General features: G+C 35.8%; 4 protein-coding genes across 7 annotated transcripts; 2 read left to right on the forward strand and 2 right to left on the reverse strand.

The window, feature by feature from the left end:
- Positions 1–686: 686 nt before the first annotated feature.
- LOC131804011 (inner centromere protein-like) lies at positions 687–5,286 on the reverse strand. 3 transcript variants are annotated; one of them, XM_059126141.1, is made up of 8 exons: positions 5,172–5,271; positions 5,007–5,090; positions 4,778–4,931; positions 4,031–4,726; positions 2,154–3,102; positions 1,976–2,090; positions 1,255–1,912; positions 687–1,189 (listed from the first exon to the last, which is right to left on the reverse strand). In XM_059126141.1, the coding sequence occupies exons 2-8, from the start codon at positions 5,073–5,075 to the stop codon at positions 996–998; spliced, it is 2,835 nt and encodes a 944-aa protein (XP_058982124.1). In that variant the 5' UTR covers positions 5,076–5,090; positions 5,172–5,271; the 3' UTR covers positions 687–995. The 3 variants fall into 3 exon arrangements, with proteins under 3 accessions (XP_058982124.1, XP_058982119.1, XP_058982131.1); XM_059126136.1 differs by having other exon boundaries at positions 5,007–5,286; XM_059126148.1 differs by having other exon boundaries at positions 4,031–4,705; positions 5,007–5,285.
- Positions 5,287–9,640: 4,354 nt separating this feature from the next.
- LOC131804012 (bromodomain-containing protein homolog) lies at positions 9,641–20,157 on the forward strand. 2 transcript variants are annotated; one of them, XR_009342863.1, is made up of 5 exons: positions 9,641–11,073; positions 11,229–12,490; positions 12,554–12,951; positions 14,762–18,427; positions 18,674–20,157. XR_009342863.1 is itself a non-coding variant. In XM_059126154.1 (4 exons), exons 1-4 carry the CDS (start codon positions 9,972–9,974, stop codon positions 16,461–16,463), a joined length of 4,464 nt encoding a protein of 1,487 aa, XP_058982137.1. In that variant the 5' UTR covers positions 9,641–9,971; the 3' UTR covers positions 16,464–20,157. The 2 variants fall into 2 exon arrangements, 1 of the variants encoding a protein (XP_058982137.1); XM_059126154.1 differs by having other exon boundaries at positions 14,762–20,157.
- Positions 20,158–25,575: 5,418 nt separating this feature from the next.
- LOC131804549 (electron transfer flavoprotein beta subunit lysine methyltransferase-like) lies at positions 25,576–39,053 on the reverse strand. Its single transcript, XM_059127580.1, has 4 exons — positions 38,977–39,053; positions 26,170–26,373; positions 25,973–26,103; positions 25,576–25,913 (listed from the first exon to the last, which is right to left on the reverse strand). Exons 1-4 carry the CDS (start codon positions 39,051–39,053, stop codon positions 25,576–25,578), a joined length of 750 nt encoding a protein of 249 aa, XP_058983563.1.
- A 4,489-nt stretch (positions 39,054–43,542) lies between these two features.
- On the forward strand, positions 43,543–45,984 carry LOC131804553 (involucrin). Its single transcript, XM_059127585.1, has one exon. The coding sequence runs from the start codon at positions 43,543–43,545 to the stop codon at positions 45,982–45,984; it is 2,442 nt and encodes an 813-aa protein (XP_058983568.1).
- The last annotated feature ends 26,105 nt before the right edge of the window (positions 45,985–72,089 follow it).

Consider the following 72,089-nt stretch of genomic DNA (forward strand, 5'->3'; position numbering starts at 1 on the left):
AGCTATGTATTGATAGCATGTGAAAAATATTCGCGGGAATCACCTCTTGGTTAGCAAACTTTACTTAAGTTCCTTAATGGGTGTCAGATCTAGACGATCTAGTGACTCGTCTACTACAATCTAGTAGTAGCAATATTAAGATTGAGACTAGCAAAAAAATAGTTTTATAAAAAAAATAAGAAATATAACGTAATACGGGTCAAGGATCCAGATTATAAACTCCAAATACCAAATTTGAATAATTCCGCTGAGACGTGTGAAAATCTGGTGAACAAAAACTGTCAATTAACAGAAATATTGTTTAAAATTGCAACTAAAAAAGCTTAATTATGCCAGGAGCTATTCCATTCCAAAACATGGGCTTATTGGCACATTTGCAATACCAAAACATTAAACGGACCTAAAATACATTTGAGTAAATTTTTGTTTATCTATTTTATTTCATTCGAGAGCTAGAGTGATTTCTACAAAAGAAATCGGAGACCCATATTTCGCAGAGTTACAAACGGAATAATAAACTAAATATACCCTCCAAAATATGTAGGAGGGTATAAAAATGAGAAGTCATGGATCAACTGGAACAACTTAATTAATTTTCTTTTAATTTCTGAACTCGAGAAAAATTCGTTTGGTTTGTGTCTTTGCTAGTTAATTTTAAATGTAAATGTTTTTAAAACTCCACTACGTTTTTGTAATACAATATGGGTTTTTATTAAAATAAAATAATTTCGCATTTATAATTTTAGAACAATATATATGGCGTACAATAAGAAACCGATCATCAATTCTGATTTCGATTATCAAGTTTTAACGAAACATAAAATGATATTTCCAATCGAAAATGTGATTTTTCTTTCATTTAAGTGGCAAATAGAAACAGGGAGATTGTAAATTGTTATTTATACAATACGGTTTACAAATAAATAAAGACAATATCTTGTAAAACAACACGAAGCGATTACAAAAAACAGCGATTTTTGTGATTTCAATATTTTCTAGTATTTTGGCAGTTCCGAGTAACGAGGTGGTGTTGACCATAAGACACTGGAATTGCGTTTCAAATGGCGTGAATCTATGTTGGGGAAAATCTGTTTTAGATCTGGGGTCATGGGTTGAACCGAGAAGAAACTGTCAATATAACTCGACGGAGTGTACTCCTGCTTCAAAACATAAGGTTCACGTTTGTGAGCTGGAAAATGGGAAATAAATTTTAAGTTTCTATGAGTACTTCTATTAGATAAATCTTATACTTACTTCGACTCCATGACGGTGGTGGAGGTCGTTTATATGAAACTTTATCCTCATCATCGGTAGAGTCATCTTCGTGTAACATTTCAAATGTATATTTCGATGTTGCCTTCGGTGGCGGTGGCATCATTCGCTGTTTGGCGTGCATTTGCTGCTGTTTCATTTGCAATAGCAATTCACGTTCCTTGGCAGCCTTAGCCCTGGCTGCTTCCTCCTCTTGCAAGCGCAATTTTCGTTGAATCTCTTCTAGTTCACGTCGCTTTTGTTCCTGCTCCTGTTGTTTCTGCAGACGTTTTTCCTCTCGTTCCTTAGCTAATTTGGCCATGCGTTCGGCGCGCTCGCGCTCCTTCGCTTCTCGTTGCTGTGCGGCCAACAAATGTTTCTGTTCCCGTTGTTTCTTGCGTTCCTCGGCCAAATTGTGTAGGCCTTTGCGGAAGTCGTCAGCACTGTTCTCACGTTGCAAAGTCTTTGTGCTAGATGCCGTGGAGGCGCTTCTTTGTAGCATACCACTGGCAGATTTCTGCATTGTTTTCGAGGCACTGGTGGGGACTTTTTTAGCCACTGCACTACCCGTTGTTGTAACATTAGAACTTTGAGTTGGTGTAAGGAAACGACCAAGTGCAGGTGCTGGCAATTTCCCAATGACAGGAGTTGTAGATCCGGTCTGAAATTAGTGAGAATTTTTAAATGGAATTCATGTCAAATTCCGAATTAAATCAATACTTACCGGAGTAACATTTTCCTTTTTACCACGTTGTGGTCTTTTAGATTGTTCGGAAGCTGCAGCAGCAGCATTTTCAAATGCTTCAACCCGCATTTTTACAGGACTTTGAGCCAAGGGGCTGTAATGCATTTGAGAATAGAGATTAATGAGAACAATCATCGGCTTCTGCAACAGTACTTACTTAAAAAGCTCATTGGTACGTGTTGGCATTTTATATGTAGCTTTGGCAGAAGCTGATGTTTTTGATGTCTTGGCCGAGGCGGATGATTTGGATTTAGCGACGGGTACAGGGGCAGGTGCTGGTGGTTCCTTTTCTATTGACTCATCCTCCGTGAGAAGGCTTTCGTCATGTGGCATTGACGAGTCTTTTGCCGTTTCAAATGATCTTTGTCCGGCCCCGTCATCATCATTTTTATCGGCCTTGGTGGATGTTCGAACATCGAACGTAGCATCAGCTCCGGAATTTTGATTCAAGGTTACCGTAGCGTTCGGATTACCTTCTACAACAAATGTCGTCTGTCCTGGTGTCACTTGGAAAGTTGTTTGAGCTGGATTTGTACAGAAGGTAGCGTCGCCTGGTACTGGACCTAAGTTGATTGTAGCATCGGCAGGAACTGGAGATGGTCCTAGATTTACTGTTTCATTAACAATGCCAGCCAATTTCGAATTATTGACTGGTGGGGCCTCCACAGCGTCTTCATAAATAGATGCACCACGTTTTGTTGTTTCGGCCGCCTGTTCTTGCTCCAACTCCTTCTCTTCATTTTGAGACATTCGCCTTCCCGTACTTCCTTGGCGTGTGCGTGAAGATATTGGCGAAGGTTTCCGATCCAAATCGCTGAAACGTTCAACTTTGATAGGTCTCGGAGCTTCCTTCTTCTTGCGAGTTTTCTTGCCTGCAGTTGATGATGCTGTTGTCGAAGACAATACACTGTTACTGGCCATTGACGATTCTTCGAGGGTAGTTGTCTCTGACTTAGCTGCTGCTGGCAATGGCTGTGGTACAGTGGTTGGTGCCTTGAACACACTTTCATCGACACTCTCTTTCTGCGATGGTAGACTAACCTTTTCTCGTTTGATTTTGATACGCAAACTTCGAGTTCCAGCGTCTGATGATTCGGATGGCACACCTATTGTATAAATGTGAGGTAATAACAAAAATATGATTAATATTTTGTTTTAAAATTCATAGCTCAGAAATTATAAAAATATATTTTTTGGGCTTCGGATTTGTTGTTAAGCCAGTAACATGGTACATTGTTTTCATTGCTCCGTTCATGATATGGGACATTTTGAAATTCATATTGGCACGTTAGTTTTTCTTGACCCTAGCTCAAACAGTTATGCTTTTAATGCAGTACATCTCATAGTAGATATTAGTTGAGATCAATACATACTCTCTTTGCATACAGATCAAGTTATCCAAAAGATAAAATTTCCACACCCATACATCATGTAAAAATTTGAGTCACAGTCTAACTTGAAGTAAATCGAAACATACAATTTTCGAATTATATAAGAAAAACCAATAGCTCACCTCCTAACAAAAAAATATACATGTCTCTATAATATAATGGTATTATTGGCATATACCTATATAGAGTACAGTTCATCTTTACTCTCCTACAATAATAATTTAAAATATGATAACGTTTTTAGATGTGTAAACAATATTAAGAATGAAGAATCATAACACGAAGTAGAAAAAAATTGTTAAAACCAAGGAAGCGATTGTCCGCATTACCCCTCTAATTTGTCCAAGAGACAATGTGATAACAATAGACGGACAGACTAGCATGGCAGACACGCTGATGCAATCATTAAACTCCTTAAAGACAAACGACAAACTTAGTGTAGTATCATCCACCATCACATGGCGGAGGGCCAAAATGTGCAAATTAACCCACACATCTGTCCTTGTTAGAAGATCATGTACGTCATTCATTAACCCAACTCATAGTCATCCCTTAAAGTTTTTAATTTCACAACTGATTATAGCAACATTACACATCTGCATAGCATGTATACTTTTCCAAGTAGAAATTTCCTTTTTCTTACCATTTTCTTCGGACGCACATGGTTCGTTCGGTACAGTGGCTTCTGTCTCTCCAGATGTCACAGTGGAACCGACTCCTTCATCATCTGAATTCTCATTTATAACTATACATGCTGGTTTTTGCGGTGGCAAAATCAATATCGAGTCAGTTGATCTGACGCTACCTATTGTGTCTTCAGGAGAATTTTCAGTGAGCGTTGCAGTCTTTTGAGACGAAGAAGATTTCTCATGCATTTGCGAAGGTCGCTGTTCGTGTTCAAGTTTGACTTTAACTTCACTGACAGAAGGTTGGCGCATTTTATTTTTCAATGTCGGCTCCTTAAGATTCTTTTCGCATTTTATTCTGGCTTCTCGCTTGGGTCTACCCGAGGTAACAACTTCTTCTGTTGGTGCGGCTGTTACTATGGGGGCAGGTGGTGGAGGCATTAAGTTTGATGCTTCTGATTTACGCTCAGCAGCTGGAGCTGGGGCCGTAGTTTCCCTTTTATCCGTTTCCACATCAGTCTGTCTCTTTCTTGGTACAGGAACTTCTGTCTCTGGCGGTGGATTAGTATTTTCCATTGTTTCTGCAACAGCCAAAAGATCGGCATTTGAACGTTTACTCTTACGCGGCGAGACATGACCCTTTGATAATTTTCCTTCCTTTTTCTTATTTTTATCAGCTAAATGATCATTATCTAAATTTGAAGAAAATTTGTCTGTTTTTTTTGTAATATGCCTTTATGGAAATATTAAATTACTGTTCATACCTTCACCCTCCTCTTCATTCAATGAGGAAAGACGCTTTACACGCTTCTTCGTCTGTTGGGGTGACGCCGCTGGAATTTCTTTCAACACTTCTTTGGCTGCTGCCGGTATGGCTGAGTGTCCAAACAAAATTGCACGCAATTTTACTAACCATTCCTGATTTAAAAACGAAAACAAATAGAATTGGGGCTTGTAGCGTTCTTCGAAAATAAAGCGTCACACATCGCTTACCTCTGTTAATTGTTCTAATTCTCTGGATGCACTCTCGGTGATATCGTATAGTTGCACTAGATCTTCCATTATGCGAATATTTTCCTACAACAGTCTCTTATTGATAACACTTAGAACTTTAAGAATGTTTCTTTGTCTTAATAATTTATTTTTCAATTGCTGTACATTTCACAAATATTTATTTTTGTTTCTCTTTCACACTCTCTTCGATTCCTTCAAGGAGACAGAGCCACGCTCGCACCGCCAACACCGACTTGATTGAAATGAAACTCAGTAGTGAAAATTTCAAAAGGATTTAACCGCCATTACTCATTGTGGATTGTGTGGAATGCGATCACAGTTGTAAAATGTAGTATCAAGTGTTCATACAGAGTTGTTATTTCGAGTTACAGTGCTGCGTGCGGTCAACATAATTATTCAATACAGTAGCGTATAGCAAACATGTTGTAGTAGTTTCTCGCACAGTCTAAAGTCGAAAACAGAATCATCGTCTGAATTTTGATCTGTAATTACGCGTTGACAAAAAAATTGTGTCGTGAATTTTGGCGTCTACGAAGAGTGCCTGATCTCAATAAATTCTGTTGCGTGTGTTTGTAAAAAAACTGTTATACCATAGTAAAATTAAGAAGGCAAATTCATTTCAAATAAGCATACCCATGGTACAATAAGGAGGTAGAGCAGCTTCGTAAAACTGCAGAAATACAGCCCTGAGGCTATGCCCACTTCCTGTCAGAATTATTCAAAATAATAAGCAACAAGTTGTTTTCATTTAGTTCATATTTTAATTTATGAAATTGAAAAAGAAATTTCCTGGTCACAATCCTCCTACCTATCATCTGTAGGAATTTTGAACGAAACGCCTGAAAGCCTTCTTGACCACAACTTGCCACAATTCTACCAAAAAATCGCGTCTGGCTGTCACAGAGGATAGATAAATAAGTTTATTCTTTTTTACATTGTATACTATATAGCAACTTAATATACCACATAAGATTCCATATAATTGTTTTTACATATAAGCTCACTGAGCACTCGATTATTATTATATGATACATTTATCTGTGATAATGTTATTTTACTACACATAAAAAAAAAGCTCTTTGAGCACTCGATTAACTGTGATAAACTATACATTAAGCATACAATTATATTTAAAAACTATCACTTTTATACCCTCTGTTCGACACTGTTTTAACAGACCACTTTGTTATTTAGTTTTTTAGTTTGTTTTGATTCCTTATTTATTATTACTGCAGACGTCAAAGCGCTGCTCGTATCAGCGGAGGCCGGGAGCAAGCCTCATTTTCTCTTTTCATCTTGCACGAAAAATAATACATTCTCATATTACGCTAAGTAGCATATCTTTACGACTTCACTGTATAATAGAACAAGACGACTATAGTTCTAAGTTAAACATGTTAACCATTCGATTTGTACGTACATTTACCAAAGAAAAAGAAGAAGACTCTAATAAAGTTTACTTTACTTTACTTTACTTAGTTCATATTTTTTGTTCATTTCTAAAATGAGCCAAATAGCGCGAAAGATGAATGGATGTTCTCCAAAAATATGATCCTAAGTGTTCAATCTTTCAATTCCATGCCAAATCTCGTTAATATTATTAATGCGTGCCCCGCAATTTAAGTTTCTTCCAATCATTGATTTTGAAAATATTTTGTTTTTATTTTTCAAAACACAAATACGTACACAAAATTGGCAGAAGTCGGGCACACTTAGAAAAAAATTGTAATCAGCTGGGAGCTCTACCTTACCTTTTTATTGTACCATGAGCATACCCATCTCTGCATTTTCTGCAATTTACCTTGTCAAATTTCCCGACATAGAAAACAGGTTCCCATTGATATTTTTTGTTTTGACAAATAAAAACCAAATATTTTTAAAATCAGTGATTGGAAGAAACTTACATTACGAGGCGCTCATTAAAGCCATTAACCAGTTTTGCCATGGAATTGAATGATTATAAATTTTGGATAATATTTCGCTCTATTTAACTAATTTTTAATATAAGAAAAACAAATAACAAATAAATTCAAAGAACTTGTTGCATGTTTTGTTAGAAAATTCTGGCAGGAAGCTGACATAGTGATGTATTTCTTTATTTTTCTATCTCCTTATTCTATCTCCATGGGTTTGATAAATGAGATTACCTCTTTAATTTTTGCCATGGATACTCCCTTAGGAGGATATAAATGCCACGCAGTTCCTGTTTGTTTAATAGCCAAAAATAATGTAGCAAAAAAGACAATTGATTTAAAAAAAGTGTTTTTTTCATATTGACAATGAAAATGTATATCAGAAAATATTTATATTCAAGCATGGAAGTAAATAACAAAACATAATATGAAATTATACACTAGTATAGTCAAATAAGGTGGGTTTTGCAGCTACCTTTTAATAATGGTGCCAATTTTAAGCCGGTTACTACATCCTTCCGATAGTTAAAAGTAAGATGTTGTCGGACAAATTAGTCGTTTTTCGGTATTGTAAATTTTAATTAAATATGAACTTTCCGATAAGCAAAAAGTCAGACCATCTTCCTTTTATCTTTTAACTAAAAGTTAGCTGAACTCTTGTTACCATTGATAATAAGTTGAAGAAATGAAATAAGATCGATCCTGAATTTCTCACATTTTCATGAAATGACCGTTATAACAGTGATTACTAAAACTAAAAAAAATTAGCGTACAAGAAGTATTCATGGCACAATTACAGAAGGTAGAACAAAGCTGTTAAATTTTTAAAAATACCAAGTATAGCCGTTATATTGGGGTCTATACGACGTGGACCTACATAGGCATTGTTTGTCATAAGACATTACCATATTCAAATTCGAAACTTGAAATAAACGGTGAATAATGTAGCTAAAATTATCAAAATATGGTATATAGGGAGGAAGACCTGGTCCTACATAGACAATTCTCTGTCACAGGCTGTAGCATCTATTACGAACTTCAAATACCACATTTCAAACAATTTCGTACCTAACATCGTCAAAATACCGAATTTAGGGAGGTACTGACCTGGACCTGCATAGACAATTTTCTGTCACAGACTGTAGTTCCTATAACGAACTCTAAATACCTAATTTGAAACAACTTATCAAAATACCGAATATTGGGAGGTACCGTGTGGGCTATACGAAGACGTGGACCTGCACAGTAAATTTTCTGTCTTAGGGTGTAGTATCCATTTCGAACTTCAAATACAAAATTTGAAACAATTCCGAATAACAATGTCGCTAAAATCATCAAAATACCGAATATCGGGAGGTACCGTTATATGGGGGCTATACGAAGACGTGGACTTGCACTGATAATTTTCTGTCTTGGGGTTTAGTATCCATTTCAAACTTCAAATACCAAATTTGCAACAATTCCGGAGAATAATTTCGCAAAAATCATCAAAATACCGAATATCGGGAGGTACCGTTATGTGGGGGCTATATGAAAACGTGGACCTGCATGGCCCATTTACAAACTTAACCTGCCTACTGGAAAAATAAACATGTGTGCAAAATTTTAGCCATCTATTTCAATTCATTCGAAAGATAGCGTGATTACAACAGACGGACAGAGAGACGGAAATCGCTAAATCGACTTAGAATTTTTCGCTGATCAAGAATATACATACTTTGTTGGGTCTAACATGAGGAGGAGTTACAAACGGAATGACAAAGATAATATACCCTCCATGGTAGAAGAATATAGGTACACGCGTCGACACAGCTGCTGGGACAATGAACTGTCAAACCAATTTTGGAATTGAAAATTTTGAATGAAAAATTATTTAAATTTGTAAAAATTGTTGAAAACGCAACTAATTTCAGCAATTTTCTTTTTCATTATTGCATTTTATGTAATTTTTTTTATTACATTTTTCTATAAAAGTAAAAAAAAACATAAGGAGTTGAAAGAAAATTGCCAATAGGACCATTTTTTTTATTTCTATTCCCTAGCAAAATATAGATTCGGACTATTTAAAAATGGCAAGTATAGCCAAACTTAGTGCTTATTTTCACTTAATTATTTTCATGAAATCACTAATATAACAGCGTTACCTAAAATTGTGTACATGAAAGTATGAAAATTACCCACTGTGGTAAAATGTTTTGTACGCCTGTACTACCTAAATCAAAATCTACTGACTTATAACGTCTCAAAAATTTATCATTTTTAAAATGCATCAAATTGTTATATTTTCCATATACAAACATTCATTCTTTTCGTATTATTAATTTTATACACAAAAAAGAACATGTGTTGAAATATTACAACTTTGAAATGTCGTACGCTCGGTAACATTCATAATTATTGTTCCCCAGTGCTTATTATAACAGTTAACAAAAAATATTACAAAATAAACGATGAATCGTAAGGTGTGATCTCCCTTTGTACTTTCTCTTGAGGCGCCATAAATTGAATTGAGCCTCATAAATATATCAAGAGAATTTGGGTTACATTAATTTCATATATTTTATTGAATCTTTTGATATTTCTAAAGACAAGAACTGTGCGGAAATTTAATTCTTAAGTATTTCCACCGAAACCCAATTTAAATTCAAATGTCAATGTATCGGAATTTTCATCGGGGAATACAACTCTGTGTTGATGACATGTGAAGATGTGAGGTTGAGAATAGCGCCATTAACATGACAGCGAATTTGCGTGGAAAGCAAAGAAACGGGAAGAAGAAAAACGTAAATTAAGTGAATTAATAAAAATTCGACATAAAACTTGTAATTTTTCTATTGAAAAATAACAACGAACGCTGTAAAATGCCTTTCTAACGCACCCACATCCAAGGCAAGCAGTTGCAGCATAAAAATCAACCACTTCTCGAAGATACAGCAGAATTTTGACAACAAGATAAGTAGTGCAACAAAAGTAACAGCAGCAGAGGAAGCAAGCATCAAACTCAGAAAACACACACATACCACGACGCACAATGGGACTTGACTTCGATGCGTTGGAATACTGCAAGAGTGTGAAGCATTCGCAGCCACCGTACGGTTGTCCAGTCCCCAAATGTGGTCGCAGTTACAAGACGGTGATAGGTCTGCAGTACCATCTGGTTAAGTATGATCACGACAATCCACAGCCATTGACACCGGTGATGACGCCAAATCGAAAGAAGGCGCGTTCTCGCGGTGCAACACATTCGACACCAAAAGGTGGTGGTGTTGGCGGAACAGGTGCTGATGGAGCTGAAGATGAACAGAATGGCGGAAACGCCAATACAGCACATTCAATCAATCCCGAGTCTTTGGTTTCATATAACGACGATGAACAGAGGGTAACGTTTAATGTGGAGGGTAAAAGTGTACGTTTGGGTACAAATGATCCCCTGCCTTTTATTGAGGAGGATGAATATATGGAGCTTGTGGAAAGGGGATGTATAGTGAATGCCGATGCCCCGCCATTGGAACAGAATGCCGCCTGGGCCAAAGTGAAGGTGCCAGAAGCACGATTTCAAGAGATTGATAATTACAATGTACCAGATGCACCTCCCAGACCATTGGCATACTATCGCTTCATTGAAAAGTCGGTGGAAGAACTGGACGGTGAGATAGAGTATGATGTGGACGAAGAAGATTCGGCTTGGCTAGAATGGATGAATGAAGAACGTGAAAAATCAGGCCATAATCCTGTCAATATTGATACCATGGAATTGTTGATGGATCGCTTGGAGAAAGAATCATATTTTCAGGCAGCTGCAAATGGTACGGCGACGGGCAATGAAGTGGACGACGATGCCGTCTGTTGTATTTGTATGGATGGCGAGTGTCAGAATACGAATGTTATCCTCTTTTGCGATATGTGTAATTTGGCTGTACATCAGGATTGTTATGGCGTCCCATACATACCGGAAGGTCAGTGGTTATGCCGGCGTTGCCTGCAATCGCCGAGTACACCGGTAAATTGTGTATTGTGTCCAAATACGGGTGGAGCATTTAAGCAGACGGATCGCGGTCAATGGGCACATGTCGTTTGCGCTTTATGGATACCTGAAGTTCGGTTTGCCAATACAGTGTTTTTGGAACCAATTGGTGAGTTGAATAATATGGAACAATTAAAGAGATCACAACTGCAAATCTTACTTGCCAAGACTTTTTTCAATGTTACCGATTTTGTCGGTTAAAAGCAGTTAAAAAATCATTGTGCCATATTCGATATTTCAACCTGTCTTTTTTTATCCTTGCAGATTCGATTGAAACAATTCCTGCCGCTCGATGGCGTCTAACATGCTACGTCTGTAAAGAAAAAGGATTGGGAGCATGCATTCAATGTCATCGCAACAGTTGCTACGCCGCTTTCCATGTAACTTGTGCCCAACAGGCCGGGCTCTATATGACCATGGATGTTAATGAAAGTTCGGGTCACAATGATTCCTCGGCACATGTTCAAAAGTTTGCCTTCTGTCATTTGCATACCCCAGACAATGCGAAAACCAAATTAAATCTCAAAGACTTTGAAGATGCACGTCATAAAATGAAAGAGGCTCGCAAAGCATTGGCCAAAAAACGCTCTTCTGCTCCAGTTGTACTGATACCTACGATACCGCCCGATCGTATACAGGAAATTGCGAGCATGGTGCACATGCAGAAAAAGAAAGAATTCCTCGATCGTTTAGTCGCTTATTGGACTATGAAGCGAAAGTACCGCAATGGTGTACCACTATTGAGAAGGCTGCAATCGCAGGGAAATCATCACGGTGTAATACAGCGTAATGGCATAGAGGGCTCACCGGATACATCGGAACTGTATCGTCAACTAAAATACTGGCAATGTTTGCGTCAAGATCTTGAGAGGGCGCGTCTCCTTTGTGAATTGGTGCGTAAACGTGAAAAGCTTAAAGCAGCCTACGTGAAAATATGTGAACAAGTGATAAATATGCAACTGGACCCCTTGGAGACTGTGTTGAGAAAACTGCTAGACGCTTTGGAAGCCCGTGATACTTCAGAAATATTCCGTGAACCTGTAGATACCACAGAAGTTCCCGACTACTTGGACATAGTCAAGCAGCCAATGGATTTGGGTACAATGAGGTCGAAACTTGATAATCGACAGTATTCCAGCCTGGATCAGTTGCAGAGCGACTTTGATCTTATGATTCAGAATTGCTTAGCTTACAACAATAAAGATACTGTTTTCTATAGAGCTGGTATACGAATGCGCGATCAAGCAGCGCCATTGTTTCATGAAGCTCGAGATGTATTGGCACGTGAGGGTCTGCTAGACACTAGTCAAGCGGATTCAACGGATCATGTAGAACAAGAAGTGGAACAGGAATTGCAAGAATTATTGGCAGCCACACCTTGCGAGGCTATAGTTCAAAAACTACTTATTTTGGCAGATAAATCTCAGGTCTTGAAAAATCCAACGTATCGCACAAAGAAAATCAAGCAAATACGGCTGGAAATATCACGGATGCGAAAAACTATACAAAAAGCTAGAATGGCAAAAGTAAGTATCGATAAATATGTTTACATTGAGTCATATTAAAAACGATATACTGTTTAAATTTAGCGACATAATGCCTCAATCAATTCTCAAACTGAGGATGACGATGAAATGGAAGAGAATCACAATGTAGAGGACATGGATGTGGATACACCGCTCCCGATAAGGCCACAACCGCCGCAACACCAACCAATTCCACATTTACAAAAAGTCAAAGACGACCAAACACCGAAACGGTCACGTAAACCCTCGGCAAGAAGTATAAACACTCTCAGACACAATCACCAGCATCGGCATAATTTTAGCGATGATGATGATGATCATGGTAATCACAGTGAAGATGAAGACGATACAATGGGTGATGAATCGAAAGGTACTAGCAACAACACAACCCAGCATACACCACCAAGTAGCCCCGTTAAGAGTCTCAATAGCAGTGCTTCACCTGTCGGCGTAAATAGAAGGTAAGATAATTGACATTACTTATCATTTCACATGCTGAAGATCTAAGATTCTCATCGATTTCTGTTATCCATAAAGAAAACTACATTTCAATTTTAGTTTTTGTAGAGCATGACTGATAGATTGTAGAAGGGAAGAATAATATTGGAAAAATTCAAATATTCTTTTGAGGCATGTTGGAAAACTAGTAGTTGCATGATGACTCTTTTTTAGACCATTAGTTGTGAAAAATTAAAAGGGTGCCATAATACAATAAAAATATATATTCGATTTAGAAATTAAACTCGCAACATACTAGCTGTTTTGCGTGGAGAAAAAGGTCAAATCACCGAATTTATTTAGCAACCATTGAAATTACTGTCGATATGTGCACGGTACTCCTTTAAAAAAGAGGCACGCTATAAACATTAAATTTCCGCAACCATTTTTATTCGCGACTTTACTTTCCATAATATCGCTATGCCTGGGTATTATCTACATTCAGGATTCCTTCTAAAATGTTAAATTGCCATTACATTTCTATGAGTTTTTGATGAGTGGAGTTTCTCAACTAAACTCTCAGCTCCGCAATCTTAGATTATGAAAATTTTAAGACAGTCTAGATTAGGTACATACAATGACTTAGCTTCTAGAAAGTATTATGTTTTATGGGTTGAAATTAGGGCATGGGGTGTAACTTACAAATCTGCGTGCTTTCACGAAAGTCTGCATCTCAGTATTCTTTGTTATTCTTACATGTCCCATGTGTGAAGAGTGTCACGCATGCAATAATGTATTTTCAATGAATTTTTCGTCGCCAAATAACATCTCAAATGTGCCAAATGAGGACATCAGTTCGCACACAGCATAACTTAAACTGGAGTGATTAATTTTCGAGTACCTACTACCTGATAAGGTATCCGTAGCATAGTGTATGCAAAACCAAGTAATACCAGAACACGATTTGGGTCTTGAATGCCCATCTTCTGCTTTTTTTCATATGTGTTGCTGCATTTCATCAAAACTTTTTGTATGCACATTAATTAGATTTTGGTATATTGTAATCATATAGAGATTCGAGACTTTCAGTCACGATATAATTAACTTTGACTTTGACATTCTTGTAATAAAGCGTGAAATAGTTTTTTGGCAGCATTATCACATTTCAAATCCAACATTTTTATTTGCAATTCGAGAAATATACTTTGTAATTTGAGCAATTCATTTGATATTCGTAACGTTTCCTTTGCCCCTTTCCGATTAATCACACATTCAATTCAAATTTTCTTTTCAATAGTAATTCGAAAATTTTTACTAAATAGATAATTTATTCGAAAAAAATTCGTTTCAAAAATCAATTTTCAAATTTGCTAATTACAAAAAATGTAAAAAATCGCATAACAAATGATGCAAAGTTATGTGCTCAAATTACAACTGAGTAACATTAAAAGCCATTTGTGAAAATTTACAAATTACACGCAAAAATGTAATTTTTTTTTTATGTTGATTTGTTCCAAAATGAAAAATATGTCATCCAAACTCAAATATAGTTCAAAAAATGTTATCATTCTTTTAGTGTATTGAGCAATGTGTTTAATTAGTTTTCGATATCCACTTAAGTCTATGTTTTGGTTGACAATGGAAAAAATGATTTAAGGTTAAACAACAGACAGATTAAATAATAACATTAAATATGTGACACAAGGACTATCCCATCAAATCCAGTTATCCATCCATCCATTCATACCGCAATCCCGCTCATTTTTTTCCATTTTTATCTACATTTTTCCGTCTTTGTTAAAAAAATGCAAATTAACGCACGTACTATTACAGAACTGCGGTGCTGTTTACACGTAAAGCGCAGGCCGCTCTTAAACGACCCACGGATACATCGACGTCAGCGACTGCAACGCCAGTTAAAGAAGAGAATCACAACGTTATCACCAATGCCTCACAAATTTCTACCTTGGGTTCGCTCATCACAGCTGTGAACAATAGCGCATCGTCCACCTCTGCATCCGTGACATCGTCATCTCTCATCACGTCTGCCTTATCGATAAGCAATAAATTGAGCGGTGGACTCAATCAATTGTCCCCGCTGTCGGCTAGTTTAAATCAGGTGTCATCGTCACTGACAGTAAAATCTCCAGAACGAAATGCGCGACACAGACGCCTCAACGAAATGCGCAACAGTGGGTCTGTGTCACCGAAAAAGTCACCCAATCGAACTTTGACAGGACTGCTTACAACATCCGCTGCAGCATTACCAACATCCGCCCAATCTGCTACTGCACTAAACACCGCCACACCGACCATATCCCTGCCCCCGGCCACAAGTTTGAGCAGTTATCAGCATATTCCCGACACATTTCGAGTTTATCGAACCAACAATGAACGCGATGCCAGTGATAGCGACGACGATGACATGAGCGACATCTCAGGAAGTCCGTGCAGTAGTTGTTCGGGCATCACAGGAAGTGGGACAGGTTCCGATTACGACTCTAGCGACGATAATGACGACGATGAGGACGAAGAAGATGATGACGAGGAAGATGACACCGAGGCACAGAATGCCGATGACAACAATTCCCGTGATAAACAGGATATTGAAATGAATGATAGTACAACTATTGGCGAATCTGCTACAGGCGGTAATAATGGCCAAGCTATGAGCTGTAGTGGTGATAGTGATACCGATGGTGCTGTTGCACCTGCTGGACGAATAAGCCGTGCAGGGAATGATTCAGATACTCAAACACGGAGTATAAGTAGAAGAACGCCCACGCCTCTGGATAAGAAACAACGCAGTGTTGGCCGACCGAGAACGAAGAAAAAGACTGCGTCACCTGCTCCGGCAAGAAATCCCACATCAACACCCCCGCCAACAGCAACTCTGCCGGTGAAAGCAGCTACTCGTTCCGCATCCAATAAACCAGCAACACGAACGGCTACACCGACGCCAAATAATGTAAATAGTATGAAGACACGTAAAGCGCACAATGCCGCATTGGCAAATGTAAACAACAGTAGCATGAACAGTAGATCGAAATCCAACCACATTAACTCCTCGTCGGCGGCGGCGACGACTGCGGCTCTAGATATGGCAAATTCCAATAGTACAGCAGATAATTTACTGAAACCTCCACTTGAACCGTTACAGCTGGTCTGGGCAAAATGTCGCGGCTATCCATGGTATCCAGCTTTGATCCTTGATCCCAAAACCCCTAAAGGATTTGTCTACAACGGTGTCCCACTGCCAGCACCGCCCAGTGACGTTTTGGCTCTGCGTAAAAACTATCCCCAAGATGTAGAGGTGTTTTTGGTTTTGTTCTTCGATGCAAAACGGACATGGCAATGGCTGCCGGCCAACAAGTTAGACATTCTTGGTATTGACAAAGAGTTGGATCAACAAAAGTTGGTGGAGTCGCGCAAACCAACAGAAAGAAAGGCCGTAAAGAAGGCTTATCAAGATGCCCTGCACTATCAGAGTCAAGTATCCGATTTGGAGGGACAAGGGCCGGATCCGATTATGTGAAAATCAAGGAGGCAGAAGTAACTATTCTACAATTGCCTCATCGATGATCTTACTTACCGTTGTGCTCTTCATCTTAATATCAACAAGAATAATAATAAAGTTTAAACTATGATTTTCAGGTTCAGATCTACCCTACATATGTATGTATGATTGTTCTTTTAAGTTTATATTCCTTTTTATTTTTATCGTTATGTGTTTTTTGGAGGAAAAAAATATGTCCCAATAACTAATTACCACAATACACACACACACATAAGGGAGGTCTCCTTTTGGTTTATGTTGGTGTTGTACCGAGACTTGCCTAAAGCCCCGATTTGTGTGGAAATTCTCCATATTCGTTGTGATCGATAATTGCTCTCCTTAATTTTATACTCTCTGTTTCATAAGTTTAAAAGTAATGGTATTACCATTAAAGAGACTAAGAAGAAGAAGAATAAACCATAAAAACTGAAAATAATTTTGTTTACCTATTTATCAAACATAGACAGACACAAACACACTCCTTACTAACGTTAGATTTTTTCTGTTAACATTTATTTAAGAAAAAAAAAAAAAAAAGAAATGAAAACTAACAAACCCATTTTTAGTGCCGACATTTGTATATATCCGAATGATTAACTATCTACTCAAATTCAATTTGAGCACTTTTCCTTTTCCTCTGGACCAAGTAAAGTTTGGTAAAAAAAAATTAATATGTTGTTACACAAAACTTTCGTATTGTATTTATCGTGTTTCCCCTCTATGATATATATTCTATGTATTATTAGCTATTTTTCCTTTAGTTGCAGTTAAATAAAACTACGTATCTTAGTCTTTTAGTATTTAAGATATTTTGTAAAATAAAAAGCAAACAACAAAGAACATGTAATGGTAACTGCTGCTGCTGTTTTTTTTTTTTTGAAATCTCAAATGTGTGGTGACCAATTTTAAAATTTACATGCATTATTTTTCATGAATATTTAATAAAAAAAAGCATCTACAATTTGAATCTACGTGTCTCAAAGATATTTGACGCCATGGGCTAAATAACTTATTAGATGTATTGAGGCCAATTGGTCTCAAAATAGCACCATCTTTTTATATCTTTTTTTGGTTTATATCTAAACATTGAACGTAAACTTCTGAAGTATATATTTTTGAGTATATATTTTCCATTATGAAAACATTTCTTAAAATCTATCAACTAATAATGTTGTAAATTTTGATCATTTTTAAAATTTATCATTTACTTTTTCGGATTATTCATTTCTATTTTCAAAATACAAAAAAAAAAAAAAGAAATTGTTCAATTGTCAATCTTAAATATATTCGACTTTGAAATTTCGTACACTCGACGAATTTGGGTAGCATTTATATAAACACACGTGTTTATAAAATAAGTGGCGAACATCTTCGACCGAATACGTTGAGTAACGCAGGAAAATACAGAAAACACAGAAATGAAAAATTGTAGCTATTAATATTTAAATTCATAGACAATGAAATACCCTTGCCAAATGTGTTTGGAAATCCGCTAATATAGATCCACTCAGTTCATTTCGTGAATTTTCACTTTCTTACATTAAAATCAGATATGTGGCTGGATTCCTGTTTTATGAAAATATGAAATAAAAAATTTTTCATTTGACGTATCTTTTTTCCCTTTATAACATTTTTTATAGAACAAGAATTTAGGCCCTGGTAAAATTGGCTATAGAAGGCCAACATCTCAGTAATTTCCCTAGGCCTTTTTGTCAGCATAGCTGTTATATCAATATATTATTTGAAGCATGGTACAATAAAATCAAGGTTGGGCAGAACTAGCATATGATTTTATTTTTTTTTATTTTCTTGGCTTAATATGTCAACTTTATTTTTTTATGTGTGTGTATTTTTCCCAATAATAAAAAAAATTGTTCAGAAAATATTCAAATTCGAGTGTTTTCAAAATGCTTATTGCAACATATGCATCGACAAAATCTGCAGTTTTTGCAGCGAAATAAACCTTTAGAAATATATAGAATATGATTTTAAAAATAAATGTTGACCTTTCATTCAGTTTTCGCGGTTTTCAATTATACATTCAAAATCAAAGCAACAAGTTGTTTTTTTTTTGATTGTTTTGATAGTAATTCTGACATTACAAGTCAAACAGGTATACCTCTATACTCGCAATTTTTTCAAAGTTAGCCTACCTTTTCTTAATTGTACCATCATTAAAAGTTTTAAAGGGAAAAATATGAGTAGCGAATAATCATACCCAAACGCTTTTAGACTTTCTTTCAATATTTTTTTCTTTATACGCGAAATTACAATTTTAGAAAGCTTTCTTTAGTTCCTAGAATCCTGCTCGCCTTGTCGTTTCACTTTGCAAATACACCTTGGTATAGCCCAAGTCGATATAAATAAATAGTTTCTTTCGCATTTCAATTTAAAAATACTCTAAGTCTCGTTTAAGATTTAGAGTATAACGTGTTTATTAAGATGCTGATACCAAAAGTAGTAGAGTTTTTGTGAAATACAAACTATTATGTTAACAATTTCAACTTTATGCACCAATGTCATTGCACATTTAGAGACATAACTATTTTTTAATTTCTATTCTAAGAAATTAAACAAATTGTAAAAATATATCTTTACAAATTCTATGAATGCCCTCCATTAGTTGTTAGTATTGACCGATTTTGAATAAATTTTAATTAACTCTAAATTACATATGTATGCATGCACTCAAAGTGCCATTTTGTAAATCTCCCCCCAGTAAATTTTGAACCTGGAAATTTTAGACTTTCATTTCCTTCTATTTCCAAATAAGAAAACTACATTACAAAGGAAATAAAAAATATCTGTTTTGTATTTTTGCAGATTATTAAATGTTTTCGATAAAATGAAATTCTTTAAATTTTGGCGCAACGATTGATGATTGATTGTGTATATGATTAAAACTGAAAATCTTTTAGGCAATTAAAGAGAGTTATTTTTAAGAAAAACCGCTGTAAATTTATTATTGCATATTTGTTATGGAATTTCTTTATTTGTATATTTTTTCAGATCTCATCTGAAAATCAAATATAATAATATTCGTTATATATTAAAAAAAAAACAAATTTCTTTAAAGTTAACCTTTCTTTAAGAAAAATAATTTGTTTTTTTTTTCATTTGATTTTTCTATTCAAAAACAAATTAGTCGTATCGAAATAAAATATGTTTGGAAATAAACTTCTAAAATGTACCCATATGATTAAGTACCTCGGTTTTTTATATTTTAGCTTTTAATTACCTAGAAGTTTAGGCTACTATAATAAGGCTTCATTTCGAAAAAAAAATTGAAAAACACAAAAATAAATGTAATTAGTAATAAGTGGGAAAACTAATGATTTTTTTATTTAAATGGGCAGACACTCTCATCTATTTTCTAGATTTCTGTTTGTTTTTGTTTTATTGCAACATACCGATTGAATTGTAACAAAATCTAACATTTATTGTACATTATTAAACTAAGACATAAGCTAAACATGTGGTTACAATTTAATTATTGTAGTTGTTTATTGATATTAGCAAGTAAATACACACACACAAACAAACAAAACTTTAAAATTAACACAAAAATAGACACCAAGAAACTAGTAATAAATCAATTAAAATTAATCAATAATTGTAAAATTTTCATTCAAGATGCTCTTAAAATAAAAGTAATAAACTAAGTGTTAACGAATGATTCATATTTTTTTAATTTTAATTTGTAATGTTTTGTTGCTCAATTTTGACTTAGATATTTTAATGGAGGGCCAACAATGCTATGAACTCTAAAAAATAGCAAACTCGTATACGTAAAATGAAGATTAAGACAAAGTTGTTGAGTTCGATGAAAAGAATATAGGTAATCCCAATTTTCTCTGGCATCCCAGCTTGGTACAGCAGGAGCCTTCAACAAAGTTGGATTCGATCCAAAAAACTCAATAGCGCAGGTATTTCCCCCATCCATATTGACTAGATTGATGGACGCTAATAAACAGAATTCCCAATTCAAATGCTGCTAGGAGCCCCACAATGAAACTGTCACTAAAGGGTCAAGTCTATAACTGCGACTTCTCGCGATCCATGAGATACTTATGGTATTCGACCAATAACAAATGAAGATAACAGTTTTAAGTGCAACTATATGCAAAACTGCTACATAAAGCTTTAGGAGACAGAAGAGCATCTGTTTGGGGTATCAGAAGGGAACTTGGTTGCCACACACGAAGTTGCTGCCGACTGCACTAAATGGTAAGACAACATTTATTTAGAACTGTATTTGCATATATAGTCGGTGTTCGCCAGTTGATGCTCACTGAAATCAATCGGTTGATAAGCGATGGAATTTCGCTTTGAATGCTGAATTCCGGATATATCGGGAAGGTAGAACAGGATCCAGAAATGTTCAGTGTGTAATATATTGTATTGATCGTGGCAGTGATCACCAATGGACATTTAGACACCGTAGCAACGTTATGTGCCCCAGCCACAAGAGGTATCATCTAGTGTTTTGTACTTTATTCCTGTGATGTGTAACGAGATGTGAAGAGGGTTGTCGAAAACCTATCTTCAATATTAAGTATTTAATTTGTGCTCGATGAAGAATTTATCGAAATAATCATAAACCCATGATGGAACCACGAGCGTACTGCACCACCGATTCATATGTTCGAAAAGGAGGAGCTTCGTTGAGTACAACTCGAAATGCGTCGAAGGCTTGTCTACTAAATATTATTGAAATCGTCTAGCCACCACCTGACTTTGTTTGGAAGAGTGGAATTATTGACTGAACCCACCAAATTTAACACGCTGACTTCAACGTGAAATCGGATTAATATGTATGTGAGCTAAATCCAAATCTGAACCGCTTCCTATAAAATTTGGCAGATTAACTTCAGGGTTTTATCTAATATCTAATACCAAATCTAATCGTTGTGGAATGCATATTATGGATAGCTATATCTAAACCTATTTTTTAAGTACTTGCTTCTAATCAAATTCAAAATCCATCATATTTGGATGAATATTTCACAATACAAAAATCTCTAGAAGATATGTATCTAAATTAAGACCGATAGAACGATTTGTGGAAAATTTTATCTTAATCGGACAATAAATTCGACCTGTAAAACTATGAGTTTATCTTGTTTCTTTTTCCATGTTAGTAACAAATTCACAAAGGCTATACCCTCTACGACTGTGTGGCGTAAAAGAATAAACGTAGTAAAATAAATCTTGGTGCTCAGGTGTGTGATAAAAACTGGACGACGTACCATGGCTCATTGCGAACGGTTGCTCAATTTCGAAGAAACTAGAGAAATGCAATTCTGTGCCGGAGTCTTATAGTGCCAAATAAAAGTCATAGTGCCAAATAAAAGTCTATAATTAAGCAACAGTTGGCTTTGTTTACTTTTATTTTTTAACATAATTCTTATATTGGGAAAACCCCGGAAAACAAGAACGGAATTTCGGGATTATAACACGAGATGGAATCTAAAATAGTAGGACAATACAGTTTTATCACAAAATTGTACAATTTGTTACCCATATACGACGAAAATTTGCATTTATTTTGCAACCAAATTTTAAATAATTTCAATTTTTTATATTTTTTAGGTGAACATATACTGTTTGAAATTTGGAATAGAGTCGCTCTTCATGTGGGGCCTGGAAATTTGTGTTCATGTGGGGGCCTGGACATAGGTGGTTCCGAAAATGTGTACTATCATTGTACGAAAAGTACTGAATGCTACTACATTTGCTATGAGTGAAAGGATAGTGATAATATTTTAAAAATTGATATTTAGATTACTGATGGTATTTGGAATTGAGATATGAAGCTGGAGGAAATGTGAACTACAATGGTACGAAAAGTATTAAATAGTACTAAATTTCGTATTGGGTAAAGAAATATAACTGAAAATCGGTAGTTTGATTTAGATTTCACTTTTGGTATCTGAGGTTGAGATTTGCAGATAGTTTCGGAAATATGTATAATAATTGTTCGAAAAGTACTAAGTGGTACTAAATTGAATATTGGGTGAAGGAATATGGCTTGAATCCCGAAATTTGATACTGAGGTCTCTTTCGTTGAGATTTGGTGGTGGCTTTACAAATGCGTACTATATACTGTTGGTGTCTAGGGTGAAGAGATGTATATTGTTTTGGATAACGTACTAAACGTTACCAGATTTGGTGTTGTGTGAAGGGATTTAGCTGAAATTTGGTTTGGTATAGGGTTTACATATGGAGACTTTTAGACAGAACAATTGGATGTGGGTCCATTGTGCAATGGATTTACTAATATCATCCTGGGTAAACCTCAAAATGAGAGATTGTGAAGACTTTTTTGTATAAGAGGTAAACATTTTCCTATTATTCTCTCTTAAAATAGAAAGAACCTTGAATAATATATATAATCCTCGAAAGTCTGAAAATTTAGTACGATGTATAAAGTTTTTATTAACAAAATGTTATCAAACTTACAATAAAATGTTGGAATGAATCTATAATTTTAAGGTAGACTTTTGGCTGACGAAGTAGTGGGGACTTGCTGATCTCATAGCATAACAATCGTGATCAAACTTTGTCAGGATAATAGTCATATTTTGAATAATGTTCAAAAAATGTGAAGTCAGTTGTTGTAAAATTGACTGAAACTTGTTAACAGAAATCCTTGTTGAAAATGTAATGTCGTTTCACTTTAGAAATAGCCATCTAAATTTACAAATATATGCAGAACTATTTGGTATTATAGAACTTCACCAAGCTACTTAAGAGCCAGATAGCTGAAATTCAAAAAGACTTTCAATGGTTTGGATTTGGAGTTCAATAAGAAAGTTACGCTCAATATTCTTTCCTTTTTATACCCTCCACCATGCTATGGAGGGTATATTTACTTTGTCATTCCGTTTGTAACTCCTCGAAATACTCATGTCAGATCCAACAAAGTATATATATTCTTGATCAGCGTAAAATTCTAAGTCGATTTATCTATGTCCATCTGTTGCAATCACGCTATCTTTCGAACGAATTGAGATAGAAGGCTAAAATTTTGCATACATGTTTATTTTTCCAGTAGGCAGGTAAATTAGTAAAATAAATGGGCCATGTAGGTCCACGTTTGCCCCCATATAACGGTACTTCCCGATATTCGGTATTTTGATGATTTTAGCGACATTATTTACCGGAATTGTTTCAAATTTGGTATTTGAAGTTCGTAATGGATACTACAGCCTGTGACAGAAAATTGTCAGTGCATGTCCAGGTCTTCGTATAGCTCCGATATAACGATACCTCCCGATGTACCGTATTTTGATGAATTTAGCTACATTATTCACCGTTTGTTTCAAGTTTCGAATTTGAATATGGTAATGGCTTGTGACAAACAATGGCTATGTAGGTCCACGTCATATAGACCCCAATATAACGGCTATATTCTGTATTTTTAAAATTTCATTTATGGAGGGTATTCAAAGTTCGGCCCGGTCGAACTTACTGCTTTTTATATTAAGTTCGTCATTCCGTTTGTAACTCCTCGAAATAATCATTTTAGACCCAACAAAGTATATATATTCTTGATCAGCGTAAAATTCTAAGACGATTTAGCCCTGTCCGTCCGTATGTTGTAATCACGCTACAGTATAAACGAATTAAGATAGGAAGCTAAAATTTTGCACAGATCTCCCTTTTGTCTGCAGGCAGGTCAAGTTCGAAGATGGGCTATATCGGTCCACGATATCGTACATCCCCCATATAACGGTAACCCCCGATATTCGGTATTTTGATGATTTTACCCACATTTTTCAACGGAATTGTCTGAAAATCCACAAAAGGAGTTCCTTGTGAGTACTTTATTCCTTTATACCCCACGGTATTCGGTATTTTGATGATTTTAGTCACATTTTTCAATGGAATTGACTGAAATTCCACAAAAGGAGTCCCTTGTGGGCATTTTAACCCCTCAAAAAGAATTGTCTATATACGTTGACGATATCGTATATCCCCCATATAACGGTACCCCCCATATTCGGTATTTTGATGATTTTACCCACATTTTTCATCGGAATTGTCTGAAAATCCACACAAGGAGTTTCTTGGGGGTACTTTATACCGCGGCAGAGAATTATCTATATAGGCCCACGATATCGTATATCCCCCATATAACGGTACTCCCTTATATTCGGTATTTTGATGATTTTAGCCACTTTTTCCAAGATAATTATCTGAAAATCCACACAAGGAGTTCCTCGCAAGTACTTTACACCCAGACATAGATTTGTCTTTATATCGGCACCTTCCTATATTAGCTATTTTAAAGATTTTAAAAGAATTTTTAATGGATTTTATTTTTTTTTTGAAAATTTTCTAATCCGTTCCAAATGGTGGAGGGTATTCAAAGAACTTACTGTTTTTTTACTTGTTAACTTGTTATTTTTCTATTTTTGCCAATATTTAATGTTCAATAAATTGATGGTAGAAATGTGTAGCATATTTTGCGGCTTATGAATTGTTACTTTCATTGAAGGCAATTATCCCTGTAATTATTTGTTTATTAAACGAGATAGATTAGAGATGCTTTTGATATATCTTGAAGTGCTTGTGACCAAGAATACAAGTATCTATGAGTTGTGGAAACCTTCTTCCCTGAAGTGTTTCCCACGCCTTCTGGACCTTATTAATTTTGGCGACCTTACTTTGGCAAGGTCATATTGTAAGTAGCGGGCTTACAATGGAAATGTTGGAAAAATTCTAACAATCGTTGCTGGAACCCCAATTGAATTCATCTATTTGATTTGCCAGTAAAATTTTGAAGTTGTCAATAATAATTTTGTTCCCATTGCAGATAATGGAATATCCTGGCCTTAATGAAGTTGACGAGCAGCATATAGAAGTGGACCTTTTCAATTTTATCATCTCAGGGAAGAACTAAGTGATTACAACTTATGGGAAAGGTCAGGCTAAGTCAACGCGCACTGAGCGATAAATACGAATTTGGTTCTGCTCACAGTTTGAAGAAAAAAATTAGTGGAATTAAATCTCTGTTTAAGAAGAAATAATATTTATATATTTAAATTTTATGTAGGTATGTTATGTTATATTTTATTTTCGAATGTTATTGAAATCTCCAAACATTAACCGTGCTAAAACCTTTATTTTCAATGCAACAGTTCTCCGTTAATTCATATGTGGCAAGTTTTCTCATGAATTTCAAACGATTTTCCGTAATGCCATGACGACCAGGATCGCCAATTAAAATGATTTTGCCATTCGAGCTCAACTTGTGCAGCCAAGGTAGTAGAATTTCGGCAATTTCTTCATCGTAGAAAAGGTCTCCGATGAATACCAAATCTTCGGTTACATTCGAGCCAATTAAATTATCGTTTGAGATAAAGAGTTTCTTTATATCAATTTGATTTAATTTGGCATTTAATAAAGCAGCAATGCCAGCAACTGAAAATAATTATATTATTAGTTATTTTGTAAAAGGAAATTAAATGAGCAATAGTCACCTTCGTCAATATCATTTGCTATAGCATATTTCGCCGTCTTCTCAATGGCTGCAATAGATGTGGCACCACAACCACTTCCCACATCCAGTACAGACTTTCCGTGCACAAGTTCTGGGGTTTCCAAAACATATCTGAAATTTTGTATTAAAATATTTTAATGTATCCGCCAAAGAAGTGAATATTTATAGTTATCGTACTTGCTTAAGGCCTGGCCCCCTGGCCAATAGAAAGCCCAAAACGGATCATTTTTAAAGACTTGATTTTCCTCATTCAGTTGTGGTTCATAGAAAAGACGACATTCCGGAGTAATTAAATGCAGAGCAATATTTGGTGTAAGGTGTTGGCGAGAGATTTTTGTTTCCCTCAAAATGTCTTGTTCAATTTCGTAGTTTTCATGGAAGCTGAAAGTAAAATATACGATACATTATTGAGCGGAAAAAAATAAATTCAATATTTTAAAAATAAATCAAACTGAGAGTATGCAGATGGGAACCTGAAAAAAAGAATTTGAATCATAATTTAATGTACCGGTTTTAAACTTTTCTGCACATTGTCACATATAATTCGAAACCTTTTTTATTTGTAATTCATGTAATATAAATTTGGAATTTTTCATAACACAGACTTGCTATTGGAAATTATAAGAAAATCGTGAACGACTCCGAAAAATAGTTAAATTTGTTTAAAGTAAAATAAAAATTGATGATCATTTTATGGTAAATATTGAATTTACACATTTATTTTATTCCGAGATCCATGGTAAAATTTAATAAAGAATTCCACAAAAATTAAGTATTATGGGAAAAAGTCCACCTTAAAATTTGCAATTCGTTCCAACAGTTCGTGTTATGCCTTTTCAGTACTCAAAATGCACAATTTGTTTAGTTTGACAAAAATAATCAAATTTGATATTGAGGACTCTGTTGGTATCTGGAAGTGAAATGTGTACTATAATTGTACGAAAAGTACTAACTTTGGTATTGGTTAGAACTGAAATCATGAAGTTTGATATGAATGTCACTGTTCGTGTTTGTAGTTGTAGTTGGAAGGAGGTGGTTTTGGACACGCGTAGTATAACTGTACGAAATGTATGTTAATAAATTTGGGATTGGGTCTTTGGATAGGCCTGTAATTCTGAAATTTCTTATAGTTATTTTTTTACATTTTTTTTATTTGTTTGGTTAATTGTTTGGCTTAAGGTCTTTCATTTTTGAGTTTTTCGTTTTTTATTCATCCAATATTTCGATTTCCTTTTGAAGTCATCTTCAGGGATATTTTTAAAGTAAAAGCTCGTCTATTTAATTTAAATGTCACTTTTATTGAATGAAAAATCAAAAATGTCGGAAATAGTATCAAATTTTAGAATAAGTTTAGATTTATTCGAATTGGTCACCTTTGGCACGAATTATGGACTTCAAACGGCCAAAACTGTCACACGCTGCCCGAATGTTGCTCTGCGGTATTTTGCTACTACTGAACAACGAATGTTTTCTCATCGGAGAAAACCAAATTCGACAGCTCACCACTTTCGGCCAAGCGAAGCAACTCTTTAGCTCTTTTGAGACTATTTTCTTTCTGCTGCGGTGTAAGTTCTTGCACTTTTTGGAATTTCAATGGCTTTTACCCGAGCTCATTTATCAATATTTGCCGAATGACATATTGCCACTGCTACGCGGGTTTCGGTCAAGTCGCTTCTTTATTTTTCGAACTATTTCTGCTGATGTTGCTGAATTCTTCCGTCCGCTTCCTTGACGGCAGGCTACGCTACCAGAATTGCGGTAACGAGCGATACGAGACACAAAAGATTTATTCACATTTAAATGCTGGAGTGCTCTAACGATGGTCAGTTGTGGTTTCCCAGCCAAATATAAAGAAATCACACCATCACGCTTGAATTCCATCACGAATAACTTTTTTCTGGAAAATTCTCACAAAATGCTTTTTAACGTAAATAATATGAGCTGTCCCTGGAATAATTTTAACAGCTGCCGGACGAGTGGCATACAAATTACAGCAGTCTGAAGTTGGTTGCAGTTTTTTCATCTCACCCTGTATAATTTTGAGAGAAGGAGGTGGATTTGGGAATGCGTACTTCGAAAAGTACTAATTGGTATTAAATTTGCGGTTGAGTGAGAGGACAGGGCTTAAATCCCGAAATTGGTCACTGTTAGTTTCTAGGATTTAGAAATAGTGGTGACCAATATTTATACCCCACATCACAGGGTGCTCAGGGTATTATGTCTTTGTGCATTTTTTTGTAACAGGCAAAAGGAAACGAGCTAGGCCCATAGTTCCTTTTGATGATCTGCATAGAATCATATTCTAAGTCGATTTATGCATGTCCGTTCGCCTGTCCATGCATTTTTGTAAACAAAATACAGGTCGCATTTATTGCCCGATCCAGATTGAATTTTGCACAAATCATTTGTTTGAACCAAGGACAAACCCCATTGAAATTGGAGATAATCGGTCAAAATTTATATATCTTCGTCCGATTTGCCTTTTATGGAGTGTTTCACATACGACCAAATTAAACCGGAAAATAAGTATGTCAAATTTTATCGAAATCGGTTCGGATATAGTTAAAGCTCATCTGATTTAAAATTTTTGTCCTCCGCAGCCGTAATATGCACTCTGTAACAACGATATGTGGGGAAATGTATCAAATACAGCTAAATTCTATCGAGTTCGGTTCAGGTTTGGATATAGCTCCCAGATATATACTCGTCCGCTTTGCCTTTTATTGTGCACCAAACGTGTAATATTAGCCCAAATGATAAGGAATTTGGTTCTTTCGACAAAATTTGGTCTAGAAACAAGTATGTCTAATTTGGTGTAATTCGGTTCAGATATAGCTATAGCTCCCATATATATTGTTCATGAATTGGTGGACCGACTCTAACATTTTAAGGTGGACTTTTCGCTGACAAATTGGCTGGCAATACCAAATTTTGGAATTTTATCTCTGTCCCTTCAACCATGACGAGATTTAGTACCATTTAGTACTTTTCGTACAATTGTAGTACTCATATTCCACCTCCATGTATCCAGGCTATACATGAACAGTGACCCTAATACCAAATTTCAGATTTCAAGTACCATCTGTTGACTTAATGCCAAATTTTTCCAAATTTAGTACTATTTATTACTTTTCGTGCGCTTTTAGTACACATATGCAACACCGTCTCTTTATGACGAACCTATGATCAATAACAACCCCAATACCGAAAACTCGAAATCCCAACTCTATCCATACACCCTAACCCAAAGTATTCCAAATTTTGTACCATTTACTATGGTTCGTAAACTTAGTACATACTTCCAAAACCACCTTTGTTGCTAACCTTGATTGTAACCAGGGTACATCTATCCTGCATTCCATCATTGACTATCATTCCATTTCATTTCAGAATTCTAGCTCCTTCCGTTCCTCAAATATTGTCAATATGTTAAGAACCATATTCTGGGTCAATTTATGAATATCTGACCATATACTTTTGTAGGGAAATTACAGGTCGCATTTATTGTCATATTGAGATGATATTTTGCATACCTTCATATCATTGTTTTATACTAGTTGAGCTTATACCTGAGCGACCGCCGGTATCCGTTTTGATCACTTGTTATTAAAATATATTCTACATTTTGCGTCCAACCCTTATACATTTCCGAATAAAATTATCAACATAAAATGTATGTATATAATGCTAATTAACATTGCTCTCATTCGATTCAAGAAATATTATCTCCTTAGCTAGATGTTGGCATTCCAGGAATTCTGGTCAGTTCGAAACATATCTTCAAATAAATCGTCATCGTCAATTCTTCACATAGTTTCATTCAATTAACAGTTATAATTAAGGTTCAATAACGAATCGGATTGATGGAATATGTGGATGGCAAATGTTGGTGTTGGAATGTACATTGGTATGTGTGTACTGTACCTCGATACGTGCTGCAGTGCAAGTACGAAAAGTAATGCGAACCACTTCATGCACGTTATGTTCGCACAATGGAAGTGCGTCCAATTAATAATTGACACTGATAAAAACGTAATGAACAAAATATTTTCTTCAGAATCGACTCGATTTGGAAAGTACATAGTGCATAGATGACTGCGTGATATTTTGGAGGTTTGGTGAAATGTTATAGGACAGAAATATGCCGTATTATTGAAATATTAATTTTCTAAATTGAAGTGATAATTTTCGGTTAGTTGATCAAAATGCTAAAAGAGTTTTTGGTTTTCAGGCCAAACTTTTTTTTAGATCCTTTTATATAGCCTTAGCTATACACAAAGGGTCTCCAATATTTTGTTTTATAATTCACAAAATTTGAAATATAAAAGCTTCACTTGGAGACGTTTGTTCCATTGTGTTCATCCCAGGAACAATAAAGTTGTACGTGATAGGAGAGATATAGAATCAAGAAAAAGAAGAAGGGTTTTATGGAGAGAAGTATATGTAGCAGAGTGGTCCGCCTAGTTAGAAAATGATTTTTGAAAAGTTTTAGATGATTAGATGGGAGAAGAATGTTAGAGTTTCAATTTCCCAACTGGATTGGATAATATGGGATAACTACGTAGTGGATGCTTAATCGTCTCTAGTTTCATCTTCAGAAAGTCCACAGACCTACTAAATGACAGAAAGGAACTTGTTCTTCTTCTCGAGATTACCGCTGAAATGGCCTTATTCGATAAGAGACTGTTTTGAATCAGCGGACATAATAGCTTATAAATTGACAGGGAACCAATAAAACCTAATGAATTCACTGAAAATTTTCATGCAGTCGAGAATGGCTCGCGATTGAATGACATTTGTCTTGACAACATGTTTTAATTCGTTTCGCTGATTTCTTTGGGTGCTAACTGCCTTCCTACAAAAGATTGTCGATGGGTGAATGTTTTGCATATAACGATACCTCCTCCCTCCCACATTCCTAAGCAATATTGTCTGTGGTTAAAAAAAAATCAAATGTAGATTAAGGAATTAAGTCATTACAGGAAAACGAAACGAAATAAACCCATAGTTCTTTTTGATGATCTCCATAGAATCACATACTGAGTCGATTTATGCATGTACGAGCCCTATTGAAATTGGTGTTATCCGATTTCATAAGTATTGATTCCTGTTGGAATGTCCAAGGTCTGCGGCTAAAATGTTTGCGTGCCCAAGACGATAATATTCGACATTTATTCTGATGCCACAGTCGATTAATACGAGCGGAAGCCATAACCGGGGCTTGAGTTCTGGTGGCCAACCGAAGGTGCACATTTTCAGCTGATCTCTTTGGCAAGTAAACACGATCATTTTGTTTGTTTACAAATTGCTGGACAACGAATGTCGGTGAAAACCAAATTCGGCAATTCATCACTTTCGGCCAAGCGAAGCAACTCTCTTTTGAGTCTATTTTCCTTCTGTTGCGGTTTAAGTTCTTGCACTTTTTGGAATTTCAATGAATTTACCCCGAGCCCATTTTTCCACTTTTTTTTCTCACCAAAATGCTTTTGTACGCTTGTTAACAATTAATGAGCTATCACTGGAATAATTTTAACAGCTGTCGGACGAGTGGCTTAGTCTAATGATAGCAGTCTGAAGTTGGTTGCAGTTTTTTCATCTCACCCTGTATATCTTCGTTCGATTTTACTTTTATTGCGCGCCATATGTTTAATATTAGTCCAAATAGGATGTATTTTGGCATATCCGATTGAATTCAGCCTAGGAGCAAGTACTTCAAATTTGGTTAAAATATATAACTCTACTAAAATGTATCGAGATCGTTTCAGATTTGGATATAGTATATTGCGCACCAAATGTGTAATCTAAGCCCAAATTGAGCTATATCCAAATCCGACTGACTTTGATAAAATAAAAAAAAAGTATTTCGGAGCTGTATCTGATATCAAATATCATTGTTGTGAAGTGCATATTACGAATGTGAGGGACTTAAACACCAAATCGGATGAAACATATATAGGAGCTATAGCTATATCTAATCTGATTTTCATCAAAATGTAAGTACTTGCTTGCCGAAATCGGATAAAGATATATTTGTGGGCTATATCTAAGTTCACCAATTTGAATAAAAATTAACAATTTCAACATCCAAGTATTTTTGCCAATATCGTAGCTAGTAAATTGTGGCAGAAACCTTTAAAATGACGTAAATCGGGGCTATACCGATTATTGGACCTGAATCAAATATTTTTTGCAAGGCGATGACAGACCTTCCAAGAATCCCTATTGTCAAGTTTCAGCTGATTTGGTTGGAAATTTTGGCAGAAAATCGGGAGGTGTCCTTATAAGGAGGCTATTCCAATTAGTGGAGCTGAATCAAGCATCTTTCGGAAGGTGCAATAAGAACCCCAAATGCCAAGTTTCAGTTGATTTGGTTGGAAATTGTGGCAGTTTCCACATTGGAAGACAACAATGAAGTATTTATTCGTGAGATACCAACCCGAACGTTGGAAGGAGTATGCCAAAATTGGTCAAAGGGGTTGGACGATTTGAGACGCAGTCGCGGACACCATAATAATCTTGAAATAATCTTCAAACATTAGATTATATGGAATATCATAAAAATTTCATAAGTTGTTCTGAATTTTATGTGTTTTTTTTAATTTTCCTATAGCTTTTAAAAATCAGGCTTTATAGGAATATATTTTTGAAATCTGGGATCCTGGGATGGATCTCTGCAACAAGGATTGTATTTTGGTCCAACAGACGGAGAGAGATATCAGTAGCCGATTTCTTTGAATCCAGGTATTATTCTCTCCTCTAACTTCGAACTATCCGCATAAATATACATATTCCAGATATCATACCTTCTAGAGCTCTTTTGAGTCTCTGTCCGGCACAAGGTATTGGCTCTAATACAATGGGAAAATGGGAAGCTACTCATCTTAATAGTAAATCTTGTCCTATTTTCACGCACTATTTTTATTTCCAAGAATATTGTGTAATTTATCACACTAAATGGCTCTTTTTGTTTTCTTTGTTAAATTTTAAGACGCCCTCCAATACCCATCCCCACCTAAAGTAATGCGGAATGAAAAAGCAAAACATTTGCATACGTGCTGATAATGCTGTTGCTAAGTTCGTTTGGATTACTTCCAAATTGAGTTCAAAGTCCAGTAACGGCCAAAATTACTTTCATTCTTTTTTTAGACGTTCAAAATAATGGTCTACGTTTTTTTGACCACATTCATGTTGAAGCCAACTTAACACCTACCCCGCCAACAACAAAATTATGCTGATGGTCGATCAAACAAAGAGGGAGCCGAAGAAAAAAACGTCATAATCGTAACACCAAAGCCAATAGTTAACGCTAAACCTTTTTTCGCTTTAAAAAGAATTGAGTTCGTATTCGGGGGGTTCGAGTTTATTGAAAAATTATTAATTCATTAGCAATGCAAAGTCAATGCTTTTTTCGAATAAAAATAAAATTCCAAGAATGACTCAAAAAATAACGTCTGACATGAAATTCCGTCGATGATTCACTACAAATTTGGTCAAAAGAAGAGCGCCGCGTTCCGCCACCAAGTAAACCGGTAACAATTTTTTTCGAACCTGTTGTCAACTAAATTAGCGTTTTTCGCTGTATAATCTCTCTTGAACTTTAGCATTGAATTATGAAATTTAATTCGAATACTAACCTATACGATTTGATAATTAAAGTCGTTGTATATTTTACAACAATGCCCATGTCTGTCACAACGTATCTTCTCGGTTTGGAGCGATCGACAGCACGTTGTTTGTATCACGTGCGACAATTTATGAATGAAATATTTTTTTTTACCCACGAACGCGAACATACACGGCCGATTGAGTTTGTGTGATTGATGTGAACATTATTCGACGAATTTGTTAGTTTCCAAAATTCCCACACTTTAAGTGTATTATTTGAAATGTGCTTGCTCTAACATAATAAGGTGCTAACAAAAGTCAAAATCACAAATCAATTGGAACGTGCCAGGTACACAATTTACGTAACAATACATAGAAAAAAACCACAAACATTGGGAAATTTACAGACAATAAGTTCAATTGATTTGAGGAAATACGTTTTTTGACCCCTCACCAAATTTTTATTCTCCACGAGCACTGAATATTAAACAACTCTATGGGGATCTAAATGGCATCCATGTATTGGGGATACACCGGAACTTTGAGAATATTCTCAATATGACTTTAAATTTTTAATAAACTACTTTAATCTATTCGGCGGTTATAGTGTTTTCCCAAAATATGTTACGTTACTGTTTCTATGTACTGGTTTTGTTTGGGAGAACATCATTCCAATTAAGAGTTGACAAACCAGATGCCACACGTTTGTCCATTTTTTAATTGAAAGCAAAATTACAGGGAATACAATTAACAAATTCATTTGGTCTGAACCGGAATCTCGACCAACACTAGACTAAGTTTTCGCTCCGTTTGTCGTACCTATGTGCAGTACATGTGGTCTTTGACTGGAAGTAATGGATGTATATCTGGAATTGTTCCAGTTGGGCTCGATGTTCAGGAGAACAGTGGCACGATTCTTTGATTAGACCCCGAATTTATACCAGGTGCCCGGCCATAATTTCCATTGCAATTATGCGGATTAATTCTGTTTCCAAAACGAACATAATCCCCAAGGGGAAATTGACCGTTTTGAAAAATTTCGGACGTAAGAAAGAAAATATCATCAAATTTTAGAATACGTTTAGATTTGTTCGAATTGGCACGACCTTTGGCACGAATTATGGCCTATGAAACCGACACACGCTGCCCTAATGATGCTCTGTGGTATTTTGGACACTTTGGTATTATTAGTGCCAACCTTGCTTTCCAAAATACTCCAGACACAATAGTCCAACGGATTGGTATCCGGAGATGTTGGTGGCCATTGTGAGCTGGAAAGGAAACGAGAAACCTCATTTTGTAACTAATCTTGGGTGGCGCTTGCTGACTGCGATGGTTCTGAATCCTGTTGGAATGTCCAAGGTCTGCGGCCAAAATGTTTGCTTGCCCAAGGCTTTAATACACCCTCCAGAATATTTTCGCGATAATATTCGGCATTTATTCTGATGCCACGGTCGATTAATACGAGCAGAGAGCGACCCACAACATCGGCCCACACCATCACCATGGCCTGCGCTTGAGTTCTGGTGGCCAACCGACGGTGCACATTTTCAGCTGACCTCTTTGGCAAGTAAACACGATCATTTTGTTTGTTTACAAACTGCGGGACAACGAATGTTTTCTCATCGGAGAAAGCTAAATTCGACAGTTCACCACTCTGGGCCAAGCGAAGCAACTCTTTAGCTCTTTTGAGCCTATTTTCTTTCTGTTGCGGTGTAAGTTCTTGCACTTTTTGGAATTTCAATGGCTTTACTCCGAGCTCATTTTTTAATATTTGCCAAATGGAATATTGTGATACGTTCAGCTAACTAGAGTTTCGATCGAGTCGCTTCTTAACTTTTCGAACCATTTCTGCTGATATTGCTGTTTTCTTCCGTCCACTTCTACGATACGCTACCAGTATCACGGTAACTAGCGATGGTACGGGACACAATTCCATTACGAATAACTTTCTTTCTGGAAAATTCTCACCAAAATGCTTATGTACGCTTGTAAACAATATAAAGAGCTGTCACTGGAATAAGTTTAATTGCTGTCGGACGAGTGGCTTAGAAATGACAGCAGTATGAAGTTGATTGCAGTTTTTTCATCTCACCCTGTATTAAGGGATTTCCACAAATTTTTAAGTACTTGCTTCTAGACGGAATGCTGAATTTGTATGTGCAAAAATCCACTCCACGTGGAATATGGATTTGTATGGGAGCTATATCCAAATCTGAACCGAATTTAACATAAGTATTTCTGAGCTCTATGAGATATCTGGCACCGAGTATCATTGTTGTGGAACTAGGGGTATATTTTGTTGCCTTCTGCATATTACAAACAAATACAGAAAGACATAAAACCCTGTAGGGTATAAACACAGGCACTGGAATATAGCCTAATAGTTACTTCATTGGTAATACATTATTTTGTTATGTATATATCGTAATGAGCACAAATAGAATCCAAACGTTTCCAGGTATGGGTTTGTCAGCGAACCGACTGATACTTTCTAATCGTGGAATTAAAGATTTTCCATGACAAAAAGGTTAAATTTTTGAAAACGATCTCCAATGTCGTTAGTGAATAAAGCCGCATATTTTCCTTCCCTTGGCCTTTTTTCTTTCCAGTATAAGGTGAATCTTTTTTATGGAATTCAGTTTTATTTTTAAAATATATCTCAAAACATATCAACATATCAAAACCTCAACAAAGTCGGTTTATAAAGTAGTAGGTAGCATTGGGGCAGGCTTAAAATAAAGCTTCCAAAATAACATAAACAACGAAAAGCAAAAACAAAAAAAAAACGGCAGACAAAGAATAAATTTTGCGATACACATTGCATTAAACAAAGGACAAGCAAACAAACAAACAGAGCGATCCATCGATCGAAACCATAAAGGTTGTCACTTCAACAGAATATTCTCCTTCGTGATTGTTTGTATGTATGTGTGTGTATTGGAATTTTTGTTGGTCACACTATTAAGCCAAGAAGAATGTGGTAAAACCCAATGGTAATAAATAAACTCACTTGGCATCAGTTCACTAGCCGGCCAATCAAAATAGCCATACCATACCATCCGTGCCTAAGTAGCCAACAGCAGAGGGTCAACAATGAAAACAAGTTTTGAACACCAAAACCTGGCTTAAATTGACGTAAACGGAAAAACTGCCAAGAAGTCAAGTTAAATCGATAGCAATGGACGAAACGCTACTTGTTCTTGTTTGCACAAATGCTGCTGCTGTTGTTGTCGTTGTTGTTGGTACCCGGCGCAGATGATTGTCCAAACTAAATGTCCGCATTTTTGGGGGAATTTTATTTTATTTTTTTGCTTTCAGCATGACATGGCATTTATTTATTTTTTTACGAAATATTTGCAAAATGCCCGCGATCGGTAAATTTTGTTTGGGAATCGCCAAACAAACAATGAATGGCTCAAAAAATGAAACGAAGAAATAAATAAAACAGGCTAAGTCCGTGTTACCTAGAAATTGATTCGAATTTGGTCTAAATAAAAAATACGATCGATTTAGATTTTATGACGTATCTGATTGACATGATAATGTTATTCGCGGTTGTTTGCTTTGTTCATACACACATTCGTACATATGTACATATTGTGTAACAAAGGGCGTAGAATTGGAAATCTGAGTTTAATAACCTGTTATTGATCATTGAAGCCGGAGTTGCTTTATTTTGTATTGATTTATTAACATTTAATTGAGTTTAATTTAGAACATTTTTTTTTTCTAAAAATAAGACCAAGTAGAGCAATCGATGCTAGAGATTTTAAAAAGATTTCAGTTGTACACTATCCGTTTAATTCAACATATTGTGATTTGCGTTATGATTATTCAAACTGTTGACCCTTTATGGGGGTACTTCTGAAGAAGATTTTTTATGCTTGTAATTGTTAATCAATATGTGCGATATATCCCATCTCCACATCAGATCGTTCGTTAACATGCGTTGATGCTTGTTTTATTCAAAATTTTTACAAGTTGCGGGGGAATGGTCCATTCTATTGGCTTTTTATACCAGATTTTGAAAATATTAAGATGTGCGAAATTTGAAGACCCTCTTACTCATTTTTCACATCTTATAACAGTTATAAATGTTCCAAAGTTTGACCATTTGTGGGGGAGATAGCAGATCTTTTGTTGGAAAAAATATTCAGATTTGTGAAATTTGGATTGGATAATTATTTCATGTTTCATAAGTTGTGGAGTGGTCCGACCAATCCCATCTTCATACCAGACCTAGAGTTGAACTTTCTTGTTTTGTGAGGTAAATTATTTTCTTGACAATTTTTACCTTTTGTGGGAGAGGTACCAGAAGAAGTGGGCCGATTTTCCCCATATCCGAACTCAATCCAAGTTTGATAATAACATTACGATACACCAAATTTGGACCAAATCGGATACTCCTTTCGAGAATTATAGTGCGCTAGGTAGACAGCAGACTAAATCGACTCCAAATTTCCGTAAACAGATTTGGTCCAAAGAGGCCTAGGGCCTAAATAACCCAATGTCGGCGGGGAGTCTTGGTGTGACCAAGCGTTTGCGGATCGACTGGCCTCGGTAAGTGCATCAAGCAAGATATCCGTTGGCGATCAGTCTATTTAAAAGGCCGGCACAAAGAGGTTGGAAGGGACGAGGCAATGACCAACATTTTATGTTATCAATTATCCAAAACAATTTGTTTGTGCATACAGATTATAAGGAAGAACGAAATTCAAAGTTGGAAAAGAAAGATATATTTATATTCTCCGCAAACTCAATAGTCAACTCACTAATTAAGCCAACAACATTTCTGGGGCATCAGTTCGAATTTGAGGCAAGGTCAAAGCTCGAGTAAATCGTCTTTTTTTGTTTTGAATAAAAGTGAGGAACCAGAGTTTGAAACCAACCTCTCCGCGAGCTTTTGTGGCAAGGAATCGGCAAAAGAGCAGCATGACAAAGGAACCTCACTATTTGTTACGACAAATTGTGAAAATATTGGCTCAAAACAACCTATAGGAAGCTGTGGAGACTTTCTGGCAACATTTCCGTTCCAACAAAATGTGTGACGTATATTTCACACGTTGATCACACAGAATACACATTTCATCTGCAACATATTTTATTTTAATGTTTTTAGCTATTCTGCCAAGATTCGATGTTATGTATAAGGTCATAACAAAGAAACATATTGTAGTACCTATATATAAATCATATTGATGTAAACCCCGAATTAAAACGATTAACACGAACACTGAAACTAGCAATAAGTCTTCTTTTCTCATCCATTAACACAATATTCATTTTTACCTGCAAACTTGAAAAGGATATCGAAATGTGTTGGTGGTAATCCAATCCGAAAGAAATACCATAAAAATGATGTTGCTACTCAGTTACGCCATTGTAACTGTACCCCCGGTAAATGTTCGACGTTGGAGACCAGTATTGCTGCTGCTGCTGCTGTTGGTAGGCATCGTTACGAATGCTCCCAAAAAAAACACGTTTTCGTCCACGTTTTATTGTTATTCAATTATTTATGATATCAAGACAAGGGAGCTAAGAACAATGACAGCAACAACAATAATGCTAATGGAAATTTAAAGCATCGACGAACGACCTTGAGACAGACAACCAGAAAACATTGAAGACGAGGCGACATAACCATAAAGGATGTTTATTTTTATACAACATTTCACAGATCGGTATGCACGCCCATATAAATGTTATATTATAGGTTTTATTTGTTGAATAAATTCACGTTATTGGGAACAGTGGGAATTCGAATACACTTAGGAATGTAGAGGAATTAAATTTTATAACAATAGAAGATGACTTATAAATACGAACATGAGACGCCTGGCGAATGCTTCACACTTTCACATGGTACTTGCAAATCTTGTTGATTTTACTTGAATTTACTCCTAACATGTACTTAGAAATCCTTGCCGATCTTATGGGACCTTAGAAGTCTCTTTCTATCTTATGTTTGCAAAAAAGTTATTCTGTGTCCATGGTTAGATTTTTTTTCAAAATTGTTTTTTTTTTGTAAATTTTGTATTTAATTTTTTACTAAAAAGTTCATATATAATAATCGAATCCTATGTTTTGCATATAAAACTTGCACGGAGTATTTTATTCTCTGAAAATAGTAAATATAGGTCAACGATATATATTAATCGAAATTCATGATTCGAAATAGAAAGCCTATTGCCCTGGTTCGTGTAATGTTTTAAATTTTACACGGTAAAAAAGGTTAGCACAGTCTTAAAAAAATGTAAAAATTTTGTATGCGCTACAAAATGGAGCAACCTAAAAATTAGGCAGGGAACCGTTAATATCTCCTGAATTAAAGAATATTCTCATACCCGACAGAATCAAGAGGAAAAACGACATTATAACGTCAGTGGACCAAAGAAAAGCTAATTTATCTGAGCTCAAATAATGTTTTTTTATGGTTTGAGTTGCATGATGTTTGATAACGTGTAGGTGGTTACAGTTGGCAACAGGGACCTTGTGATTTGATAACTTTCAACTTTTTCTTTTGGGAGCTATATCGCTTAAATGGAATTCGTGAGGAATATGCCAGTCACTTTGATATTACCGGATTTCAAACAATTTTCTGCAAACAAAATGTTTATATTGGTAATTTATTTGAGGTAGATCGTACCAAATATGAACCTTATTTGAACGCGTATCATGGCTTTTCAAATAAGATTGCTGTACATTGAATGATATGACTTCGATAAGAATTAGATTGAAAAATATTTGTTGGAGTACCGGACCGAGTTTCACCAAATGGAACAAGTTGGTTGAATAGGAAAAAATCGATCCAATTTGGGCTGATATTACATATATGGTGAAAAATAACCGTAAAATAGGAGGAAGATGTGTATCAAAGCTATATAGAAATCTGAACCGATCTCGATAAAAATTGGCAGAAGTATTTTCGAGCTCTATATGATGTCCGGTATCAAATATCATTGTTGTGGAGAGCATATTACGCATGTGAGAGACCTTAACACCAAATCGGGTGAAACATATACAGGGTGAGATGAAACAAGTAAAAAAACATTAAGTTCGGCCGGGCCGAATTTTTAATATTCTCCAGCATAGAGTGATGGAAACACTAGAACCAATGACCCACAAATACCAATTTTTAGACAAATCCATAAAAAAAATGTGGCAAAAATCATCAAAATACCGAATATCGGAGGAACCGTTATATGGGGGCTATATAAAATCGTGGACCTATACATACAATGTTTCGCCGCACGAACTAGGACACATTATGACCTACAAATACAAATTTTCGGAAAAATCCGTGAAAAAGTGTGGAATTTTAGCGTGTTAGTGTGATTTCTTTATATTTGGCTGGAAAACCACAAGTGGCTATCGTTAGAGCACTCCAGCATTTAAATGCGAATAAATCTTTTGTGTCTCGTACCATCGCTCGTTACCGTGAAACTGTTAGCGTAGCCCGACGTCAAGGAAGTGTGCGGAAGAAAACAGCAACATCAGCAGAAATGGTTCGAAAAGTAAAGAAGCGACTTCACCGAAACCACCAAAATCTCTGGCTACCAATCTGTTGGACTGTTGTGTCTAGAGAGGTTGCACCAAAAAAGTACCAAAGTGTCGATCACCTCAAGCAAGCGCTTCGCCGGGATTTGGCCAAAATACCGCAGAGCAACATTTGGGCAGCATGTGACGGTTTCATTGGCCGTTTGAAGGCCATAATTAGTGCCAAAGGTGGCCAATTCTAACAAATCTAAACTTATTCTAGAATTTGATGCTATTTCCGTCATTTTTTGATTCCATTCAATAAAATTAAAAAAAAAAATGTTAAAATGGTGGCGTTAGACTTTGTTGCAATTTTTTTTCATCTCACCCTGTATATATGGGAGCTATAACTATATCTGAATTGATTTTCACCAAACTTTGAACTACTTTCTTCCAGACTGAATTTCGTCGGTGGTACTAAATTTCAGTCCATTTGGACTGATATTAGTTATTTGTTGCACAATAAACCTGAAATCGGATAAAGATATATATGGGACCTATATCCAAATCTGATCCGATCTCTATAACAGTTGACAGAGGTATTTTTGAGCTCCATAAGTTATCTGGAACCAATATCATTCTTGTGGAGTGTATATTACGCATGTGATGGACTTTAAAGTACTTGTTTCTAGGCTGAATTAGGTCGGCTGTGCAGAAATACATCCTATTTGGACGAATATTACACAATTTCTAACAATTCCGTTCTAAAATGTTGCTTAAACCATCAAAACATCCAATATAGGGAGGTACCGTTATATAGACTCTTTGCCACAACTTGGAAATTTTCTACCCACATCAAACATAAACTGCCGATTTACAGCGAATTCGGGTGGCAAATCTGGGCAAACATGCAAAATGTCTACGGTTGGTTATTCCCAAATACTTAGCTAGAATAAATGCTAGTAAAATTTAGTGAATATACTTCACTTTAGTTAGGAAACTAGAGCGATTTTAACAGGTGTACGGACATCGGTTTCCTTGCTGGTTTTCTTTGCAACATAAGCCAAGCGCCTTGAACCCCCTTGGAGATAAAGATTTACAATCTATTGGCAAGTTAATTTCTTAATCTTGCGGAAGAGATTAAAACAGTCTTAATATGCAACAAGGTTTTTCATTGCCGAAGCTTTAGATTAATATATTTGAAGCTTTGAAATTTTGCTCTAAAATTTTAAGTACGGTTCTCAAAGCATATAATCCCACCTTGCGGGAAATTTTGCATAACAGTGAACTCGATCTCATATATTGATACAGATTTTCGACGATCGAAAATTTTAACACCAACGGAGAACTGAACTGCCATGGTATTATGTGTTTTCATTGTATAAAAAAATAACCCTGTGAAAACGTTTGAATGACAGTCCACGTTTTGCAATATGTAGTTTTGAATTATCAATGAGCAAAGCATATCCTCTTGAGCTATCTTATTTTAAGATTCAGGATTTGTTACTAAAACGTAAAACATTTCCTATATTGTATATATTTACAGGTTTACAGGCCTAATGACTTCAGTCTGTATAAATAAATACGATACTGGTGTCGGAGTCGTTCTAAAAGACTTTGGTGTCCAAGTCTTTCTTAAAATGGCTAGACTTCACGTTAACCTCATGTATATGGCCTAAGTAATGTTTGTAATGGTCTGTCCCTTTACACCTTTGCTTCTACAAAATTATTTTTATATTTCGAATATAGTTTTAATAACTAACAACCCTAAAATATGTACACAACAACGATTGGAATCCGTTACATGCCACAAAAAACTTCTCCACGGAGATTGCGTTGGCTATTTTTAAATCAATGCCTTGTCATGTGGCATATTCTCCTGGCACTTTGTGATGGCATTGGATGAACAGACCAGAGTCCAATGACCGGATGGCATGCAACATACATATTTGACCTGTCAATTGGAACAAATGTGACTCTTCCTTCCCTCCTCCGCCTTGCTTGGTGTGATACTTACAAAAGTACACAGCAAGGATGAAACAGAAAGAGAAACAGTTAAATGGTTAAAAACGTTATGGCTATTTATGGATGTCGTCTTGTCCCGAATGACCAGTTTTGTTTTTTGCTAAGGTTGTGGGGACAAAACACACACCTGCGCACATTTTCAGCCTTTTCGAGTGATAACGGCAGCCGGAGATCAAGGTCGATCATTTTGAATCTGGTTGTAATGAGAATGGTTCTGGCTTCTTGCCATGTAACTGGTATAACGGAATGCTTGACAGGATTTCCTGCCAAGGATGCCACTATAAATAGTGCGAGCAGTGGCTGAGTTCATCACAGTTTTCGTTGGAACTTCTTACGAGGCATCAGTCAACCAAGCAATCGAAGCTATTCGGATGAACGACGCAGTTGTTTAGAAGTTCTTCGTGGAAATATAAAGAAAAACTAATCGAACTAATCAGCATCATGAGATTGTTTCTCTTAAGTCTGTTGGCGGTGGGCAGTGTCCACTCACTGGCCATCGGTTATCCCTACAAGTCGGGATTGGTGGGCTATGTTCCGGCTCGTGGCGAATTCCCGGTTCAAAGTTCTGTGGTGCAGGGCTATGTGCGCTACCTGGACAGTCATGGCGTTGAACGTTTAGTGCCGTACAGTTATCCTGAACCGCTCTACGGTGTCAGACAATTTAGCTATGTTGGCGGTGTTCCAGGCGTAAGTAGTCCCCTTGCTGTAGTACCCCAACACGACAGGTCACGTGAGTTTCAACAGATTCGCGAAGCACACTTTCATGTCTATTCCCTGCAACAGTACCAGGCATTGAAGCGTGAAATTGATGCTTTGCAAGCTGAAGGCTCAGAACCGCCAACCGATTTGTTGGACAAGTTCCAGCCTTTGGAGAAAATCGCTCTGACCTCGGACTTTAGTTTAATTGCTTCACTGCCGGACGTGAAGCAAGTCTATGATGAACATTTAAAACTATTTAATGATGCTCATATCAAAAATTTACAGGCTGAAGTTGTCCACAAGCCCGCTGGAGAGATTAAGACTTATGGCATCCATCAAGCACCGGTGGCTGTGCCCGTGCCTGTGGAAGAGTCCCCCGAACAGAAGCATGCCCGAGAGGAGCATTTACGTATTTACAATGAGCAGATAAAACATTGGCAAGAGCTACAGGAACAACATGGCCGTCTGGTGTCGGAGGTGGCGCCCAATGTACACCAGGCCCCTGTTGTTGAGCAATCCGTCAAGCAAGTATCTAGTCATGACGATGGCTTAACCGAAGTTGAAAGAGCCACCCAGGAGCATTTGCGTTTATGGAATGAAGCCAAGTTGAGGGCAGAAAAGGCAAGTCAACACGATAGTGTTTTAGAGAAGTCTCACCAATCTGTGGACAAAAGCCATGTTGTGGTGGATAATGCGCAACGTTCCGGCCAAGAAATTCATGAAGTTGTTGGCAAATCATCCTTAGACCACATTGCCCACATCGCCGTGCCCCAACCCAAAAACACCGTCGTCGAGGTACCCCAATCCGTTCCCCATGAACAACAATTCGTTGTGGATACACCCGAAGTAGTGAAAGCTCGTGCAGAACATTTACGTTTGGTGGAGGAAGCCAAAGCCAAGGTGGCCAGTGTAGAACATGTTGATGATAAGCAAGTACACCATGTCCAGGTGCCACAGGTGAAATCCGTTGTCCACGACAACCACAACATTGTCCATCCCGTTGGCATTCCCGATACCCCCGAAGTTGTTAAGGCTCGTGAAGAACATTTGCGTTTGGTACATGAAGCTCAGTCCAAGGTACATTCTGTGGAACAAAGTGGAGGCACAGTGGACCATCGTCAGGTTGAACATGAAGTCCATCCCCAGATTGCTGACACACCCGAAGTGGTGAAGGCCCGCGAAGAACATTTGCGTTTGGTAAGCGAGGCCAAACTGAAAGCCCAGTCTGTGGAACATCATCAAATCGATTCTGTTCACCCTGAAATTGTTCATCCCGAAGAGACTCCCGAAGTCAGCCAAGCCCGCGAACAACATTTGCGCATTTTTAATGAAGTCAAAGCCCACGTTGAGAAGGAACAGAAGTCTAGAAGCGAACTTGGTCTCGAAGCTGCTGAACAGGATCTGCCCAAGGAAGAAGAAAAAATTCTTGAATTAGAACGCATTCGTGAGGCCGAGCGCTTACAAGAAGAACAAAAACAACTGGAATTGGAGCGTATGCGTGAAGCCGAACGTTTGGCAGAGGAACAGCGACAAATGGAGGCGGAATTAATGCGTTTGAAGCAGGAGGAAGAACAACGCTTGGCATTGGATTTGCTGGAGCAACAACGTCAACTGAAAGCTGAACAGGAACAATTGCAGCAGGGCTTTACTACTGTGGAATACAAACCGATTTCCATACCAGATTCTATTGCAGCTTTGATGGTGGGAAAACAAGAAACTCTGAACAATGAAAGTCCACAAGTGAAAAGTATTGTCGTCGACAGTCACATTCAGCAGCCCGTGCAACCTCAAGTAGTAGTTCCGGTCGTTGCTCCACAATACGGCGAAAATCCATTCCTGAAGAATCTCGTAGTGGACTCCAATGTCAAGCAGTTGGTACAAGTTCAACAGCCAGTTCATGTTGAACCCCAAGTGGGATCGGTAGCTGTTCCATCAGCTGAACCAGTCGCTCGTTACATCCAATCATCGCAGCAGTCTTTGGGCACCAAACACCAACATATCAAAGATGATACCATCAAAATTCCCTCCGTCGATCATGCGAGCTATCAGCCAGCCGACACAGCCGCAGCTCTCATCCATTTGGAAAAGGCACGACAAGAACATTTCCGTGCCCACGAACAGGCATTGGAACAATTGCGCCTAGCCAGGGTACAGAATCCATCACTGAAGGACTGCAATCATTGATTGAAAGAAAATGCGATTCCCGCCTCTCCCCACCCCAGCCACTCCACTTTATAAGGCATAAGTTTACTGATTTTATTAATTATATATTTTTCTAATTTTTTTAATCTCAACAAAAAAAACTTAAGAGAAATTTGTTAAATTTTGTGAATCATTTGATATGAGTGTAGGTATTTATAGATATAAGACAAACAAAAAATATAGGTCAGAGAGAAGAAAAGATGAATTAAAGAGATATATATGTATGTAATGAATACTCGTATGATATAAACGCATATTAGTTTCAAAAGCTACAAAAAAACTATAATCAAAAAATGTTTTATTTTGTTCTTGGTAAGGACAAAGCGAGATTCGTTGCTAGGCAATAAAAAATGGAAAAAATTGCTGGAGATTATTTAATGTCATTGGGGATTAGGACAAAGCATCTCATTGCCAAAAAAATGTGTTTGTTAAGTAAAAAATTGCCCTAGTGACTACTTACAAAACAGTACCTACCAAACTACCACAAAGTGCTACCAAAAAAAAACAAAAACAGTTGTTCGATTTGTTGTTTTCTTTAGATGATGGAGGGATTGAACTTGCGATCCACTGATTGGTAGTTAAATACACCATGCATTTTTACAAATAGAAGCAGTGGACTAATATTTTCCATAATTTTCTACGGACTAAATATGGATCATATGATGTAGCTAATGGGACATATTGATACATGTCTAAACCAAAGTCCATATTTCCACTGTACATGTTTCCTTCACTGTACACCAGATGAGGTACTTTTCATTCCATTTCCATTTCTTCATCCTACACACCCATACACAAAAACTAATAATTCTAGCTCTATTCCTACACTCTGCACCAAATTTAATACGATCAAGAAGTCTTCAGGTCGGCAACAGCTGATTTGAGACGACTTAACCGGTGGCCGCTTATACTTTTCAATCGATTCGCTTCCACCTCTAATCGGTAACTGCTTCACTTGGAGACCTTTGGTCCATTGTGTTCATCCTACGAAGATAATAAGAGAGATATTGAATCGAGAGAGAGAGAGAGAGAGAGAGAGAGGAGATAGAGAGGGAGAAGAAAGGGTTTATGAAAAGAGTTATTGTTACCAGAATGTTCTTCCTAGCCAGGGAATGCTTTTAGTAAATTAGTAGATGATGATGAGATCTAAGTCTGAGAAGACCGTCAGATATTCTATCCACCAAATAGACTAAGTTTCTTGCTGGATAATATGGACATCTGTATAGTAGGTGTTCAATCATCTCTACTAAGATATAGATGGGAGCTTTATAATCTTCTCGAGTTTACCGAGATTATAATGATCATCATACCAAAATGTACAATTTCAGTTTTTTTCTCACTATACAGTACGGATTTCGAAATCTACCTCAAAACGTAAATGCTACACACTCACCGTGATCTTAATACCAAAATGCTAAATTACTGTTCTATCCCAAAATGTAGTACTTTATGTACGTACGTGTCATAGTACGAATTTTCTAATTCATTCCCTTCGCTCTTCTTCTACTCTAAATATCAAATTTATTAGCATTTAGTACTTTTCGAAAAGTACATCGTACGGTTTTCCAAATCTACCTGCTTATCTAAACCCTATACACAACCAAATGCACAACTCCAGTCGTATATACTATAGTACGAAACTTTTTACATATTTCATAAGCATATTTCCATTTCTATTTACTACTTTAGTACTTTTCGTACCATTTTAAGAGCGACCTTTTATCTCAACCCAACTCAACAGTAGTGACCCCCCATAATTTAAAATTTCCAGCTCTATCGGTTAATCCAGAAGCAAATTGTACCATATGTATACATATCAAATACCACCTACGTATATTTACCCTAATTCCCAAACTTAATTCTCACATAATTTCAATTGGACTACATTTAGTCCATTTTAGTATTTTTGATACAATTATTGTTCAAATTTCCCAGAAACCTTTAATACGTTTATCCTACAAAAGATCAAAAACGTTCATTCGAAATTTCAAGCTCTATGCTTTACCCTAAATGATGATTTTATCATAACTTTTTTAGTACGTGTTTTCAAATTCACCTCCATATATCAACCCCAACGCGCAAAAACAGATCCCGACACGAAATTTTAGATTTCCAACCCTATCCCTTCCCCAAATATCAAATTTAGTACCATATAGTACTTTTCTTACTTTTTTAAGCATTTAGTAATTTTCGTACACATTTCCAAACCATCTTTAATTCTCTAACCTACCACCAATAGGGATTGTTTTATATAATTTCGTATAATTTTAGTACATTTTCCAAAACTACCTACATATATCAATTCCAGATACCAAAAGAGACTTCAATATCAAATTTGATGATTACAGCCGTATCCCTTTACCAAATACAAAATTTAGTACCATTTAGTACATACCCCTATCCTACACTTCAGCAGCAATCATAATTCTACATTTCAATACATATAAGTACGAATTTCCAAAGTTTCCAACTTTTGGCAATCCTACACTTCAAATTTCCAAAACTACATCCATACCTTTACCACACATTCCCATAGAATTCTTTTTTCCAAATTTCAGAATTCAAGCTCTATCGGTTCACCACAATTCTAATTTGTATCCAATTTAGTACACATATGTACAAAATTTCCATAACAATCTGCATCATACAAACCAATAGAAGCCTTATTTCCCAATTTCGGGATTTCAGCCCTAAACCGATGAGCCCGTCACCAAAATCCAAATTGTACCAAATTTAGTACCATTTCGTACACATAAGTACGTTTTTAAACACTTTGGTGGAGGTAAGTTTTGAAAGTTTTTAAACACTTTGGGGGAGGTCCTATACAGAGTGGACTATTTATTCAAACTAGCTGCAATATATAAAAAAAATACTGGTATGTGAAAAATTTTAAGAAAATCAATCAATGTTTCTATGTGCCCAATTTGAACTTGTCTAAGGTCTAAGCTCCATGGCCCCATATAACGGTACCTACCGATATTCTACATTTTGATTGTTTTTTAAACCCTACACCACAGTTGGTCAGGGTATTTTGTCTTTGTGCATTTGTTTGTAACAGGAAACGAGATAGACCCATAGTTCCTGTTGATGATCTGCTTAGAATCACATTCCGAGTCGATTTATGCATGTCCGTCCGTCTGTCCACGAATTCTTGTAAACAAAGTACAGGTCGCATTTATTTGCACAATACAGGAGAAATATTGCACAAGTCATTTGTTTGACTCAAGGTCGAACCCTATTGAAATTGGAGATATTCGGTCAAAATTTAGATATAGCTCCTATATATATCTTCATCTTTTAATTGTGCACCAAACATGTAATAACAGCGCAATTAGTATGGAGTGTTGCATATACGACCAAATTAAGCCTAAAAATAAGTATGCCAAATTTGATCGAAATCGGTACAGATATAGCTCCCATATATATTGTTCGTCCGATTTGTTATTTTTGTCCTCCGCAGCCGTAATATGCACTCTGGAACAACAATATTTGGGAATAAAAATAGCTCAGAAATACATTTGCTAAATTTTATCGAGATTGATTCAGATTTGGATATAACTCCCAAATATATCTTTATCTGCTTTCAAGTTAAATGCGCCCCAAATAGGTAATACAGACCAGAATTGAAAAAACACAAATGCCTTGGCAAATTTAATCCTTTGGACTTTCGATTATAACTATAATCATAGTTGGTATGATTTAATTTTCACAAATTCTCCATAAAAACTTTTGTTATGTGAAGCTCTACTAAATATGCAAAGCGGTGTAGGGTATCATAAAGTCGGCCCCGCCTGACATTAAGACTTCCTTCACTGGTTTGCTAATGGGTCAGTGGAACAGAAAGTTAATGTGGCCTTCATAGAGCCAAAAAAATATACCAAAACGTTTGGCGGTTTATCTTTTGTTCCTTCTTCGTTTTATTCATGTAAGTATTACATCGTTTTTTCTTCTTACATTTCATCATTTTGCATCCATTGTAAGTAGTATATATTTCCTCATTTTACAAATGATATTTCAAAGATAAACCAACATAAATGTATTTAAGAAATATTAAATAAAATTTGCATCATACATTTTGCCATTGTTATCGGATCGCTTGCCGTCAGTGTCAGTGCCTGGCAGACGCTAAAACTTATCGAAGTTTTCAATACATACGTAATTAGCTAAAAGATTCCACATTCAGCGCCAGGGTCCTTCAATCTGCATGTCTGATTGACAAAGTGTCAATCAACTTGTGATGGCTACTACTGTTGTTGTTGGCATTAATAACACACCACTGTGTCACGGGGATCGAAGTGACGCCGAATTATCTCCGAATCTATGTCAAATGGATATTTGCATAGCACTCGACGACTCGTCGACATGGAAGTATTGATAAAATTTGGCACTAAATTAGACCATGAAATAAATGTGGGGGACGGGAGATTTCAGGGTCACGTGATGTGCGAGGAACATTGATCTCTTCAGAGCAGATAATGTTTTGATATTTCGATATATGTGAAAATGTGTTGTGTATGTATGAATGTACATACTAATTGTTGAATACTGAAGTGGAGCGCTTTTCAATTGCTCTCGAGTTGAAGATACAACAAATTAGTTGTATACCGGAGAACTTGAATTGATTGACAATTGTCAATACAAAAGCGTGAAAAGCACCATCTCAATGTAGAATAAAATAAAATAGCGTCTCTCATAATGTGTTCTACGCAATTTGCAAATGCAGCGACATTTATTGATTTTTTGGGCCTTGAGTCTTGAAAGAACGTAGATAGATATGTAAAATAGCACATGTCAATGTCAAAAACAAGAAAAACATTATTCGCGAACTGTCTCAAGTTGAATGTCAATGTTGCAGAATCCATAAACATAAAGTAGGTCAAGAGGAAGCGTTTTCATTTCGCATTATGTGATTCTAGAATTTGGAAATTAGCATTGTATGGCATTCTAGTTTATTGGGACAAGCTTAGACATTTTGAGACAGACTATCTTCTCAAAGTCATGAAAACTTCGGCTCCGCTGAAATAGTGAATTTCTTCAAATGAGGATTAAAGACGATCGACCCTCCAGCTTAAATGGAAACATGAATTTTGTTAAAGCAACCAGGTAGGATTTTCTCAAAAGGTTTGGAAGGTTTCTTCAAATGGTTCTAAGGTAGCCTCCATTCCAAAGAAAGAAAATCTTTTAAGGGATATCATCTGGTTATCAATGGAATGGGGTCTTGTGATTCGATACAAACAATGGTATAGTTAATTCTATTTTATTATGCCGAGAAAGGCTAAATGTACTTCCTAATTTTCAATATTTTGAATTTTTTAAGCCATTGTTTTCTGAATGCAAATGCAGTTTAACGGTCATTGGTTAAGTGGCTCAAGTCGCATATTTGGTATGGATGGAAAATATTGCAAAAAAGCGTATGAGTGTTGTGTAAATAAAAATTAAAGGTCTGGCGGGCCGACTTTATGATATCCTACTACCACTATTTATATTTGGTAGAGTTACCCGTAACAAATAAACGTTTATATTGAGATTATGGCTTAGGAGCTGTTATAATTTGAAAACAAAAGGAAATAATATATAAGAGATAAATCCTACTTTAAATCGATTTCCACTAAATTTGGCGGAGGCATTTGTACTTCTCGACTTTGAGAACCACAAGATATATTTCGGAATTTTAGCTATATCTGATCCAATTTTCGACAAAATCCACCCTATTAGGGCTGATATTACACTTCGGTGCTGAATAAACGTGAAATCGAATGAAAAAAAAACTTTAAAAAGTATCAGTTGGTTTTGCCAACAGATGTATACCCCCAACCAATATTAGATTATTTAAATATATTTTGACTTATTTTATGATTATTCAAATTGTTGATCATTTATAGAGTAGGTTCCAAAGGAACATTGTCCATTGGACCAATATTGTCGGACCTAAATAAATATGAATAAATATTGCGACGTGCCACGTTTGAAGTATATTGGTTACTTCCTTTACTTTATATGAGATATGTGATAATTTTTAGAAAATTTTGAAATGTGCCTGAGGTACCAGATATAGTGTAACGAATTTTTGCGAAATCATAAATTCCATTCTCAGGATTCTGGTTGAGAGAAATATTTAGATATAGCAAGTTGTAAAGAATCGCTGACTTGTTTCGCAAGTTATGACAGATAAAAGTACTGAAAATTGTTACTCTTTGTGCGTGAGGTTCCAGAAGAGGCTCGTAGATATATATTACCTTCACAACAGATTTTGTGTTAACAAAGATGTTTGTATGTGTGAACTTTGAAGGGAGTTATATTCTTATTTCGCTTCCTTTGATCGTTTTATTTTTCAAATCTTGAACCCTGTGTGGGGTACTTTGTTTACAAAAAAAAAAAAAAACTTGGACAGACGGACGGACATGTTTAAAAAGACTTAGAATGTGATTGTAATCAGATCATTAAAAGGAACTATGTGGATATATCGCTTCGGTCTCGAACTTGAAAAAAAGGTTTCCACCGAACTCGCCTCCCAATAAATCCATTTTTACGCGTACTGTGCGACATATGGAATAGTCTTGTCAAAACCACAAATCATGCATGTCAAGCTCTTGCATTTTATGCAAATATAAAAAAACAAGTAAAAAAGTAGTAAGTTTGAATGCTCTCCACCATTTGGAACGGATTTGGCAATCTTAAATATACCGAATGTAGCCGTTATATTAGGGTCTATACGACGACAAAGACATGTATAGGAAACTTTTGTCATAAGCCATTACAATAGTAGAATGCGAAACTTGAAAAAAAATTGAATAATGGAGCTAAAATCATCAAAATACCGAATACCGAGTACCATTATATGGGGGCTATACCAAAACGGGGACCTGCACAGACAATTTTCTGTCACAGGCTGTAGTATCCAATACGAACTTTAAATACCAAATTGGAAACAATTCCAGCGAATAATGTCCCTAAAATCATAAAAATGCCGAATGTCGGGAGGTGCCGTTATATGGGGGCTATACAAATGCGTGGACCTACCACGACCATACGAACTTCAAATACCAAATTTCCGGTGAATAATATCGCTTAGATCATCAAAATACCGAAAATATGGAGGTACCATTATATGGGGGCTATACCAAAACGTGGACCTACATGGCCCATTTTCAATACCAAAATTCCTGCAGACTAACAAACATTTGAGTAAAATTTTATCAACCTACTTCATTTCGTTCGAACGCTAGAGTGATTTCCACAGATGGACGGACATCGCTAAATCGACATAGAATTTTATGCTTATGAAGAATATATATACTTTGTGGGGTCTTAAATGTGTATTTCGAGGTGTTACAAACGGAATCATAAACTTAATGTACTCTCCATACTATGGTGGAGGGTATAATAACTTGGATGTCATCTCATGGTGACACCCAACATCCACAGTTAGATTATGATTGGCAGCATCCCTGATTATAAAATTTGATGACTTACAAGTTTAGTTAGTTTTTAAGAGGATTCAATGTTAAATTATTGACCAAACTAAAGATGTTTGACAGTGAAACAAAACACGAAATGTGCGAGAGCGGTTTAAATCAGATTTGCTAAAAATGAGACTAGCTAAAAAATTTTTGTATAAGATTTATAATATATGCTCTGCAGATTAGGCATTATTCATCAAATATTTATACACCTACAATTCGGAAGCAACAAGTAGCTGTGTGATGCAGCAATTGCAGATACTTGTTCAGCTATTCAACAACTTCTTTGTTTATTTTGCTAATTTTAGAATAGGCTCTCGAGCCTCTTTAATTCAATTTTAAAATAAATATACGGCGAAATGACTCAGCAAAGTGGGGTAGTCCGAACAGCGAGTCTCACAATTTCATTTTTCAAATGATTCATCAAGGGGCCGTTGTGGATGGGACGTTTGGGGAAATCGAAGGGTGGGGTGGAGGTACCTACACTAGTCTGTGGACAAGTCTGTCAGTCATGCTGATAATATATACACACAAATATTGTTTAACACAACACAAATCGGTCTGTTCGGGCGATTAAAATTGTTGTGTGAGAGTAGGGCGTTTTTGTAGGCAGCCGTCTCTTGGTTGATAAGCAAGCCATAGGGGGTGTGACTGGCTGTGACTGACTACTGGTGGATGTCTGGCGATATAATTTGTACAATTTAGCACAAAATTGTATGATGAAATATTCTGTTGAATATGGGACAGGGAAACAAAACAAAAGCCGGAGAGAGCGAGAGATGAAAGTGGAATATTTTTTATAAGATTACAATGCATGACAACTTTTCGATTAAAAGCCTTTTTTTATTATTTTATCATCAACTAGACCAAACAGAAATAGTTTGTTTTGGTATTGAATGATAAGCATCTTGTTTCGCATATTACTTAACGGTACTTAAATGTTAATGTTTATTACTAAAACGAGTTAAGCTGGTAATCTATGTATAGCCATTTGAAATTTTAAGTTCTCTTAACATGTAAGTGCAATGAATAACGATCTTTAAAATAACAAACAAATTAAGGGATTCACTGAAAATTACAAATTGCCAAATGTGGTTCGATATTGAAACCTTTTCGTAGGACGAATTTTGTATGAGAAAAGAACACATAATGTCAAATTAAAGCAAAATAGGTTGGAAATCGGGGCAGAATCTTTGCAATCATCGAATTGTATACGCTCTTTGTCCAAGTTTGACTCCACACTTTTATACCTATCTGCGGGTGCATAATGGGTTCTTTTTAACTAGCTAAAATTCCAAGCTCGTTCTCTTGGTTGTGGTTTCGCTTAATCCTTTCTAATTGTATATATCTTTTCCACCATTTTATTATGTACGGAATTTTTTTCATGAGAAATATAATATTATGAAAATTACTATAATTGTCATGCAAATGACGATTTTTGACCATTTCGTACCCCTTTTTATAACGATAACATTGGCGTTTGGCGTGTCTACTTTAGAGAGCTGCTGACCATCTACTTTAATTTTTAACATATATTTTATACATTTATTAAACAAAAATTTTAACAAATTATTGATTCAATTTGACTTTAGACCCAAAAAAGTATATATATTCTTGATAAGCGTAAAATTCTAAGCCCTGTCCGTCCGTCCGTCTGTCCGTCTGTTGTAATCACGCTACAGTCTAAACGAATTAAGATAGGAAGCTAACATTTTGCAAAGATCTCTTTTTTGTCTGCAGGCAGGTCAATAATTTAAAATTAAATCAATAATTAATTGATTTAATTTAAAAACTTCTAAAAATAAAAATGTTTTGTTATTTTTCCTTCTAAAAATCTAAAAGTTTCATTTGATTTGCAAAAGGTTTTATTTAATCTGAAAATGCTATATATCGACACCTTCCTATATTAGATATTGTAAAGATTTAAAAAAAAAAGTTAATGGATTTTATTTTTTTTGGAAATTTTCTAATTCGTTCCAAATGGTGGAGGGTATACTGCTTTTTTACTTGTTAATAATAAGCATCTTCGTCATGGAACGTTCACTAGCATTGGTGCTGCAAGCAAGTGCTAACATTTTAATACCCTACCCTAATGGATAATACCCTTACCACTATGCGGTGTAGGGTCTTTGAGCATTAGTTTGAAACATGGAGAAGGAAGTGAGATAGAGCCATAGTTACTTTTGAGGATCTTCATAGAATCACTTTCGGAGTCGATTTATGCATGTCAGTCCGTCTGTTCGTCCGCCCGTCTCTCCATGTATTCATGTGAACAAAATGCAGTTCGCATTTATTATCCGATTAGGATAAAATTTTCCAAGCGAACCCCATTGAAATTGGCGAAAATCGGATCTGATTTAGATATAGCTCCCATATTTCTGCAGTAGATTTCGGGTTAATTGTGCACCAAATGACCAATTTCAGTCCAAATGACCTGAATTTTGGCACATCCAACCGAATTCAGTCTAAAAGCAAGTACATCAAATTTGAAGAAAATCGGTTCCCATATATATGTTTCATTCGATTTAGTGTTTAAGTCCCTTACATTCGTAATATACATTCGACAACAATGATATTTGGTTCCAGATATCTTATAGAGCTCCGAAATACATTTGACAAATTCCATCGAGATTGGCTAAGCTTTGGATATAGCTCCCACATATATCCTTAATCCAAATTCAGAGTTATTGTTAAAATAATGCTAATATCAGCCCAAATTGAGTGAATTTCGGGACGTACGTTTCCATTTTGTGGAACTCGGCTCCGATATATATATATATATATATATATATATATATATACCCTCCACCATAGTATGGAGGGTCATTCCGTTTGTAATACCTTGAAATATACATTTTAGACCCCACAAAGTATATATATTCTTGTCCGATGTCCGTCTGTCTATCCCTCTGTCCGTCAGTGATTTTAGCGACACTATTCACCGAAATTGTTTCAAATTTGCTATTTGAAGTTGGAAACAGATACTACAGCCTAAGACAGGAGATTGTCTAATCAGGTCCGCGTCTTCGTATAGTCCCCATACAACGGTACCTCCCAATATTCAGTATTTTGATGATTTTAGCGACATTATTCACCAGAAATGTTTCAAATTCGGTATTTGAAGTTCGTAATGTATATGACAGTATAGAACAGAAAATTGTCTGTGGAGGTCCACGTCTTCATATAGGCCCCATATAACGGTACCTCCCGATATTCGGTATTTTGATGATTTTAGCTACATTTTTCACCGATTTTTTTAAAAGTTTCGAACTGGAATATTGTAATGGCTTATGACAAAAGTTGCCTATGGTCCATGTCGTCGTATAGACCTTAATATAACAGCTACATTCGGTATTTTTAAGATTTAACAGAATTTTTAACGGTTGGAGGGTATTCAAAATTCGGCCCGGCCGAACTTACATCTTTTTTATTTTCTTTCAATATAATCCTTCTCGTAGTGATATCATGCACTCTATAGCAATGTTATTTGGTATAAAAAATTAAAATGTCTCCGTCAAATTTAGTGAAAATCGGTTCAGAATTGGATATATCTATATATTAGTTAACTATAACAGCTCTAAAGCCGAATGTTGATAAGTGGTATAATCTACTTCAAAAAAATTATTTTGTTATGGGAGCTTTACTAAATATGTATAGTGGTGTAGGGTAATATATAGTCGGCCTGTCCGACTTTTGACCTCTCCTTACTGGTTTTATTTTAAAAAACCTATAATTCTCGAGCAAAAAATCGATATCTTCGATCTTAAGCCGAAGTGTTGCTGATTGATTCCAAAGTGGTAATGGATCGGCATTATTTGTTCACATATGTTCTCTTTCTTGTTTTAACCTCACTACATAACCTCCTTGTATCTTCGGCTTTTTGGCTAATGGGACTTCAATCTTTTCTTCTTTCAGGGTTGTACGGTAAGTCTTTCTGTTATTTTCTTAGGTAGAGAGTGTTTGGACCTTGCCTTCCTTCTCATCAACAGCCCCCGACATGGAGTGGACTGCCGCGGCTAGGTTTTGGCAGTATCTTTGGTACTTTTTGTTTTTATCTCCTAAGCATCTCTTTATGTAACTCTCATTTTTAATCCCTGCTACTAAGAATAAAAGGAAATTTTTACGGAATATTTTCGAGAAACTTGCATCAAGTGCCCTTCTGGCTGGATCGCCATATAATACAAACACTTTCAACTTTTTGTGTTGTACGGTAAGTCTTTCTTTTATATTCCTTAATGGTGAGAGACCTTGACTCGACCTTGTCTTGCTCGCGTTCGGCTTTAATGGCTACGAAGTGCAGCAGTATACATTATTATATGGGGTCGATGCAAAATAGTACATTTTAGACCCCACAAAGTATATATATATATTTTTGGTAAGCTTAGAATTCTAAGTCGATTTAACGATGACCGCCCGTCTACCTGGCTTTTTGTCCGTCCGTCTGTGGAAATCACTCTAGCTTCCGAAGTAGATTGATAAAATTATACTCAAGTGTGTGTTTCGTCTTTAGGACTGTTGGTATTGAAAATGGGCCATATAGGTCCACGTTTTGGTGTAGTCCCCTTACAACGATACCTCCCTATATTAGGCGTTTGGTGATTTTAGCGACATTATTTAAATTTCGTATTGGCAATTTGTAACGGATACTACAGCCTGTGACAGAAAACTGCGTACGCAGGTTCACGTCTTCGTATAGTCCCCACATAACAATACCTTCCTATATTCGGTATTTTTATTATTTTTAACAATATTTTTTTAAACGAATATTTTTTAATTTCCAACTTCCTTCCAAATGGTGGCGGAGTTTTAACCGATCTATGATTTTAAGTCCCATAGAAGGATAAGTCAGGTTCTGGGGGTTTTGAAGGTCTATACCGCTTTTTTGGAAGAAATTTGTTTAGATGGAATACTTTAGATTCTTCCCTCCGGCAACTTTGTCCAATTTCTTATAAGTCTAGTCGTATAAGTTACAAAGTATTTAAAAAGTGTTAAAAAATTGATTTGGTCTTTGCAATGCATACTGCTATGTGACAGCTTTTACAAACTGGCAAAAATTCAACCTGGCAAAAATTCATTGTGAATGGAAGAAAAACACAATACCTAGGGTCTAGCGTTATATAGGGTCTATTTCAAAACTGGTCTTACATTGAGTAAGTTTTACGAGGATGTATTCTACCTCTTAGGATTTTCAAATGTCAAATGAAAGTCATTCCAGTCATTACTCGCATACATAAGCGAGTAATTGGACCATGCAGGTCAACGTTTTCGTATATTTCCCATATAACGGTGTCTCCCGATATTCGGTATCTTGACAAGTTAAACCGCATTTTTTAATGAAATTGTTTCAAATTCGGTATTTAAAGTTCCCAAAAGGGTTCTTTCTACTGTGGTAGATTACTGTTTATCCACATTTTGCATAACCCCCTGTGCGAGATAATATATTTCAAAATTGTTACCCTATAGCATAAAATTGTCTTTGTCGTTTCATGTTTTGGTATATCTCCCCATGTAGCACCCACACAATGATTTTTGAAGACTTTAACTGCATTCTCCAACCGATTCCGATGGGTTGGTACTATAAGATGGGATCTAAGGGAATATTTCATTTGATACGACAAAAACGCGCCTTATCGGAATAAAGATTTTAAACCTTAGGTCTCCTTGAAAAAACCCGTTTAACATTTGGAATCGATCTAGGGGTGTCTGTCTGGTTGTCTGGTGCGCACGATAATTTTCCAAGAAGGGGGTATCCGATTTGATCCAAACTTTGTATATCGCAATATTATTGTCAAAATTAGATCGATATCGCAGATAGGGAACATCGGTTTACTCCTTCTGGTACCTCCCCTACAAAATGTCAACATTAAAAAAAATAAATAAATAAATAAATAAATAAGTAAATTCGATTTTGTTTTGAATATTTTGTAAGTGCTAGGTCAGGTGCGAAAATGGACAATATCGGCCCACTCCATCAAGTACCTCCCCAATAAAGGGTCAAAATTTGGAATAATTTTAACTCGTATAAAATATGCAATAATAGTCCAATTGTCTTCAAATTTCGCACATCTAAATATTTCTACCAACACAAGATCTGTTATTTACATTGTAGATACCGACCCACTCCTTTTGGTACCTCCCTACAGCGGGTCAAAATTTTGAATAACCGGGAAGTTCATAAAATTTCTTTTAAACTCGGCACATCCCAATGCTTTTACTAATCGGTTCTCTCCTTCTGGAAACTTACCTACTAAGCGGTCAAAATTCTGATTCTCAGAGGATATAAACTTTATGTACAAAATTAAAATTTGAAATTGTCTGCGACATTTTCCAAACATAACAACAGCAAAATCTTTAAAATCTTCATTGCAAAACAATGGGATTCCTAACCAATTTTTCGTAAGTACTTAGAAAAGTAAGGAAAGAACTTTGAATACCCAGCAAATTTTCAAAAAAAAAAAAAAAAAAAAAAAAAAGAAGAAAAATACTGTTAAAATCATAAAAATACCGGATATAGGGAGTTACCGTCATATTGGAGGAAGACTTGGACAATTCCGGTGAATAATGTCGCTAAAATCATAAAATACCGAAAATATGGAGTTACCGTTATATGAGGGCTATACAAAGGCGTGGATGTGTTTGAGCAATTTTCTGTCATAGAATGCAGTTCCCATCAGGAACTTAAAATTACGAAACATTTCCGGTAAAAAATTTGACCAAATCATCGAAATACCGAATATATAGAGGTACAGTTATATGGGGACTATATCAAATCTTATACCTATATTGACAGTTCTAGGCAGGTAAGTTTCTTACATAATGGGAACACCTACTACATTAAAATTGAGATTAAAAATCTTAAATCTATCGGCACAGTTATATGGCGGCTACAACAAAACGTATATCCCAATACAAAAAGTCCTGCAGACGAAACACAGATCTGAGTAAAATTTTATCAACGTACTACAATTCTTTCAGAAGTTAGAGTTAGAGGATATGGCTAAATCGAATTTGTCTGCAATATTTTTTTTCTGGCGGAGATAAGTCCTCCCTGTTACACTTTACTCAGCGTTTAATTGTGACTTGAGCTCATGTGTTCATTTTTGTGTTTATGAAAAATGTGTTCAGTTTCAAATGATATATAAGTTTGATCGATTGATCAGTGGTGATTGACCAGTCCGCATTAAAAAGGTCAAATGATATGATTTGCGATAACCGATCACGAGCTAATTGACACTTCGTGAAATGGAAATTTCGAACATTTGCGATACTAACCTACTTTTTGATTACAAGCAATGACAGATAAGTTGAAAGTTTGTATTTTGGAACAATAGGAAATACACGTTTATGCCTAAATTTACCAAAAGCGATTATAGTCGCTTACTAAGAATATCTTAAAAATAGCTACCGAAACTATGAGTACTTATTTATCAATGTGCTTGATAGCCATTATATAATTCTATTTATATCTCTGCTAACGAATAATGTTTTTCTTTCGATAATTTTAGCAATGAAAATTTTCGCAATGTTTCTGAGAAAAAAAAAAAACACAAACCATAACAAAACATTATTAATCACCACCATACACACGTCACTCTCAAGGTGCTGGAATTATCATTCGTTAGGATCTGAAAGTGTGAAAGAAACGCTATTGTCCAACAGAGTTGGCCCACATCGAAGTGGCTGCATGGAAACAAAGAGTTGTGGTCTCTTGACATTAGAATATTCCATTTCAATTGAATAATGTTACTAAGTGGAAATGAAAATTAATATTGAAAAGAATACCGTTAGACAGCCAACCTGTTAAAGATAACAGCGAATAAATTTGCCAATGGTAACGGTTTTTCATTCGTTTACCTTCACGGAGACCTGCGTGTGTGTATATACGTACATACATGCATACATATATAAATAACTTGGACACATTAAATTACCTCCACCATAGACATTCAATTAACATATCTGAATCGATAGCGAAACAAGTGTTGAAAACTTTCCAAGGGTTATGGTCGATACGAATACACCCTTTGTTGTAGAATAAAAAGTGCATAACTTTTTTATGTTCCATAAGGGAAATATCCATTTTGGACAAAGCCAGTAACCCAGCACTGAGATGGATTCGTATAGCCTCCCAATATTCGGTATTTTGATGATTTTAGCGACATTATTTACCGAAATCGATTCACATTTAGTATTTGAAGATCGTAATTGATACTGCGAAGTTAGTAGAAAACAGACACTGATTTAATATTCTATGAGAGAATGTAACAGTAACAAATAAATATTACCACGAGCCAAGTTTCCACTGTATTCTGCATTCTATGCGTTTTAAATGAGATGTTTCTATAATTTTTCTACATTTTTTAGCAATTTTGGGGGTTACCAAAAAAAAAAGTGAACGAATATATTCCGTTTTCAAACGTGGACCGACGTGGCTCTTTTACGAACTTAACCTGCCTACTGGCAAGATACACATGTGTTAAAATTGTAGCCCTCTGTCTCAATTTGTTCGAAAACGCCCCTCATGTATTAGCTAATATATAACTAAAACCCATTTGAGTCTTAAAGTAGCGTACTGAAGTTTCAATCAACAGTGAATGCGGCAAATCATAAATGGTGTAGAACACCATTTATGATGTTGTACTGTTTGCTTTCTTTTGTATTTCGCTGTTGTTGTTGTTTGTTTTTTGTTTCAGTTGCTCTTATCTCAAGACTATTAAGATATTCATACGTAACGAAGTTAGTTAACCCAATCAGTCGGAACCAAATCAATTCAAAATAAACGAAAGCAAAGCAATTTCAACAAAATCACAGTTGTTACGCATTTCATTGGAGCAGAACGGCTTGCGAATCTTGTGACGACACACACATGATTTGTAGATATCGCAGACACACTTTTGTTCTTGTTGTTGTTCTCTATTGAATGAATATATTTAGCCTACATGTGTTAGATACGCTACAGTTGGTAATATGAAAATTAAGCAAAAGGAGAATAAGTTTGGAGATAAGAAAATGTTCTTGTTTCATGTGCGTTTTGGTTTGCACTTTTGTGTGACAACAACGAGACAATGATTTTTTGGGTTTATTACAATAAATTTTACACATGGGACTATTGACAACACAATATTTAAAAAATAAGTCCATGTTATAGTTCACTTTTAAAAATACCGGCAAATTTGATGTCAGTAATATTCAAATTTGAGGAATGCAATGAAAAATCACATTATTCAAATGAGTTAAGTAAATACGGTCTATTTATATTTGATTTCTCTAAGAATTTATTGGTACACAAATCAAATAAAAACCCCAAAAATAACTGAAATATGTTTGACTTTTTTAATTTGCGTCACTGTGATTAATTATCTTTGGTCACTAAAATAATTGAGAATTGGATATAAACACTAAAATACTCATGAACCATTTTTAAAACTGCTAAAATATCGCGCTGTTTTACCTATTTATAAAAGTAAATTTCATAAAATGATTTCCTAACAGAGTGAATGGTACCCATAGGGCTAGTCGAACATAAAAACAGTATAGCCAATTATCTTCCAAAGGAGATGGGTTCATTGCGAACTCTTAATACTAACTTCGTGCAAATTCAGTTGAAACAAGTTAAAAAAAAAAAACATTAAGTTCGGCCGGGCAAACATTAGAGCACATTATGACCCACAAATTCCAATTTTTAGACATATTCATGGGAAAATGTGCCAAAAATCATCAAAATACCGAATATCGAGAAATACCGCTACATGGGGCTATACAAAAACGTGGACCTATGCATACAATGTTTCGCCACACGAACTAGGACCCATTATGACCCAAAAATACAAATTTTCAGACAAATCAGTGGAAAAAATGTGGCAAAAACCATCAAAATACCGAATGTCGGGAGGTACCATTATATGGGGCTATACCAAATCGTGGACCTATACGTACAATTTTTCGCCACACGAACTAGGACCCAATATGACCAAAAAAACAAATTTTCATGGGGGCTATACCAAATCATGGACCTATACATACAATGTTTCGCCACCGAAGCTAGAACCCATTATGAACTACAAATACCAATTTTTAGACATATCCGTGAAAAAATGTGACAAAAATAATCAAAATACCGAATATCGGGAGGTACCGTTATTTGAAGACTATACCAAAACGTGGACCGATATATCTCATTTTCAATACCAACCATCCTGGATACAATACAAATAGTTCTGGTAAATTTTAACACTCTACGTCAAATAATGTGGGCTGTATCGTGATTTCAACAGACGGACATCGTTAAATCGACTTAGAATTTTATGCTGATTCTGAATATATATACAAACGGAATGACAAAGTTAATATACCCTCCTTTCCAAGGTGGCGGGTATAAAAATGTGTCTAAAATCAATTACCGAATATCGGGAGGTATTATTATTTGAGGGCTACAGAAAAACGTGGACCCATATTAAGAATTTTATAGCTGTAGAAGTAACTTCAAATACTAAACTAGAAAATGTGGCAAAACTATGAAAATAAGAAATATTGGGGGGTACCGTTATGTATGCGCCACACTAACATGTAGAATCATATATAAACATTTCTGCGAAAGGAAATAGTGCCTCAATACCGAATTGCAAACGACTCTGTTGGATAATGTGGAGTATTTTCTGGAGTCTTAAATAATTATTTCGATGAGTTACAGACAGACAGACAGATTCATAAGTTTCTCTACCTCAGTATGCTGAATATGAACTGTGGAGAACTAGTTTTTATGCACTCAACCTTTCAGTTGAGGAGGTATACATCATTTGATAGGTCAAAAAAGGGGTTTAGACCATATGTACTCAAAAGATTCTACAAATTTTCAAAGCACTATCCCTTTTAATAGTGTCAAAATCATACAAATGCCTTAACAACGTTCGGTCTAAGCTTCCGAATCTTTTTTAGGGCTTTGATCTATAAACGAGTCAAGTACTACTACTACTTTTCCATAATCCAGACTGGCTTTCGCACAGAATGGTAAATTTTCCAATTTTTTTTGTTCAGAGACTCGTAACGAAATTTCATTTGGAATAATTCTTCCTTTGACATTTTCCCAAAAATATTAAGTAGAATGGAAGATTTTGTCTTGGATTAGAAATATGACAGCAAACAAGCAAAAAAAAAAGTAAGTTCGACCGTTGAAAAATACTGAATTTAGGATGTTACCATTATACCCACGAATACCCAAGTTTCACGAAACGAAAGCATAACAAGTGGAGAAAGATGAAAATATTTATAAGTGCGGTTGTAAGATTTAGAAGATTTTCCAAAGGAATTTTAGTTTTATGTTATTCTTTGGTTCCTCTTCTATTGAGCTTACGAGGTCGTCACTTGCGTAAAAAAGTTTTTTGTCATAGAAGTTATTTTTAAAATAACTTCTGGGGAGAATATGCCAGACAAAAAACAGGGGAACTGATGAGGATTAGTGGCTCTTTCCGAAACCTAGGTATTCCCTGCATTACCCCCTGGTAAACATTTATAAAAACAACAATAAAGAGATTAAGCCTGGCCATTTTACAACAAAAAAATGTGAATAAATCGTTTTTTTCTTGTACCATGGCTCGTTACCGTGATATTTGTAGCGTAGCCCGACGTCAAGGAAGTGGAAGGAAGAAAACGGCAACATCAGCAGAAATGATTCGAAAAGTAAAGGAGCGACTTCATCGAAACCCGCGTCGCTGTGGCCGATTTTTTTTTCTCCGATGAGAAAACATTTGTTGTCCAGCTGTTTGTAAACAAACAAAATGATCGTGTTTACTTGCCAAAGAGGTCAGCTGAAAATGTGCGCATTCGGTTGGCCACCAGAACTCAAGCGCCGGCCATGGTGATGGTGTGGGCCGCAATAACAGCCGATGGTCACTCTCCGCTCGTATTAGCCGGCCGTGGCATCAGAAAAAATAACGAATATTATGGCGAAAATATTCTGGAGGGTGTATTAAAGCCTTGGACACGCAAACATTTTGGCCGCAGACCTTGAACATTCCAACAGAACTCAGCACCATTGCACTCAGCACGCGCCACCCAAGAATGAGGTTCCTCGCTTCATTTCCAGCGTACAATGGCCGCCAAAATCTCCTGATACCAATCCGTTGGACTATTGTGTCTGGAGTATTTTGGAAAGCAAGATTGGCACTAAAAAATATCAAAATGTCGATCACCTGTCGATCCAGCGATGCGCTGGGAATGGACCAAAACATTCGAGCATCGTGTGCCGGTTTCATTTGCAGTTTGAAGGCCATAATTCGTGCACAAAAGTGACAAATTCGGACGAATCTAAACTTATTCTATAATTAGATGCTATTTCCGACATTTTTTGCTTTTATTCAATAAATTAAAAGAAAAATGTTAAAATTATGGCGTTTGACTTTGTTGCAGTTTTTTTATCTCACCCTGTATAGTTCAATCTAATGACAAGTAAATTTGTAGAATATTTTGACATGCTACGCCCACGATCAAAGAGTTTTTAACCACATTGATTTCTATAAAGTATAACTTTGGCATTTATTTTATTGGGACCAGAATATGACCACTTTCCTGGTCAATCGGGAAATTGTATTAAAAACAAAATTTCCCATATACTTTCAGTTAAAGTGTATATTTGTTTTTGAATATAGAAACAAAAATATTTCATTGTATTTTCTATTACAAAATTTTTCATTTATCCATTGTGTTTTGACCCAATAAATACTATTTGCGTATTGGAGAGGTTTTCACTGTTAACCGTTCAATTTAAAGAAAACCCCTTATATTTGATATTTTTGGCTTAAAAGGGTTTCCGGTTTTTCAAGGTCCAGCGGTATTGGTTTATAACATTGACATCAACAGATCGTGTGATCGTCATTACCGCCATTTCTTTGTACGCCCTCTTTTATAATATTAAGACGTTAGCAAAGCTATTGCTGCCATCATCGACCACTGGATATTGACGCAACATTTCATTTTTAAGTTTTATTTTGGAATAAAATTTTAACATTTTCGAATTAATGTATGTGGGTTTGCTTCGTTTACTAGAATAGAAACACAATTTTAATCTCCCGTTGTGTGTGTGAGTGTGTGCTTTTTGTTTTTTTCAGTAACTACTGACCTACCTCACGTTTTCGGTAGTAATGCCATTCATATTTCATTTCACCCAGCAGACATTCTCGTTAACCGTTTGATAATGCCAATTTTCACACGAAACTTTCGCTGTTGTTGATTGTTAGACTATCAATTTTATTTTTAACAAATTGCTAATTATTAATTGAAGCGATCCAATAAATCATGAACAATGTTTTTTCGATGAACAATGGTTTTTTATTTGAACTTCAATTTGATGATAAATCATCCATTTCCTGGATTTATTGCTTTCGGATTTTATTGATGAATGAATTCATAATAAAATATATTCCTGGGAAATTCAAGGGTACGTTATTCTGAGGAACGTTAAAATGGACTAGTCTTTCGAAATAGAAATTGTTGACTCCATATAATGTACAAAATATCCAAAACTGTTTGCTGTGTGTATTTATTTTGAGGTCAAATCACAACTGCGCGGTGTGATAGTTAAGCGGACTGTTGTTGAGAGAAAGTTTCCATTTCGTTCTGGACAATTTCGATTTCATAATTAGCATTCATTATGCCATAACTTTAATCAGTAGAATAAAGATAAGTTGAGAAATATGTCCTAAAAGTTGAAAAGGTAAGGGTAAGTAAAAACTGTATACAATTCGCAAATTTTGCACAAGGAATGGAATTGGAATGATAATTCGACAGTAATTGGAGAACCACCAAGATTTATTTAATTAAATACATTTAAATTGGCCAAAATATTTGTCATAGTGTTGGGCGACACATCCTCTGGCAACTAGCATCGAAATCTAAGTAAAATTTCTTTCACTTAAACTTTTAATAGTTTAATGATCTCTGCTTATGCTACAGACTTTATTTTTGAGGAATGGTGTTTTCGGTATTTGTCCATTTTTTCGCATAGCATCGAATTAAAATATTTTGCAGCTTTTATCTAAGTTAAGTTCTTTGTGAAAAATGTGAGAGCAAATATAAGCCCACTCGTTGGTATTGTCGATAAAACCGTACTGCTCGATATTCAGTATTTTGTAGTATTTAAGAGTATTTTATGTCAAAACTTTTTGTTCCCAGAGAATTGGGGAACAGAAACGCCTACCAACAAGTAAAAAAAGTGTCGACCGGGTTTGCCGACAGATACATACCCATAGCCGATGTTCGATGATTTAAAAATATATTGATTTCTGATCATTCAAACTCTTGACAATATTTAGATATAGCAAGTTGTAAAAAATCGCTAAGTTGTTTCGCAATTTATGAAAATTGTGACCCCTTGTTTGTGAGGTACCACAAGGGGTTCGCAGATATATAGCATCTTCACAACAGATCTTGTGTTAGCAAAACTGTTGTGTATGTGAAATTTAAAGAGAGTTGGATGCTTATTTTGCCTTCTTTGAGCGTTTTGTTTTCTTGAAGAAGCAAAAGAAATGGACCGATCTCTACCATCTTTATAACAGATCTTTTGTTGGTGGAAATATTGATATGTACCAAGTCTGGAATGGAGTCAGATGTTGATTTCGCTTTATATGGGCTTCATGGATATTTAAGCCCTTGTGGGGGAGGTACCAGAAGGAGAGGACCGATATATTCCATCTTAACAACAGATCTTGTGTTAGCAAATATGTTTGTATGTGTGAAATATAAAGAGAACCTGACGCTTGTTTCGGATTTTATAAACGTTTTGGTTATTCAAACCGTTGACCCTTTGTGGGGGAGGTACCAAAAGGAAATGATCTTCACCTCCTTTATTACAGATGATGTGTTGGTAGAAATATTCAGATGTGTCAATTCTAAGTGGAAAAAACCGTTCGATATCTCATTCTTAGACAACAAAATCTCATGGTTTAAGCTCTATTCCTTCACCCAATATCAAATTAATTTCAATTTAGTACTTTTCGACGCATTTCCACCTCCAAATCGCAACTTCAGATACAAACATTTATCTAAATATCAAATTTCAGGATTTCAGCTTCATTCCTTCACCCAATTAGTACTTTTCGTACAAATGGGGCACATTTCCAAATCACCACCGAATCTCAAACACAGATAATTAATTTAAATATCAAATTTCAGAATTTTATGTCTATCACTCCACCCAATACCAAATGTAGTATCGTTCGGACATTTATTGTACACAGTGGCAAATTTCAGGATTTCAGCCCTCTAATTCCTCCATTACCTAATTCACTGTCATTTAGTACAATTATAGTATACATATCCTAAACCTTCTCTATATCTAAACCACCGAAACCAACAGTGACATCTACATCAAATATCAGGATTTCAACTCTATTCCTTCACCCAATATCAAAGTAAGTACTATTTCATTCTTTTCTTTTTCTGAATGGTATTATATCGTACAATTATAGTATCCACCTGCATATATCCAGTTTCAGATTTCAAGCACTATCTGTTCACTCAATAAAAATTGTACCAAATATAGTACTACTTAGTACTTTTCGTGCACTTGTAGTACCTATTTTCGAAACCAACTTTCTATCCTAAATCTTCAACAAACAGGGATCATAAAGATAATTTCCGTTCACTCTAAACCAAACTGTTTCAAATTTAGTACCATTTAGTACATGTCGCATAATTAATACACATTTCCAAGGCCATATTCATATTTCAAACTTACTTTCCAAACTTGATTTCTAGCTCAATTTTCAAGTTTCTATCTCTCTCAGTTCACATAATACAAAATAATAACATCTTCGAAGTTTAATACCATTTTAGAACTTTTCGTAACCGTATACCTCATTTTAACACTCTAGCTCATTCCGTTTGTCCAATACAATGTATTGAATTTTTAGTACTTTACGTACCCTTTCCGTACCCTTTCATAAATCATACGACAAAGCATCAAGACTGACCCTCGTGTAAAATTTTAAGGTTTTAGCTTCAGTCTGGCCATTAATTCTCAGTCTATTTAGTTATTTCACTATTCTCTTATTTACATAAAGGTAAAGGAACGGTTAATAAAATCAGTCGACAGATTTAGAAGAAATGCTGACGAATTTATATTTTTCTGGGTAAAAAGTTTTTGTCATTGGAGTTGTTTTAAAATAACTCCTAACGAGGGTTAGAGTTTCTTTCCGCCTTACCCTTGGTCTGGGTTGGGTATATTGCACTAAATTTTTAGAGCACTAAAAATTAAATAATTAGTGGTAGTTCTATTAAAATTTCAATACCACTAGAGAAAAATTAAATTACACAAAAAATAAAATCCATTAAAAATTCTTTTAAAATCTTTAAAATACCTAATATAGGAAGGTGCCGATATATGGGGGATGTACGATATTGTGGACCTATAAAGACAAATCTATGTCTGGGTGTAAAGTACTCACAAGAAACTCCTTGTGTGGATTCTCATACAATTCCATTGGAAAAAGTGGCCTTAATCATCAAAATACCGAATATCGGGGGGTACCGTTATACGGGAGATATACGATATTATGGACCTATATAGGCAATTCCTATTCAGGGAGTAAAGTGCTCACAAAGAACTCCTCATGTGGAATTTCAGACAATACGATTGGAAAATGTGGCTAAAATCAGAAAATACCGAATATCGGGGGGCACCGTTATATGGGTGCTATACGATATCGTGGACCGATATAACCCATCTTCGAACTTGACCTGCTTGCAGACAAAAAAAAGATCTGTGCAAAATTTTAGCTTTCTATCTTAATTCGTTTAGACTGTAGCGTGATTACAACAGACGGACAGACGGACGGACAGGGCTAAATCGTCTTATAATTCTACGCTGATCAGAAATAAATATACATTGTTGGGTCAAAAATGATTATGAGTTACAAACGGAATGACGAACTTAATATACTATGTATTGTGGAGGGTATAAAAAAACAGATCAACCACTAAAATTTGGTGGTAGTGAAATTTTAGTAGCACAAATAAATGAAAAATATTGTTATAAAAATAGCGGTAATGGGATTAAGCCTGACTATTTTGCAACAGCAAAATAATCTCCTACTTTTGTGAATTTAGATATCTTGGCCCAATTCAGGTCAATGCCGATCCTCCTTAAACGTATTCATTGTACTTCCACTTAAGCCTCTTATTCTTAAACATGAGATCGAGTCTTTGCAATACGATTTTGATTAAAAAAAAACGGTGTTTTATTCTCTTAATTGGTTTGGATATAAGATCTAGCCTCCTTCAGAAACACAACCAAAACTGCCACCTCAATCCACAAGAGGATGGGGGTCAAATGCGGAAGTGGGATGTATATGTTCACTCCATCTGTTACCGCCCTCACAAAGTTCAACGTTTAGTAATTCATAATAATTTCTAAAAGACAACAAACTGTTTGTGGCCAATAAATAGTTTTCCCAAATAGATTGGACATTGGAGAATTACATGAAACACTATTTAATTAAATTTGGGGTATTTTTGCATAACAACCATAACTAAAATTATATCTGCCTGTTTTCTTTATTGCTGCCAGTAAATATTTGCACTATGGATAAAATAATGGGGTTTCCCGTTATTTGCATGTAATGATAGATTTTTTAATAATCTTAATCTTTATGGTATAGCCTTGATGATAGGTCATTAATTAGTTAGTTGGGGGTGTGCCAAAGATAGCGCGTTCATCAGGTGTCTGGAAAACATTTTTTCGGCAACAATATATAAATAATAGTTGCTTTCCCATTCATGAACTTTGGAGTATTGGGAAGGCGTCACATCTTCTGAAGAAACTAAAATGATTATAGCGATTACAAATGATTTGATCAAGCTGTTAGCTTCTGACAATAGATGTATTTGGCGTCAGTTTTTTTTTTTTTTTTTTTTTGAAAATCGAGTGCCGCCTCGGCATGAGTGCCGTCATGATGAAACCAAATGTTGCCAACATCCTCTGAATTTGTATACCCTACAATACCATGTGTTGGGGGTATTGTAAGTTTGATTGAACCAAAAAGTTTGTAACACCTCGAAATATTGGTCCTGGACGTAGGATAGAATCTCCCGATCTCGTGCGGAGTCGACCTAGCTATGTGTGTTCGTCCGACTGTCCGTGTTAATTTTTCTCATGAAATGGTGATAGGGTTAGGATTAAGATAGAAACCTATTGTTTTTGGAGGTGATCGCAAAAAATAGGGGGTTGGACCAAAATTTGAAAAAAAAAATCCTGAATTTCTGAGATATATTTGATATTTTTCTCCGAGTATCGTTGTTATGGAGTGCAAATTAAGGCTGTGGAGGAAATAAATAAATTGGATGAAGAATATATATGGGAGCTATAGCTTTACCTGAACCGATTTCGACCAAATTTGACACACTTGTTTCTAGACTCAATTCAATGGTAACACGTGCAAAATGGATAGACAGACGGACGTGGATAGACAGACGGACGGACAAGCATAAATCGACTCATACTGTGATTCTATGCAGATCATCAAAAGGAACTATGGGTATAACTCGCTTCCTTCTCTATGTTACAAACAAATGCACAAAGACATAATATCCTGACCACAGGTATAAACATTAAGTTCAGCCAGGCCTAACTTGAAA

This window comes from Musca domestica, unplaced genomic scaffold (assembly GCF_030504385.1).
Source record: "Musca domestica strain aabys unplaced genomic scaffold, Musca_domestica.polishedcontigs.V.1.1 10, whole genome shotgun sequence".
NCBI classification, from domain to species: Eukaryota; Metazoa; Arthropoda; class Insecta; order Diptera; family Muscidae; genus Musca; species Musca domestica.

Excerpts from the sequence above, each read along its gene's own strand:
- LOC131804011 (XM_059126136.1), bottom strand. The coding sequence starts at position 5,075 with ATGGAAGATCTAGTGCAACTATACGATATCACCGAGAGTGCATCCAGA. Across the intron at positions 2,091-2,153 it reads CGTACCAATGAGCTTTTTAA|CCCCTTGGCTCAAAGTCCTG; the intron begins GTAAGTACTGTT and ends AATGCATTACAG. Across the intron at positions 1,190-1,254 it reads ACCACCGTCATGGAGTCGAA|CTCACAAACGTGAACCTTAT; the intron begins GTAAGTATAAGA and ends CCCATTTTCCAG.
- LOC131804012 (XM_059126154.1), top strand. The coding sequence starts at position 9,972 with ATGGGACTTGACTTCGATGCGTTGGAATACTGCAAGAGTGTGAAGCAT. Across the intron at positions 12,491-12,553 it reads AAAAAGCTAGAATGGCAAAA|CGACATAATGCCTCAATCAA; the intron begins GTAAGTATCGAT and ends GTTTAAATTTAG. Across the intron at positions 12,952-14,761 it reads CCTGTCGGCGTAAATAGAAG|AACTGCGGTGCTGTTTACAC; the intron begins GTAAGATAATTG and ends GTACTATTACAG.
- LOC131804549 (XM_059127580.1), bottom strand. The coding sequence starts at position 39,053 with ATGCCTACCAACAGCAGCAGCAGCAGCAATACTGGTCTCCAACGTCGA. Across the intron at positions 26,104-26,169 it reads GGGGGCCAGGCCTTAAGCAA|ATATGTTTTGGAAACCCCAG; the intron begins GTACGATAACTA and ends ACAAAATTTCAG. Across the intron at positions 25,914-25,972 it reads AGCAAATGATATTGACGAAG|TTGCTGGCATTGCTGCTTTA; the intron begins GTGACTATTGCT and ends AATTATTTTCAG.
- LOC131804553 (XM_059127585.1), top strand. The coding sequence starts at position 43,543 with ATGAGATTGTTTCTCTTAAGTCTGTTGGCGGTGGGCAGTGTCCACTCA.